The following is a 61911-nucleotide window of genomic DNA, read 5'->3' as shown; positions in this document are numbered from 1 at the left end:
ATCCTTTCATCAGTTGATGGACACTTGGGCTGCTTCCATGATTTGGTTATTGTAAATAATGCTGCTATATACATAGGGGTACATGTATCCCTTTGAATTAGTGTTTTTGTATTCCTTGGCTAAATACCCAGTAGTGCAATTGCCGGATTCTAGGGGGTTCTATTTTTAACTTTTTGAAAAACCTCCATACTCATTTCCAGAGTGGCTGCACCAGTTTGCATTCCCACCAACAGTGCAAGACGGTTCCCTTTTCTCCACATCCTGGCCAACACTTGTTGTTTCTTGTGTTGTTGATTTTAGCCATTCTGACAGGTGTGAGGTGAGAGCTCATTGTAGTTTTGTTTTGCATTTCCCTGATGGTGAGTGATGATGAACATCTTTTCATGTGTCTGTTGGCCATCTGCATGTCTTCTTTGGAGAAATGTCTGTTCCTGTCTTCTGCCCATTTTTAAATTGAATTATTTGTTTTTTGGGTGTTGAGTTGTGTAAGTTCTTTATATATTTTGGATACTAATCCTTTATCAGATATGTCATTTGCAAATATCTTCTCCCATTCAGTAGGTTGCCTTTTAGTTTTGTTGATTGTTTCCTTTGCTGTGCAGAAGCTTTTTATATTGATGTAGTCTCAATGGTTTCTTTTTGCTTTTGTTTCCCTTGCCTCAGGAAACATATCTAGAAAAGAGTTGCTTCAGCCAATTCAAAGAAGTTACTGCCTGTGTTCTCTCCTAGGATTTTTACGGTTTCAGGTCTCACCTTTAGGTCTTTAAACCATTTTGAACTAATTTTTGTGTATGGTGTAAGAAGGTGGTCCAGTTTCTTTCTTTTGCATGTTTCTGTCCAGTTTTCCCAACACCATTCGTTGAAGAGGCTGTCTTTTCCCCATTGAATATTTTCCATGCTTTTTGGAAGATTAACTGACCGTATAGTTGTGGGTTTACTTCTGGAATATGTTTTAAAGAGACCTCATCCATTACTTTTATTGTGTTAACCTGGGCAGGTTTCTGCCGTATTCTAGGAAACTCACATGAACACATTTACATTTTAGAAGGACATCTGGATGTTGGGGGGGGGGGGTAGAAAGGATTGTTAAGAAGGAAAATATCACACTGGGTGATCATCTAAGACACTATTGCCATTGTCCTGGCACAAGATATGGTGACTTGGGCTGGGGAGGTGGTGGTGCAGTGAGGGGAGCTTGGGTTGAGGTCTAGTTTGAATTGGCTGATGACAAGATTTGCTGGTCTTGGATATGGGGTGTGAGATAAAGAGAGCAGCTGGAGGTAACTCCAAAGTTTTTAGTCTGAGTATCTGAGTTCAGGGTACATCTCAGCAAGTGAGGGAATGAACAAAGAATGAGCAAGTGGCCATGGATGTAGGTGGATGGAGTCCCTTTTCTAGGGTCTGGTCATTCCTGGATAAGTTGAATAATGAGGTTCTAGATCCCCAGCGAGGACCATCAAATCTTGAAGTATAGTGAAGCCTGCCCAGGCCTGAAAGTCATTCTCCATTGTGTCACCACGCTCCCCCTCAGTTAAATCTGCTCTTCCCTTGTCATCCAGGCTTCAGTAGAAACCACAAAATGAAGTCCTGGGTAGGGTGGGGAGTGAGTGCCCCATCACTTAAGTATGTGCACACATGGGATCAGTCGTGCCAGGGTTTTGGATTATGGTGACATGTAAAATTAAACCAAGCGCCACTGACGGATGAATGGATAAACAAAATGTGGTCTATACAGACAGTGGAATATTATTCAGCCTTGAAAAGATGGGAAATTCTGACACATGCTACAGCATGAGTGAAACTTGAAGAAATTACGTCAAATGAAATAAACCAATACAAAAGAACAAATACTGTCTGATGCCACTTCTAGCAGTATCTAGACAAATTCTTAGTGATAGAAGGTCGAATGGTAGTTACCAGGGGCTGGGGGAGGGGGAGTTATTGTTTAATGGGGACAGAGTTTCAGCTTGGGATGATGGAAAAGTTCTGGACATTCATGGTGGTGATGGTTGCAGAATGGTGTGAATGTACTTAATACCACTGACCTGTGCACTTAAAAATGGTAAAAAAAAAAAAGCCAAGCAAACTAACATCATAAAGTTGTCACCTTTTAATTTTGTCCACTGAAGGCATTAAAAATCAATCTTCAGTTTGTTATAGCCTTCCTGTCATCCAAAGAAAGAATATGTTTAAGCCTCAAGAAAGCAAGAAAGACATGTTCTCAAGGCACAGGGTAATTCTTCGAATGGGACAGCATTGGTTTCACAAAAAAAGCCAAACAGTAAAAATGTGTTGCTCTATTTCATTTACATTCCTCCTGGACAGTGGAATCAGGGTCTGTGAGACCCTGGAGTGGTTGGCTGACCCTTTGTTGGGGAGGCTGAAGAGGACTCGAGGATCATACAATAGAGTTGGATTCTACCTCTTTGAACGTATTTGCTCTGGGGGCTGTGTGTGTGGTGGGAAGGTGGGCTACAGTCAGGGTGACATGTGAGACAGTGTCATATGTACTTGCTGCTCATGACAATGAAAGTAGTGCTCCTGGCCATGCTCAGCACTGCGCTGCTTTGGATGCTGGATGGTATGGTCACGTTGGCTCTTGCCTCCTGGGTGGGATAAGCACCTGGACAGGGGCCGCTCTGCGGGGAGAATCTGTTCAGTGAGAATCTCCGTGTGACACTGTGTTTGTAAAGAGCCTTCCCAGGACTTGGCGAGTAGCGGGTTCTTAATAAATGGCAGTTATTTTTATCCAGGCCGTCTAGAAAAAGCACTGGCTTTGGAGTCTTCAGATTTTGGACCAAATCCCTGTTTACTAGGGCTTTGACCTTCAGCAAGTTACTTAATTTTCTGAGTTTCAGTTTCTTATCTATAAAGTGGAGTCAATGAAACCTTTCTCACAGGGTGGTTTGGAGCAGCAATTAAATACAATAGTAGTTAATAATGTGCGTAACGTGGGTAGTTGGGTGCCATGCACGTAGTAGGTGCTTGAAAAATATCCACCCTTCCTTCTTAATTTCCTTTCTTCCTGTCTTCCATTTTTTTTGGCAACCCCCCCTTCTTTCTGTTCTGCCTTTCTGCCTTCTACAGTTGGATAGCATGTCTAAGCTTCCTGATCCCGATCCCTTAAGAGTCTCCCACACCCGGTGAGGGGGAACCATCCAGACTGGCCAGGAGAGATTCAGCTCTGTCGAGGTGTCTGCCTTTCCTGTTCAGAATGGCTTCTCTGAGTGCTGTCTCAGTCTGTTCAGGCTGTTATCACAAAATACCACAGATTGGGTAGTTTATAAAGAACAGACATGTATTTCTTACAGTTCCGGAGGCTGGGAAACCCAAGGTCACGGTGCCAGCAGGTACGGTGAGGTGGTTATTGAGGGGCCACTTCCTGGTTCACGGATGGTGCCTCTTGCTGTGTCCTCACATGGTGGAAGGGACCAGGGGTTGCTCTGGGCCTCTCTTATAAGGCACTGATTCCATTCACGAGGGCTCCACCCTCCCTTATGACCTAAGCGCCTCCCAGAGGCCTGCCTCCCATATGATCCACTTTGGCTGTTAGGATTTCAACATTTGGATTTTGAGGAGACACAACATTCAGACTATAGCAAGTACCTTCTGCCCTGTAGAGGTTCCTGCTAGGAAGTTAAGTATGAGCATCAGGGAGGAGACACATGGCTACCCACACGAAGAAAACACAAACCTCTCTTCTCAAGGGGCTTGCAGCTTCCCCGGGTTCAAACACCTGCTCCCACTTGAAGCAACCCAAGACCCTTTCAACCGGCATTCTCGGGGAGGATATATTTTCTCTTCATCCCTAATTCCAACTCTAATTTTCTATGAACTTCTAAATATGACCAGTGGGGCGCCCAACAGAGGACAGCAGCACGTCTTCTCTTCCTGGAGCCTAGTACCAGCTGGGGAGTCTTGTAGGGCTCTTACCTCCTCTGAGCTACTCCTGGGCCTCTCTAAATGACTTTTCGTTGGCTCATGAAAAGGCTGAACTCAGTTCACGGGTCCAGAGGAGATGGTGAGTTAGGGGTTGGTGGAAACCAGAAAATGATTCCTGCCAGGGAGATAGTTTTGAGCTGGCGTTTGAAAGGCTGGCAGGCAGGCCGGGTGGGGAGGGTGGGAACAGAGCTCGGCTGGAATCCCCCTACATCCGGGTCCCTGGCCCTGGCCAGCTTTGGCATTCTGCCCGGTACCCAGCAGGCACCTCACAAACCCTAGTGAAGCAGAGCTCACCCTTCAAGGCCTGGCTCACAGTTCACCTCTTCTGAATCCTCCTGGGATTGTCCAGACAGAACAGTCACTCCTCCCTCTGGGCTCCCAGAACTCTGCTGTTGTGGCATTTGTCATACTGTATTGTAATTCTCCACGGGCTCCGGGCAGAGAAGTCCTTGAGGGCAGAGGCTGTGTCATTGCACCTCCTGCCAATCACAGGGACTTAGCACATGCCGAGTGACTGAGAAACACGGGTCAGCCTGTCTGGCACTGGTAGTGGTCAGGGGGGTCCTGAGGAATTGGGGGCTGGCTGCACACCAAGGGCCACTGAATCTTAGGCTCCAGGGCTAGGATCTGCTTGGCAATAACTCCAGTCCACATTTTCCAGAGATGGTTCTCGTAATACACAGGCAGCGTGCCCAAGCCAGGCTCTGACTAGTTCCTCAAACAAGTTAAATCTTTCCTTTTGGGACAATTCCATCAGCGGGCAGATGAGCATGCTTCCCTGACAACTGTGGCTTTCACGGTCCCGACTGTGGGGCCATTTCCCCACTTGGTTCCTCATGGCCCCTAGCAGCAGCCTATTATACTTGGCTGGGCTTCTGGCTGGTGAGGAGATGAGCTCCGTCTTCCCAGATCTTGGGGTGGAAGAGAATTACATCCACACCCCCACCCACAGCTGCCTGTGCATGGCTGTGATGGAAACTGGCTCCTCATCCAACAGATCTCAGTGGAGATTGGAAAATGCTCGTTGGAGGAGGCTGTTGTGTCATTGTTGGTACGTGGAGGGAAGCCAGGCTGCAAATGAGACCATAGTCTTCCTATCGCCCTTGCTTTCCACTCCCATGGAAGGACGATGCCAGCTTCAGAGAGCCTGGGCACTCTCTGCCTTGGGTGGCCAAGTTTCATCAGATGAGGCTCATGGAGGCAGACCCGAGGGTGGCCAGACAATGGAAGGTGGGAATACCTGTGGACAAGTCACAGTCCTAGGCTGTCCCTATCTGCAGGATGGTGCATGTTAACCCTTCAAGGCCCACTCAACATAGCTGGGCCGTGAGCATGATTTCTGGCACATGCGTTTGTAAATTAGCCTCCACCTGAGTCATGTCAACAGCCTCTACCCTGCACACATTCAACTGGAGCCTGAGATTTGAACCTTGGAGTCCTTTCTGCTGAATCCTTTGACAAGGGGACGTGCTAGGGTCTTCCTGTAATATGTAGGTTTGGAGGGAGTGCGAAGATGATTTAAATCTCTCAGTGAAAACTGAAGCACGTATTTATTTGGAAGGAGCATCGGATCAGGGGTCAGTTCCAACTAACATCTACCCAGTTCTGTGGAACTTGGGCCAGTCGGATCTCTTGTCTTTTGCTTGGTTTCTAAAATTCATTTAACGATGATTAATGTAGTGTTTAAAGAAGGGTCATGAATTATTTTACGTGCTTTACAAATATTAACTCATTTAATCTTTATAGTAGTCTATGATGTAGGCATAATTATTAAACTCATTTTATAGATGAGGAAAGTGAAGGACAGAAATGTTAAGTCATTGGTTCAAGGTCACATAGCTTATAAGTGGTGGAGTAAGGCTGAGCTTTCCTGGATCTCAGAATCATTATCTGTAAAATAGGTATAAAACTTGTTACCCTGCCCAGTCCAGCCCAGCATTTAGCTCCTTTGTGTTCCCACAGAGCTTCACTTGTACCTCTGTGATTATTGGAATGAAATACTCTTAAAATGTAAGCAGGATGAGGGCTTGGTTCACTAGCACAAACGGGTAGCACAGTCCCTAATGTGTGTAGCGGGCATTCAATAGATATTGGATGAATGAACTCATTGACCCCATTCCTCTCTGTTGTGTTGAAAGGGTCCCAGCTCTTCCCAAAACATGGTTTTCTGAAGGCGCGGATTGTGTCTTAATTTATCTCTGGGTCTTTAGACCCAAGGATGTTCCAGATAGATGCTCACTGAATGAAGGAAGCCACATTACTGCCCTTTGCCTTAGGTAGTTAGTCATCCCTAATCACGAAGGCATGAGGACACTTACATGCCATAAGCCAATGGACATTGACACCTGTGAGTTATGGAATAATCGTTTGTGGTGAAAAAAAAGATAAAGTGGAGGAAATGGGGTTCTTTCAATTGCTGTGTAACAAACTATACTCCAAACAAGGATTTATTATTTCTCCCCAAAGTTGGGCAGTTTTCTATTCCATGTGAAATAGCCAGGGATAATCAAGTAGCTGCACTTGGCTGGGTGCTTTCCAGGGCTGGGACATCCAAGACGGTTTCTCATCTGGACCTCTCTTCTCCATGTGGTTTACCATCATCTGTGGTCTAGCAGCTGGCTTCTAAGAAACTGGCGCTGAAGCTCCACACGCTCTTAAGGCCACGCTCAGGTGTCGCAGGACATCACTGCTACCATGCTGGTTGGGCAAAGTAAATCACAAGGCCAGACCAGATTCTAGGGTAGGAAAAATAGACTCCACCTCTTGCTCTGAGGAGCAGAATGTATGAGCAGAGATGGGAGAAACCGTCGGCAGCCATATTGGACACTCTACCACAGGGGTGGACCAGGACTGGTGAGAGGAACCTCGAATTATCTGCGTGCAAATGAATAGCTGTTGAGAGTTAGGCTGTGTTTTGCCTGCCAGAGAGTTACTGGTTTCCTACTCAGGTGATCCCTTAGGATGTTCAAACTTCCCACCTGTCCTGGGAGGTCTGAGATGACCAGGCTCTTGGAAAATACCAAGTTTTTTCTTCCGCCTTTTCAGGTGATGAAACAGAGGCATATAGAGACGTGATGTGTGAGCATCATGCCATACGTCAGGGCAGGAGGAGGGCTGCTATTGCCATGTGGTTAAGAGTGTGGATGTTGGGTTCAAATGTTGGTTTTGCCACCAAAATGACTGGATGATTCATATAATCTTGCCAGACCTCTACCCCTTTGTTTATTTAATGTGGATAATAATGCCTACTTTATAGGGCAGATAGTGGTGAAGAACGTGAGTTCTTGAGCCAGACTACCCAAGTTCGAATCCAGGTTCTTCGATTTATCACCCGTACTATCTTCGGATAAATCCTTAATTGTCCTCTGCCTCAGTTTCCTCTTCTGTAAAATGGGGATAATACTACTACTTATTATATAGAGTTGCTGTGAGGATCCAATGAGTTTAAACACATAGAAGCCTCTAGAACAATGCCTGGCACATGATTCACAATCAATGGATATTATCTATGATTATTAGAGTGTTCGTATGAAAACGACAATGAGATAATGCTTACAAAAGCCTCATATAGGCCGTGCCCACAGTAAGTGATAAGCTCTGATTGGTGGGCCATGAGCCCTGTAACCCATTCCCTCTCTTACCATGGCTCACACTTGGGGAAGTTTGGAGCAAACAATCCCAATTTCTCTCTAATTGTTGTGCAAGCAGCCAATGTCTTATTTCATCTGTTACAGTTTGCTGCTCACCCTGTTGCTGTTTCCTAGTGGGCAGGGAGACTCTGCCTCCTTCCCAGGAGAAGACTAGTCATGTCTCCTTGCCTCCCTGCGGGAAGCCCACTCCAGGGGAGTCCTTCCGCTGGACGACCACACCTTTCTCCTCTGTCCCAGCCTCACCTCTGACCTGGTGGATAAGTCCCAGATAAATTTGGGATTCAACCTCTGCTTCGACCATTACTGCTTTGTCATTATTGGATCTCAGTGTCCTTACCCGCATAGAGTAAGTAATAAAAGTACCTGCCTCGTAGATTTATTGGAAGAATTAAATGAGACAATAGATATAAGAAGGGCTTACCTTGTCTGCCACATAACAAGTGGTCAAGAGTCAGTAATGGATTATGGTTATCATTATTGCTATGTACATTCCAAGGCCCAGCTAAAATGCTCACTCCTCCAGGAAGCCTTCCTGAGCTTCTCCAGATGGAAGTTAGCATTTTCTCCCCCTGGGCTTTCTTCTCACCTTTTCTCTAGTTTTCTTGATATCATATTTCTCCTCTACTGTTGAATTAGAATAATCGAGAAATGAGTCTTCTCTTTCATGGTAATCTCAGAGATGAGGTTTTGTGTTGGAATCAGCCTGTAGGCTCCACTGGTCTGGGCACAGAGCAGGTGCATAAGCAGCATTCAGGGCAGATATCCGTTACATCAATTGAAACTATACTATATTTAAAAAAATATATATATATATATATATACACATATATAAACAGAGCACCTACTATGTGCTAGGCTGTGTTCTGGGGGCTATATGAACCCATTCCTTCCCTATCTTCCACCAAGGTAACAGCCCCTCTTTGGCCTCACACAACCCTTTGGGATGCCCTTTTGGTATTCCTTTATCTCTTTCAGGCTGCTCAGGCTGTTTCTTTCAGTTTGGACTCATCTGCAGTAACCCTCTGCAGGTGGGGGCAAGCTATGGTCTCTCCAGGCGAGGAGAGAGTGCTCAAGCACCTTACAGGTGTCTAGCTTTGGGCGCCGCCCCCCCCCCACTCTGCCTCATTTTCCTCCTCTGGAAAACGCTGCTCTCACTGCTTTGCCCTGTGTTGAGGGATTAAACAGGCTCATATGTGTCAAAGTGCCTGGCAGACCGTAGGCCCCTCCCAAATATAATTACTATCCGGCTATGGCCTGAGATTTACTGGACATGTCACAGGGGTACTAACAGGAGGTGCCCTGCCGGAGATTTAACCTGGGCTTTTGTTCTCTTCTTTCATGAGGTGGTTGCCAGGCACATCAGGGTGCAGGCAGGAGAAGAAAGGCACGGAGGCCAGCTTCCCCGAGAAGGGCAGGTGCACAGCAAGGAGCCCTCATGCTCTTGAGAGAAGGATACGAACAGGTGTTTACAATTCTGGATATTTAAAAGAGTTCCCCGCGGTGCTCTTGGGCCAGGGGAAAGGGCTTTGTTTGGGGTGGAGAGTAGAATCAGTCCTGCTTGGGGGTTCCTGCTGTGTTCTTGTGCCCTGGGAAATAACGAAGTATGAGAAAATGAATAAGAATCATACTTGAAGAGCCCTACATGGGGCCTCTGGCTGCTGGTCAGGGGCTTGGTTTCCGCCTTTGCGTGTATCCAAGAAATTGTGTGGGCGTGAGTTTCAACAGGGACACTGTGTGGTAGCAGGAATCCGTGGCCGAGAGAATCCCCGGCTGTTCTGAACTGAACAGACTCCAGTTCCTCTATGCCTGGTATGTGCAAAGCTCATTTTTGTTTTTACTTGGCCTGTCCCCAGGGCTATGGGACAGTTTCTTGGGAAGGGAGGAAGCCTCCAGAGGGAGATGCTGGACTTTTCATGTAGATGTGTGCTTGGGAGATTAATTGGAAAAATAAGTGGAATGTGACCATATTTGTGCTCTGAGTCTATGGAGCAGTTCATACCAGTTATATTAATTATCCCAGAAGGCATTGTGAAATGCTAAGAAGAGATTTGGTCTTAATTAACTTTTGTTTTTAGGATTACAAGATGAATAGGTCTTTTGAGGGCAGGGGATGGTCTGTTTCCTGGGCCTGGAGGCGATGGAGTCAAAGGTATGTTTGGGATCCAGTCAGAAGGCTGGTGAGTCTGGGTCTTCGCGTCTGTCAGAGAGAGTAGTCGGAGAAGATGGAAATGCAGGTTACTTCTGGACCATGGAAGGCCTCGGGTGCCTCCACTGAGGGGTCTGGAGTAGCTTGGGCACTTTGGAAGGAGCAGTTCCATCTGGCTATACCCATCAGGGGTTTGAGGGCTGATGCAGTCTCCAAGATGGCCACCCATCTAGGAGTCCTAGCGACCTCAGCCCTCAAGCCCTCAAACTCCTTATCCACAGTCCCTGCTCAAAAAACAGCCAACGCGGCAGCTCCGGGTGGCCAGGATTGCGACACCAATGTGTTTGTTCCCCGTGTTTGTGAAATACCTCAGAGGCACTGTTCCAGTCCCACCTGACTAGTTTTCTGATTGCCACATGGCCCTGGCTCTATCTGCCAATACTCAACCAGGGCTGACTAGTCAGAGATTTTGAGATGTTTATGGGTTCAGAACTCAAGAGACCTCATTTCTGTTTGTCTGAGTGAGGAGATCTTACCTTCCATAAGCTTCTGAATATCACTTGTTGGGCTGGGAGGCAGCTCTGTGACCCTGGAGTGAGTAGGGTGACCTTGGGCCAGTCACTTGACCTCTCCAAGCTTTTGTCCCTTTAAATGCATAATGAAGATAATTATTCCTATCTTGCAAGACTGTGACCCACAAGTATACCACCAGATGGAAGGTCAGGTACCAGGTCACTTACTAGGCTTCCTTTCCTTAAAGGTCACTGAAAGCAAAGTTGGCCTCAAATTTCTGAGTCATTAAAATTCAGTCTTGCATTTAATTCTTGCAAATGAATTGCTGTCAATCTTTGACTGAGAGCAGGGAGAAGAGGCCTAGCTAATATATAACATAATAGGAACTCAGAAGCCTCTGGAAATTGGCTCAAAAATATGGTCAGTGGTCTGAAACCATAAAAATCCTAGAAGAGAGCACAGGTAGTAATTTTCTCTGACATCGACTATAGCAACTCTTTTCTAGCTAGGTCTCCGGAGGCAAGGGAAACAAAAGCAAAAAGAAACTATTGGGACTACATCAATATAAAAAGCTTCTGCACAGCAAAGGAAACAATCAACAAAACTAAAAGGCAACCTACTGAATGGGAGAAGATATTTGCAAATGACATATCTGATAAAGGATTAGTATCCAAAATATATAAAGAACCTATACAACTCAACACCCAAAAAACAAATAATCCAATTTAAAAATGGGCAGAAGACAGGAACAGACATTTCTCCAAAGAAGACATGCAGATGGCCAACAGACACATGAAAAGATGTTCATCATCACTCACCATCAGGGAAATGCAAAACAAAACTACAATGAGCTCTCACCTCACACCTTTAGTCAGAATGGTTAAAATCAACAGCACAAGAAACAACAGGTGTTGGGCAGGATGTGGAGAAAAAGGAACCGTCTTGCACTGTTGGTGGGAATGCAAACTGGTGCAGCCGCTCTGGAAATCAGTATGGAGGTTTTTTCAAAAAGTTAAAAATAGAACCCCCTAGAATCCGGCTATTGCACTACTGGTTATTTAGCCAAGGAATACAAAAACACTAATTCAAAAGGATATATGCACCCTTATGTATATAGCAGCATTATTTACAATAACCAAATTATGGAAGCAGCCCAAGTGTCCATTGACTGATGAATGGATAAGGAAAATGTGGCAGGCAAATATGTATATATAATGCTAAGTGAAATAAGTCAGTCAGACCAAGACAAATACTGTATAATTTCACTCATATATGAAATTAAAGAAACAAAACAAACTAACAAAGAAAAAAAAAGAGACAAACCAAAAAACAGACTCTTAACTATAGAGAACAAACAGATGGTTACCAGAGGGGAGGTGGGTGAAGGGGGTGGAGGAAATAGGTGATGGGGATTAAGAGTATACTTATGGGGCACCTGGGTGGCAGAGTTGGTTAAGCGGCTGCCTTCGGCTCAGGTCATGATCCTGGAGTCCCAGGATGGAGCCCCGCATCGCGTGGGACTTCCTTCTCAGCCAGGAGCCTGCTTCTCCCTTTCCCTCTGCCCCTCCCCTTGCTCATGCGCACTCTTGTGCTCTCTCTCTCAAATAAATAACGTCTTAAAAAAAAAGAGTACACTTACCATGATGAACACTGAGTAATGTATAGAATTGCTGAACCACGATATCGTACATCTGAAACTAATATAACACTCTGTTAACTATACGGGAATTAAAATTTAAAAATAAAAAGGAATATGGTCAGTGGTATTCAGCCCAAGGAAGCGAGCTGTAGGAGATGTGCGACCTTATGCATCATTTCCTTCATCGCCCTCCTTCTACCAAGGGGATAAAAACTGAATTTGCGGAGGGGTAGGGCTCACAGTTATTGGGCTTCTATTATGTGCGAAGCATGAAGAGAGTCAGAGAATAGTTATGCGTGTGCTTTCTCGTCATTTCTTCAACCCAAAGAAATAGGCAGCATTATTGTTAAATAACAATTGCTCATTTAGTCAAAATTTATTGAGTGATTAATATGTACCAGGCATTGCTTTGGGAATTAGAACATGGGAGAAAACAGGCCCAGCGTGGTGATATGCCTTGCTCAAGGTCACCCAGCTGGTCCACAGCGGAGCGGATAAGATCCCTCCTTTACTGAGGCTTTATTTCAGAGCTGTTTTCAATCTGAGATGCTGCACAGGCAGTCACACAAATGTGCACACATATGTACATACACACGTGCACACGCTTGCATGCATTCTCACACACAAGCACACACACCACACAAATGCATACATTCTCACACATTCACCTGTGCTCACACACAAACACACATGCACAAATATACCCACAGGTGTGCACACACACACCATTCTAGCACACACACCGGATACATATATACTTGTACATACATTCACATGCACCATTCCATTCATTGGGAAAATTTTTTCAAACTGCTGGAATCTGAATATTTCAGATCAGAAATACTACAGACATAATCTCAAAGGTTTCATTCTGTTTGCTTCCCTCCCTTCCCCCTCCCTCCCCTCCCCCCCCTCCTCCTCCCCTTTTTCTCCGCTCCCTCCCCATTCTGTGACCTGGCCTCTCTTCCTGATTTTTCCTAGCAGTGCCTTCTTAGGGAACCATTAGGACTCCCAGGCTCGGATTGCAGTACTCAGCTAGAAAGCAAAGACTCTAAGGCCATCAAAGGCTGACTCTGCCAAACTGGGCTTTCCCCACGCAGCTGCACTAATCTCCCGAAGTCCCCTTCCCGCCCCATCCTCTGCCTCTCTGCCATGAGGTGTGGCATACTTAGTTCAAGTGCAAACCTTGCGGGCCTGGGTGTCCTCAGCCCCAGCACCCACCTCCCTTGCTCTCTCAGGCATGAGCCAAGTGCCTGTGAAGATCTCTTCCAAGTGTTTCATCACGCCTCGGGGTGGGGATGCATCGAGTTTTGTTTCAACACTGTGCTTCCACCTGGCATTTCATTTGTTAACTAATAAGTGAAGGAACTCCTCCTGGTGCTGGCAGCTCTGGTCTGTTGAGTGTTGGTGGGGGCACAGTGGGTCCCACCCCTCGTCCTTTGTGATCACCTGGGAGGTAGGCTGGGGTGCTGGGTTTTAGCTCAGCTCACCGGTGTAAGCAATTCAAGCTCTTCAGAATATTTCATCATCCAGGCAGCTCAAGGTGGGGGTTGTAGAATCTGAGAAACTTTGGCAACTCCCGAGTCTCAGTCCCCGAAGAGTGCCAAGAGTCACCTTCCGTTTCAGGGCGCTCTTTCTGCATATATAGCTAAAACACCTTTGCCTTCACCATTAAAGGATCTCAAAAGTGTGCTTACAAACTCCAAGTACTCATTGCAACCTTTGGACTCCAGGGGCTAGCATTTACCCTCTCCATGGCCGTTTGGCCACATTGCCCAACTGGGTGAACTTGCTGGAGGCAGGGTGTTGAGTGCAAGCACTCATAAACAATTCCAAGGCACGGGAGGCAGGATAGTCTGCAGACAGCCCAGGACTGGTTTTGGCAACATGCACTTTGTCTGGGGCAAGCTCACTGTATCTCTCTCTCCACCAGAGGAGATAAAATGGGCAATGCAAATAGGAGATCCAGTGGGGATGGCGCTGTGGAAGTGAACACCACCCAGTGAGAAAGGGAACTGAGCACCCAGGTGCTCATGGGCGTGGGGCCAAATTTGGGGATTATTTCCTGATAAAGACATAGAGTTCCGGAGGTGGGGTTCTTTTGGGCACTTAGCTGATAGTCTTTTACGGTGATTGCTTATGATCAGGTCTTATGTTGCAACTAGATCATAAACTTAGTGCCCAGGGATCAGAGCTTCAGTTTCTTTTCTCTCTCCTGTCCTGCCAAACTCAGACCCTTATGTGTAGCGAGTGTTTGATCAGTGCAGGAAAGGAAAGGAGGCTAGGCTGCATTTATATGATGCTATGTCATGTTCAAAACCCTTTACGGTGAGTCATCCCCTTCTGGTGGCTGAGCTCACTTTCAGGCATGTGAACCCCTCACCTCCCTTCTCTGGTGCCCATTTTTGTGTATAGCAGCGTCAGGACTCGGTGAGCTGTCTTGTAACAGGGGAGGCAAGATTTACACAGACAGAGCGGAGCGTAATCACGAGCTGCGGTGGATTTACTGAAGCATCACGATGTTCAGACAACGTGTCCTACCGCAGACATTAAGAGGAGTCTCCTCTTGTGTCTTGATTACAGATACCAAGGAGGCCTTCTCGAAGTCAGTGGGACTAAGGGGGGCTGTGGGCAAGAAAACAGGAGATGGTCCAGGCCAGAGGAACCGCACACGCTAACGAACGTATAACGTGGGGCTTGCACATCCTTTCTCTTGTTTCCTCACTCATTCACCCCAAAACTACTTCACGAGCCCTGCTCTGTGCCAGGCACTGTTTCAGCCTTGGAGAGCAGAGCAGTGAACAAGTCTGGTGTGGAGCTGATCATGAACAAATATTACAAGCAAGAAAACATCAGCTGGAAAAGACCAGAGCATCATGGGAGGGTGGGACAGGCAGGGGACGGGAGGAGGGTCGGTGAGGGCTGAACCCTAAAGGATAAGGGCAGGAGGTCAGCCTGGGGGACAGGGGAGGGTGGGAGGAATGGCAAGAACTATTTCAAGCATGAAGTTCCAGGAACAGAAAGAGCCAGGCGCTGGTGAGACACTTGAGTAAGTCCTGTGTGGCCAGAGTATAGGAAGTCAAGGTAGGGAGGGGGGCCGAGGGGGTAGTGAGTGAAGGAGACAGGGGCGGGGAGGCGAGGAGCAGGCCAGGAAGGGGTCATGCAGAACCTTCTGGGCCCTAGGAGGGATTTTGGACTTCATCTGAAGCAGTCTAAGCAAAGAGATGCTGCTGACTTGCTTGAGGGTGCAGGAAGCATAACGATGGGGCAGCTTGGCAGCTGATTTAGGAGGGGAACGTGCTACCCCACCAGAAGGTTTTCCGGAAGGCCGTTTCCAGCTTGGCCCTCCGTGATTGCACCCTGTGCTGCGCTGGATGCTTGGGGTGGTAGAACCTGCTCCCTACAGCAGGGGGCTGGGGGGCCTATTGTACCTTCTTCCTCCATTGCCCTCGTCAGTGGTCCATGCCCCGCAGTTCTCCTGTGTCCCCGTTACCCCATCACTTTACCCCAAAGAGCCTGTGGCCCCCCCTTCCCTCTGACTAAACTCCCCTTCCATCCTCAAAAAGTCCTTATTTGGCATTAAACGCTAAGGTGCCTCTGAGCCTGCTTTTCCTGCTCCTAGCTGGGCAGCCCGTGTCTTCAGTGGAGGGAGGGTGCACAGAGTCACCTAGGGAGGGCGGCCGTGACGGTTTACGAAGCTGCTACTGGGAAAGGGCCTTGCCCTGGCCTGGCTCCTGGTTGGTTCTGTAAACACTGCCTGTTGGTATAGTCATGGCAGACCAGGCCCTTCCCTGTCACCGCCACGCCACATCAACGTCATTTCCATCCTTTCTCCCAAATGCCTCACCTCCCCAGCCCTAGTGCACTCCTCCACCCCGCCCCAGAACACCAATATCTGTCTCGCTCGCGCTGTTCCCTCAGCCTGCGATGCCCTTCCTTCTCTAAGTACCCTGAGGCCTAGCTCATGTCTTGTTCCCTCTGGAGAACCTTCTGGGCATGCTCCTGCCAGTCCTACTCGAAGGCAGACTTAATTATTCTGTTGAGTCTCTGCAGCCCTTGGGGGCATTGCTTTATTACAGCATACATTTGTAGGTATTTCTGTGGTTGTTTGTGGGGCGGGGGTGTCTGTCTCCCCTCCCAGGTGTGTATCCTTGGGCGGAGACATGTGTCATTCACCTGCTGTTCTGAGTACTGGGCACAGAGCCCAGTGCTCAGAGCTAGCTAGCTGGGTGAATTAATGAACCGGCCTGGTGCGCTTACCTGCTTGAAGGCCAGGACTGTGTCTAACTGAGCTTTGGTCCCCCACTGCCTGGCACCCAGCAGTTCACCCATCCTCCTTGCCCACCATGGAAGGGTAGGTTGGGCAGGCGTGGGTAGATGGGTGAAGCAGGGAAAGGTACGGAGGGCCAAGAGGAAGGACAATTCAGATGATGGGCTCAGGGACCAAGAGATGGTTCCAGACTTCTTTGAGGAGGACCTGGGGCTGGGGAGCTGGAGTACCAAGGGAGGCTCAGCCTCTTTTCCCTGGCCTGGACCCTTTCCTAGCCCCGTGGGAGGGTGGACACCCCACCCAGGCCAAAGGGGAGTATTAACATGTCAGAATGACTCGCAGGATATTTCACGGTCTTATCTGTTAATAATAAAAATGAAATTATATTAAAAATACAACCATGTGTGGGTTGCAGAACGAGTTAATGATTCTTCATGTAGTTAGATGCGTACCCCTTTAATTGAGGCAGGTAATGACCATGGTAATAACACCTTGGATCTGTTTATGGGTTCTTTCCTCCGAGAAGCTCAAAGCACTTTCCCTTCCTACCTCATCTCTCTCCCCAACTTCCCAGGAAAGTGTGTCTTATTATCCCCATTGCTTAAGTGTCTGTGTACTGTGACTCACTCTATGGCCCTGAAGCTCATCTCCTTGTCCTCTGGCCTGGGCAGGGCCCACGTGCCTCTCTCCTCCCTGGCTCTGGGCCTGGAGCACCCCATTTCTTGGACGACCCAGAAGGCTGGGCTCACTGTGCAGGGCCAAGGGGGAGCTGAGGCACCAAAGGAAGCAGAGAGATGGGGACAGGGGAAGAGGGAGGGAAGAGAGGAGGGAGGGTTGGCAGAGAAAAATGGGAGATTCAGAGAAGGCGGAGTGCTAGACTCCCAGCATCATAAGGGCAAGGACCGTGTCCTGTTTATCTTTCTTTCTTCTGGATCAGGTGTAGAGCTTGGCACCTTGTGTGATAGATGGCCAAACCTATGGTATTATTCAACACCTAGCTCAAACGTCACCTCTTCCAAGAAGCTTTCCTTGGTTCCCACCCCCGCCCCCCAGTGTCCCCACCACACCCCCACTGGGCTCTCCTAGCCCTTGGAACCTCTGTTTATCCTTCTCAGGCAGCTTTGTGTGTCAGTTAACTTTTATGTATCAGCCACCACCATTCAGGTATGGGCTCCTAGACCGGGTGTGAGCCTGACTCGTCCCCTATCCCTGGGGTCTGTTAGCGCAGGGCTCTCACACAGTAGGACTACACGTCAAGGGTGCAGGCAAGTGTGGGCTTTGCAGTCAGAAAGACCCCGATTCAAAGCCTGGTTCTGCCTCTTATCAACTGTGTGTCTTGGGAAGCCCCTCGGTGTCTTGTAGCTTTCCCTGCCTCACAGAAAGTGGAGTTGAGAAAGCCTGCTCTGGCGGGCTGTGGCAGAGTTGGCCACGGTGACGCTGCTTTGGCACCTAGTAGGTGCTCATTATCCATTTCCTATGAGTAATTTTAAACTGATAAGAACAGATACTACACTTGATCTTAGCCAAAAGGCTGAGAAGCGATTCCTATGAGTAATTTTAGATGTGGTGGTTCCCTGCCCTGGCTCCGCATCAGAACCGCCCTTCTCAGGAATAGACCTGCTTGGAAGCCCCCTGGGAAATTCTTAGCCTGTGGGTCTGGGTGGGGCCCAGGCCTCCGCCTTTTAGAAAAAGCTTCTTTGGTTCTTCTGATGTCGAGGGTCTCAAGGTTTGTCAAATGGAACATAAGATAAGAATGTAAGATAGTACAAAAGTCAGTGACTTCTCTGGTGTCCCGGGCCCAGTGAAGGGACAGGAAAATCTCGGAGGGAAGATGGGACCACGGGTGCATTGCCTGAGGGGGCAGATGGAATGCAGAGGAGAAGTTCAACCTGATTTTGCTTCACACGAGCTCTGTGACCCCAGTAAGCTGGTCATCTTCTCTGAACTTTATCTTGCTGCTTTCTTTGGGGTGGAGTCCGAAGGGCTGATTTCTTCAGCTAGTCTTCTCCCTGTTTTTCCATGTGAGGACCAGATCTGGTGGGGAGAAGAACCCTACAGACTCCATGACCATCAGGCAATGGGGTCACGAGGTGTTGCGTGGTCTTTGCTACAATTTGCCAAGTTTATGGATTAGAGGTGGAAATAAAAGTACGTAACCATTTATAGCTCCAGCCAGCCTCTGGGAGACCCCTAAGGGACCTTTGTGCAAACAGTGGTGCCAGCTGAACCTTCTTTGTGAATAGGAGCCTAGTACTTTCTAGCCTATGGAGGTCATGACCTTGTAGAGGACAAGGGTCAGCACTGTAGAAGGAGCCCAGGCTCTCAGCCCTTGACACATGAGCCGACCATGAGAAATCCTATCTCTAAGGCTTATGATCCTGAAAAAGAATTTGATGTAGTGGCAAAAGATATTTGTCCCAGGGATGACAGGTGAAGGGGCCAACAATGGAAGTCCGGAAAGACCTACCTCCACAGTTCAAGGTGGGAGTCATAGGGCACTGGGGATGCTGAGTCCAGGTGCAGGGCTCATGGGAGACTGTAGGATCACGTAACGAAGTGGCTGCAGAAAGCGGGCAATGGGGATTGAACAGAGCGCCAGGCATTTTCTTCTGTGCTGTTTGCTTCCGTTTTCACACAGCCCTGAGAGGCGTTACTGCATTGATATTCAACACTCACGATAACCAACTCTGTGGTACAGATGGGAACACAGAGGCTCAGAAGGGGAGGGTCCCCAAGGTCTCAAGCACCTCGCTGGTGTCAGAATTTGAATCCCCATCTGTCCACCTCTGATATCTGTGTGTTCGCTTTCCTCCACTACACGTTACTACTCGGATGGCTGCCCCAAAGCGTTTGGGTTTATTTAAGTACTCTCTGGAATGGTTCCTGGATGTTTCCCTGGGTAAGGCAGACACCCTCCCTTTCCTGGGAACAGGCCACTCTCAGTTTTGGGAAGATGGGGAGGTGTTTGGCGAAAACCTCAAGGTGCTGGCTTCCTGTCATTACAGATGGGAGGTGGGGCTGGTCCTCAGGATCCTGAGTGGGGACTGAAAGTGTCTCTCTGCAGGCAGGACCTGGGGGATGGCCCTGGGCTGCGATGGTCGGTGCTACTGAGCAGGAGAATGGACAGGTCTGAAGTCTCAAAAGGCATAGATTTCCAGACTAGGTATCACCCCAGAGACCCAAAGGGCAGAGGTGCACAAAGGTGACCTTGATTTGGGTGCAGAAAACAAGAAAGTCTGCTTCTTTTCTGTGAAAGGTGAATGAATCACTTTTCCAAGGAGCCAACCCATCCTTTGTCCACTGCACACCTCACACGGGCTCGGAGTGGAGTCTTGACCGGTGGAGGGAGCCGGGAAGGTGTGCGGTGGTCAGCACTGTCATGCCCAGCTTCCTCCTTCTTCCCTTTCTCCCCCGAGAGCAAGGAGGTCGGAGGATGAGACTGGGAACGGTCCCCTCGCAGTGGCTGAAACTCGTGAGGGCAAGGACCGTGTCCTGTTTATCTTTCTTTCTTCTGGATCAGGTGTAGAGCTTGGCACATTGTGTGATAGATGGCCATACCTATGGTATCATTCAACACGTAACTCAAATGTCACCTCTTCCAAGAAGCTTTCCTTGGTTCCCCGCCATCCCCCCCTCCATGTCGCGGCTGGGTACTGAGGCTGGCGGGGAGTTGGGGGGTGGGGAGTGTGTGGGGGAGAGGGGGAAAGCTATGCTGAAGGTCCAAAAGTGGGGGGAGGGTGTAAAAACCACAGAGGCCATGGCACAACGGAGGGGCAGAGAAAAGTCTTCTGTTCCCCAATCCCGTCTTCCCTGCCTGCTGTCAACAGGCTGCAAAGTCAGAAACCCCACTTTGAATCCTAGCTTCCCCCCTTCACTCCCTCCTCTGCTGCCCTATGCCCAGCCCTCAGATCTCACAAATTACACAGCAACCTCAAGCAAGTTGTTCTGACTCTCTGGAGTCTTAGCTTTCTTATCTGTGTAATGGGGATAACATTACCTGTAGAGCTGAGAAAATTCAAGCAGATTAAGCAGAAGAAGTGGCCTGGGTGTAAATGATAGTGTGGGCTTCAGTCCTGACCCGCTGGGCAACCCTTACTCTCTCCAAATCTCACGCTGCTCATCCGTAACATACGTTTCTGCCAGGAGTCGTTGTAAGGATCCAATAGGACAATGCTCCTGGCACATGAAAGTGCCCAGAAAAAGTGCTCATTGCCTTCTCCTTCCATGCTCGCTCTTTCATAATTTTGCCAAGGAGAGAGATTTGGATCTGAAGATGCCCAACTATTCCAGGGACTGATCTTTTCTGGGTCCCTTATTCATAAAGTGAGAGAAATAGCACAGATCTCATTGAGCTGTTGTAAGGCCGAGGTGATGAAAGAACCATTCTAGAACAGAGCCCTCTACACAGAAAATAGCCCATAAAGGTCAGCTTCGTGGCCGCCTCGAGATAATTCTTCCGGCTAGTGATGGAGCCCTGGCTGGTGCCTTGGCCTCAGTGGTCAGGCAGGGCTGAGCTGACTCACCCAAGAGTGACAGGTCTAGGCAGTGACAGCCCAGCCTGGTGGGGTGGGAGCAGCTGGGCTCCTTAGGGAGCCCCCAGGAATAATTCGGCTATTATTTTGCAACAGAGATTGCCTTTGGCCTTGACCAGTTCTAGAGATGGTGGGAAAGAGGGATGTCCATGACCATTGGATACTCCTACATTTTCTCATGGCTAAGGAAGCAGATGAAGGCAGTGGCAGGGCAGGCTGTGGCCTTTTACTGGATACTGACCTGGTAGGAGGCCATACAACTGGATGGCAGCTGGAGGGGCACCCTTCCATAGTATGGGGCCGTGAGCACTGGACAGGGCCTCAAAACCTGTTCTTGACCAAGTTAGACAAGATAAGATGTGTTTCTTTCTCAGGAACTTGGAGGAGGTAGGCTGGATGGTTTTTAGGCTTGGAGCCCATGTTTTTAGACTCTAAGTCCAGTGCTCTTCCCATGACATTGTGTATGTCCAGAGTCATAGGCCCTCACCCTGGGAGCTCAGCCATGATTTGTGGCAGATGGGTAACTGGATGTTCAGGGAGCACAGAAGAACAGAGGTTCAGAGAAAGTTTGTGGAGGAGGTGACATTTGAGCCAGGCTTTGTAGGGGGAGGTGCGGGAGAAAGCACTTGTCTCCACTTCCTCATCTCTGACTCATTTCTCCAGCTCCACCCATTGCAATCTGGCTTCTCCCACAACATGGAACTGCTCTCACCGAGGTCATCAGTGACCTTCTTGTGGCAAATCCAATGGATGTCTCATTACCCTTCTTTTAACTAATGAGGGGGGGGTCACATTTGACACAGCTCACTTCTCCTTTGACTTGCGGTTCTCCTCCTACCTCCCCCACTGTCACTTCCCAGTTTCTCTTGTGATCTCATCTTCCCTTGCAACCTATCTACCTACCATCCATCCAATCCATCCATCTATCCATCCATCCATCCATCCATCCATCATCCATCCAATCCACCCATCCATCCATCCACCCACCCATCCACCTAATCCATCGATCCATCCATCCTTCCATCTATCTACCCATCCATTTATTATCTATCTATCTATCTATCTATCTATCTATCTATCTATCTATCATCATCTGTCATCTATCTATCTATGTAATTAAGGAGAGTATAATGAAGGCACTCTTTACAAAAATATGAAAGGATTAGGAGAATGTACCAGGAAACGGTGCAGCGCTCTAGCATGAATAATATCAGGGAGACATTACCCAATCTAGGCCTGATGGGAAGGCCAAGTGGTTATCAGAACCCAGAGATTATGGTTACAAGAGGGGCTTTACACAGAGGGGCACAGCCAAACAGGGTCATCAATACCCCTGACTCTGCTCCTGCCCTCTGATGCAGTTCACAAAGGCCAACTTCCCATGCTCCTTACACTCTGATGTCACTCTTCCAATGCTCCTTACACTCTGATGTCAGCCTGCTGTATGTGCCTCTTTCCCCTTTCTCTGTGGTCTTACCCTGAGGGCTCCTCGGCTCCAATGGCTAATGCCCCTAAATTGCTGTCTCATGCCAAGACTTCTGTCCTGACCACCTGGTCACCCAACTGTCTACTTACTGGACATCTCTAAATGTCCTTCTGGCATCACAGACTCAGCATGACCACAGAGGACCTCATGGCCTTCTCCCAAACTGTATCTTCCCGTATTTTCTTCCTGCATGGATGGCATCTCCACTCACCTCGTCATCCAAGTCAGGGCTTGGGATTCATTCCTGACTCTTGCCCTTCCTTTCCCTTCGACACCCCTCACCCAGTCCTGCCAAATCCACACCCAGATGTTTGACACATACAGTCCCTCTCCATCCACCCCCCACTGCTCCCTTTGCTTGGACCCTTCTCATCTCTCCCTGGATTATGACAGCTTCCGAATTAACCAGCTACTAGCTGCCTCTTAAGGTCCACTCTCTCTCCCTTCTTAGCTAAAGAATGCCCACTTTGGTTATGTCCATGGCCAATGATCTAAAAGACAACATTTGCCAGCCTCTCTTGCAGCTAGGAATGACTATGTGCCTAAGTTCTGGCCAAGAAGAGGTAAGTGGAAGTGTCATGTGGAAGGTGCTAGAAAGTTTCCTTAAAAGGGAGAGGGTGCATTCCTCTTCCTCTTGGCTCTATATTGCTGCCTGAAACATGGTTCTGATGGGTGGAGCTCTAACGGCTACATTGGGCCATTTGGAGAATGGCCTTCCACAGCTGGAAGAATGCCCTTCACAAAGTGTACCAGCCATAAGCCACTATTTCTGGACATCTTCAATGCAAGGGTAAATTAAATATCTAACTTGATTCAGCTACTGTTATTTTTGTTTGTTTGTTTTTCTGTTATTTGCAATGGAATGTAATTCTCACGGATGCATCTGAATCCCAGGAGGTAGTTGCAGATATTTCTGTGCCCCACACGCCTCCCTTAGACCACCTGATTTTAGCACGGCAGCGAGGACAGTTCCATGTGTGCCGTGACTGTCCTATTTCAAACATGCAAGGCTTGTTCAAAACCACAGTCAGGGGAAGGCCAGTTAGCCTCTGTGCCTGGAAGAGCAACGGGTGGAGAGAGAGTTAATGCCTCCTGAGGCAACCTTCAAGCAATGGGGACTGAAAGTTGGTGACGATGGGGAGGTCATTAATGATTTCTCAGAGGGTCTCCAGCAGGACCGAGTTCTGCTGTTCCCAGAGGTGACCAGCTCAGTGACACCCCTTCTAGTCTTACCCCCATCCCCAACTCACTCTCCTCACTCTGTCACTGCTGCTTCCTGGGGTCACCTCACCCATAAACCACCCCCACTCACTTTCTTATCTCAGGCTCCGATGCTGGAGGAACTGACAGAGTTTGCTCTAAAATGTAGCTCTGTTTATGCCCTTCCTCTCCCACAAAGCCCACCTCTTAGAGCCCATTAACTCCTGGATGATGGTGCGATTCGATTCCTTGTCCTGTCCCACAAAGCCCCACTGGCTCTGGTCCCTTCCTCCCCCAAAGCCCTGTTCCTTGCTTCTTGGCCCCTATGTGCCCTTTGCTCCAGCCATGCCAGGCTGCATTTCACGCTCTGGTGCCTTCTCACAGACTGGAACATTCCTAACCTTACCCTATTGCAAAGGCTCAGGTGCCCTTCACCACTGTGCTCTCGTGTCCTGTCTTCTGGAAAGCCCTCCCTGACCTCCCATGTTCAGCTAGAGCTGCTCCACATCCAGGGTCTCACTCTTGCTTTATACCATTCTTGAATTGGCTAATTAGCTGCCCCCTCTCCCTCTTTGACTTTGTGCTTGTTTCTAGAGCAGAGACTACATACATCCTATGTAGTTTTGTATCCTGGGCCTAATGCTGAGCTGGAACAGAGACAAAATGTGGCCATGTGAGCAGGGACAAGACCAGGAGAAGCAAGGGCCAGCGAGGGGCGTGTACGTGGTGCATTCCTGGTGCTCCACAAGCCCGAGGCCTGTCACCCCAGCATCCCACTTTTCCAAGATCTGATCTCTTGTCCTTTCAGCCTCAGGGCCTACAACCTCCCCCTTCTGTTCAGAGCCTTAGCCACACCCAGTGTTTGCCCAACACCATGGGCTCTTAAGCCCGCTGACCCTACTCATGATCTTCCCTTTACTTGCATTACTCCAACTCCCCCCCACACACCATGAATTTCTCCCTAGCCTTCAAGGCCCTCATCAAGTATACCTGCATCCATAAACCCTTTCCTGCCAGGAACTGTGCTTTGTACATTGTAGGTTCTTAAGGAAGCTGGTTGTTGTTGTGTTGGGTGTGTTGGGTGGAATGGGGAGCATGTATATACATATTTAAGAAATAGTGACATAGGGCTGAATATATTCTAGGTACTACTCCATGTGCTCTACACGTACGAACTAATTTAATACATATAATGCTATAAGGAAGGTCTTGCTCTTATCCCCTACAGAGAGGCTATTTAACTTTTCTGCAATTGCACAGCTAGAAAGGGCTAGAGAAAAGATTTGAACCCAAGCAGTTTGGGGAGGACAAACTTTCTTTTGCAGGCACGTGGAGCCGTGGAAGGACTCTCAGTGTAGACGCACTGAGGGTGGGTCTGGAAAGGACCGGACTAGACATATGTGAGCAGCCCTGGCCTGGGCTGTGCAGGCTTAAAGTGGCTATAGGACAAGGGGTACAGGGGCTGTTCCTCAGGTCCCCAGGGCAATGGCGGTGTCTCTCAGGTCCTGGGAAGCATGTGGGGTGGGCCCTTTAAATGGACATTCTCTGAACTGGAAGGAGAAAAATCAAACACTTGATACTTCAATCAAATTCACTTTCTGGGAGCTCTGAGGTCAACTTGGGTGACCAGGACATCTTGTGGACACCTCACAGGTGTCTGGAAATAACTTTAGAGGCCTGGCCTTCACTGATCAGGACCAGGGAGGAGAGTGACTGGTAAGAAATCTGCTCCTGACTCCCATCAGCCTATCATCTGCTCTGCAGGTGAGAGGGTTCTTAAAATAGCAAAAATGGTATTTATAAATGGATGTGGGGATCACGGGAAGATCCCTGGGCCAATTGTCAGAAGCTTTGATGTAATTTGCTGGGTGATTTTGGTGGCAAGCTACGTTCCCTCTATAGGGCTCAGTTTCCCCATTTGTGAAATACAAAGTTTTGGGCCGGAAGCCCATGAAGAGCTCTTCCAGACTGATTGTTAATGATTCTAGCTGCATATGGGTTACCTTGGGAAGCAGGAAGGAGGGAAATTGAGGTCTGTTATTGGCCTGAATTGTGTCTCCCCTCCACCCCCGCCCAGTCCAGATGTTGAAGTCTTAACTTCAGAATATGACTGTATTTGGAGATAGAGCCTTTAAAGAGGTCATTAAGGTGAAATGAGGTCATTGGGATGGGTCCTAATTCAACCTGACTAGTGTCCTTATAGGAAGAGGAGTCTAGGACACAGACACACACAGAAGGAAAACCATGGAGACACCAGGAGAAGCCAAAGAGGGAGGCCTCAGAGGAAATCTACCTGCCAACACTTGGATTTTGGACTTCTAGCCTCTAGAATCCTGAGAAAATAAATTTCTGTGGCTTAAGCCACCCAGTCTGTAGTCCTTTGCTGTGACAGTCCTGGCAAGTTGACAGAGGGTGATGCCATTCGTGGACGCAATGACCATGTCCCCCAGCTGTGGTATCTGGGTCCCTCTGGGGTCAGGTGAGCCCCAACATTAAAGGAGTACAGGCAGGACAAGGGGAGGGGTTCAGAGTAGGTCTCCCTGGACAGCATGCACTGAGCCTGCCGTGTTGTCAGGGCTAGATGGGTAAGCCCTAGTCCTGCCCTCAAGGAGTTTCTAGTCCCATGAAGGAGACAAATATACGGTGTGGTGCTTGTCCAATGGGAGCCCTGCAATGATGAAACATACCTGTCATGCAGATGCAGGAAGCCCAGGATGACTTCACAGAGAGATGCCTTGAAGGGTCAGTCATGGACCTCGCCAATCAGGAAATGGAGGGAAGAGCATCTTAGGCAGAGAGGTCAGAATGTACAAAGGCGCAGAGGCACACATGATTTCACAAAGAGGCATGATGCCTGCGAGCCGGGCTGGATCGGATCAGACAGACCAAACCGTGGAGGCCGGACTTCCTCCTGATTGGGCTGGGGAGCCTGTGAGGGGTTAGGTGGAGGGGACACAACTTATAAGCATGGGGGTCTGGATCCAGACCCAGCTGGGTCTCAGTGGTGCCACCTACTAGGTGGTCGACCTCGTGCAGGTTACTCATCCTCTTGGAACCTCTGTTCTCACCTGCAAAATGATGATAATAGCACAAGCCTTATAGGTTTGCCATGAAGATTAAATAGGTGAACACCTACCCCATGCTTTCAACAGTGCCTGGCATGTTGATGGCTCTTAATACACTCTGGCTCTCAGCTCAGCCCTGGTTTTCACACCTGCTCCACCACGTTGGGGCTGAAATGATGATTTCATCAACCCTTTCCATTTGGTGAAGTAGGGAGTGAGGTCAGTATAGGAAATCAGTCGTCACAAACTGGAACTGGGAACTGAGAGGTGCACAGGCTTCTGGAAATGCAAGGAGAACTTGCTAGGATGCATTTCTGTAGGGTTCTAGGGAGTCCTGGGCCTCAGCGGGGCACCCTCTGAGGCCTCGTAGGTTTGTGACGCACATGGGGGAAGGAACTGAAAAGGGGACCTGAAAGATGTGTTTTCTCAGAAACAGGCAAAGGGGGCAGCAGAGTTGGGGTGGGGGTGGGGGGCAGAGTCGCTGCCCATAGAAGTTATCTGGCCTGCAGGTGCCAAAATGGCAGCCATTGGATTAGCCTTGGCTTGAAGACCTCCTTTGTTTAACTTTATGGTGTTTGAGGAGATTAAAAGCTGCAAATAGTTACTTTCTTTTTTTTTTTATAATTAAAGATTCTTTACAAAAAATCCAGATGTCCAGCTTCTGATGAAAATCAGAATATCTGGGAACAGTGAGTTGGCATTCCCATCTGGCAACTGTCCGCAGGGACTGAACGGTAGGTGCTCCTACATTAGCTTCCCTTAGCTCATTTCTATTTTGTCGCTGCTCTATTCCAGTAGGCATTTGCTCATAGGATCTCCAAGTCTAGGCTAGTAGTCTCATTTTACAGAGGAGGAAACTGAGACCCAGAGTGGGGATAGGACCCATCCAATTTACACAGGTGAGTGATCAAGTTCAGATGGGACCCCAGGTCGCCACACACTCAGCCACTTTCCACACTCTGGTTTTCCTCCTTTTGCCTCCGTGCCCTGGTGGGAAGGACTGGGGAGCAAGGGGACATCGTCTACTTTTAGCTTTAATCAGTAATTATTTTCATAATAATAGTAGCCATCTATTAAAAGCCTACAAAATATCAGGGGCTTCATACACATTTAATCCTCATAACAAACCTAGAAAATAAATATTATTATCCCAGCTTTTCAGATTAGGAAATTGAGGCTCAGAAAGCTACAAAAAGCTTGCCTAGGGTCACCAGGCCACTGTGTGGTGGAGCTGGGACTTGAATAGGCTCTAGCTGATGGTAAAGCTCCACACCTTTGTTGAAGGCCTGTTCTTGGGCACTAGGTTAGGCTCTGGAAGATGCAAATCTTGGAAAGTTCTGGAAGCCACAGTCTGAATGGTGTACCAATGGGTAATTTGGACAGCTGAGGGCATGTCACAGCCGGTTTCAAGTTGCTGAGTGTCCCATGAGCTTCATTAGACAAGGGTGACCTTATCCCCCCTCCCTGGGTCTGCCCACCTCTTTCCTCTCGGACACTCCTCATCCTGGGGAAGGGGTTCCTGGAAAGGAGTGAGGGGACCTGGCCAGGGCTTCTGTTTGTGAATACAGAAGTCCTGTTCATCTTCAAGAGCCCCCACCCCCAACATCCCCATGCTGGGTTAGCGGTCCCAGCTGAGGGCTCGCTAGCACTGTGAGCTGACCTTGAACATGGTAGGCATCTCTTGGTGTGAAGGTTTCCTTTAGTTTGTCCATCTTCCTCTTTAGATTGTCTGCTCCTCCTGGCCAACAGCCCTATCCCATTTATGTCTATATCCCCACCACATAGCATGGTATATGACTCACAATGGGCACAACTATGTGTCTCTGGAATGAATGAACAAATGAAAGTACAATGAGGGAACTATTTCTTCTTTCCAGGCTTAGTCTCTGGGATTTGAATCTTGGCTCTATACTTACTGAGTGACTTGGTCAAATTATCTAACCTCTCTGGGCCTCAGTTTCTACATCTGTAGAATGGAGATGATAATCACGCTAATCTCATCATTCATTATTAGAATTAATTAATTAATTAATTTTTATAACATTTTTTCTCATTATATAACATTTTTTAATTTAAATTCAATTAATTAACATATAATGTATTCTTGGTTTCAGATGTACAGGCCTGTGCTTCATCAGTCTTATATAATACCCAGTGCTCATTATATCATATGCCCTCCTTAATGCCCATCACCCAGTTACCCCATTCCCCCCACCCCCACCCCCTCCAACAACCCTCACTTTGTTTCCTATGATTAAAAGTCTCTTATTGTTTGTCTCCCTCTCTGGTTTCATCTTGTTTTATTTTTTCCTCTCTTCCCCTATGATCCTGTGTTTTGTTTCTTAAATTCCACAAATCAGTGAGATCATATGATAATTGTCTTTATCTGATTGACTCCTTTCGCTTAGCATATTAGCCTCTAGTTCCATCAACGTCATTGCAAATGGCAAGATTTCATTTTTTTGATGGCTGCATAATATTCCATTGTGTATATATACATATATATATATATCACATCTTCTTGGTTCTCTCTGCTTGGTTCCCTCTGCCCCTGCCTCGTCATCTTGCTGACTCCTGCTCATTCGTGAGGGCTCAGCATCGATGTCATTTCTCTAAACCTTCCCCTCTGCATCCTGGGACTCCTCGAGTGAGCTGGCCCACACCTGCCACCTGCCATCTGTATTGCAATTACCAGCTGAGGCCTGAGTGCTCTCCAGATGGTAAGCTCTGAGCACGCGGGGCCATGACCATCTTACTAATGATTGTCTACTCGGTGTCTGGCCAAAGGCATAGAGGCTGCTTGGTAATACCTGTTGAATGAGTCAGAAAGATGAATTAATCAATGTCATCATCAATTTCAGAAGCCACTCTCTGATTACTGGTTCTGAAGTCCTGATGATACTTTCAAGTTGAATGTTGAAATGACTTACTCATCACAGGAGTTTACTCATTTAGTTGCCCCAAAAATAAAATGAAATTACACCAATGGCTTTGTGTCCCTTTGCTTTTATAGCGTAGGTGTTAATGGCATGGACTTTGGGGCCAAACTGCCTGGATTTGAATTCCAGCCCTGCCCCTCAGAAGCTGTGTGATGTCCTGCAAATTACTCAATTTTTCTGTACTTCAGTTTCCTCATCTGTCATATGGGGATAGGAATAATACTTACCTAACGTGGTTGTTGTGAGGATTAAATTAGTCTACATTTGTAAAGACACAGCCCCTAACACACAGATGTGCTATATAAAATTTGTTAGATAATGCAAATAAAGATAAATCTCATACACAATATGGAGGTCTCTTTGATGTTCACCTCCTTTCAGAGTAAATCTTTGGCATGGTCCCAGCACAAGGCAAATTCATGACAGAGGTAAAGTTCATTTTCAGCGTCTGACAATCCTCTGTTCCTACCCCTTTCCCACCCTCTGTGGTATTTCATCTCACTTATAACTCCCAGAAGTCTCATCCTTTCCACCTTTTCCATCTAGCAACTGCTTTCAGATCTGTTAAAAAGGCCAATTCATACTCTAGTGTAAATGACTTCTAGGGTTGAATGGATCTCCTCTCCAAAATATTGTCTTAACATAAAGTGTCCTAATTCCAGGAATCCAGGAGGGTAGAAAACCCATGTTATGCACACTATACACATCTAAGGGCAGTGGACTTTGGCCAACCTTATTTATAACATCTCCCAGAATAAGGAATCAAGAGTGGGAAGGTTAGAGCCATGGAGCTTAACATGGAGAATCTTGGAGACTCATTGGGAAGAAAGAGAAAAATGTACTACTGGTCACTTAATAACAACAGATGAGTTTAAAATAGAAAATCAGCGTTCTGTCTAGTCCACACTGTCACTCCAAGGCTGCTGAGCGCTCAGACGTCACGTGACCCAACCTCAGAGGAGAGGGGCGGTTTCAAGGTCAGAGTGGCCACAGTCAATGATTTAGACAGCAGAGCTCAGCATGGGACCCATGGCAGGAGGCCGCCTGGAGCCTGTAAATGATGCCATTGTTTGAAGTTGCATGCAATCAAAAAAAAAAAAATCAGGAAAAAGAAAGAAAGAAAACCAAACCACTAAAGTTTTTGGGACAACATCCCTTGCCAAACTTTTTTTTTTTTTTTTTAAAGAAAAACACCAACCTGAAGCCAGTGAAGCAAAGAGGAAAGTATCATCTGGGCCTGCTCTGAGGGCAGATGGCAGCCTCTTGAGTTTTCGACGTGAGTTGATCATTGCATAAACAAGGTGGCCTCTGGGCAGGGGTGGTCTGCTCCGCAGGAGCTAGCTCCTCAGTGAGCACTGGGGCCTCCAATGGCCATGTTCTTTCAGCTGGAAGTGCTTTGTCTCGTAGTCCGTTCGATTTAGGCATTGCTGGGTAACTCGCAATGTGTGGTTGGTTACACTGGTTTTATTCCCTGTGATGATCTGCTGGGGTGGAACAAATTATTAGACCCATTTTAGGGAAAGGGTGACTACTGAGTTTCAGAAAGGTGACCTTCCTTGCTCTAGGTTAGGGGGTGAGGAGGTGGCAGAGGCAAGCGCGGGACACAGGCCTCTCTTTTGCCATTTGGCCAGGCGCACGTAGACAGGAAGGGAAGAGGAAGGCGTGCCTGGCCTTGGGGATGGCCAGGGGCCTTAATAATAACGTCACCTGGAGTTTGTTGAGTGTGTTGATGATCACAAGCATAGGCTCTGGAACAAAAGAGGGTGAACTCAAATCCCAGATCCACGTCCTACTAGCTGTGCAACCTTGGGCAAGTTGTTAAACATTTCTGAGCCTCTGCTTCCTCATCTGTAAGCTGGAGTTAGCAGCAGGGCCTGCCTTATGAAGGTCGTGGTGGGGAGTAAATGAGCTACAGCATGTAAAATGTGTCCTGGTGCCGCATGAGTGGCAGCTCTTATCACAACATCCTTTGAATAAACTCTTTCATTTTGAGTTTCATATTGATGATGAGAGGGAGTTATTTGTTTTTATTTCCATTTTGCGGATAATGAAGTAAGGCACGGAAAGGTTAAGCTATTTGTAAAGTAAAGAAGCAGAGCTGGGTGTTGATTTCAATGCTGAAGCCATGTTGCTCCTGGCTGGCCATGTGGGCTCCCTGGGCAAGTTCTTGGACTTTCCTGCCATGGTTGACCCCAGCTGTCTTGATAGGAGCTGCACCAGGACCAACACAGAGCGGAGTCATGACCAGAGCACCAGCATCCCCAAACTTCCCTTTCTGCCCTGTTTCCCTATATTAGTTAGTAGAAGCCTCCAACTTTCCCTCCCAAGTGTTTGATGTTCTTCAGCACTTGCCTTGTTTTCTGACTCCAGTGGATATAAACTCTTTCCCAATGCCTAGTAAATGTTAACCATCCCCCCCGCCCCCCGCCTCACCCCAGCAGTCAGGAGGCAATGGCAGTGGGCCAGGTGAGAGCTGACAATACCTTGAACCAGAGTGGAGGTGCTGATGATGGAGATGAATGGATTTGAGATCTCTTTACAGTGAAATAGACTTGTTCCAGGCCCTGTGATAGGCACTGGAGACACAAAGATGAATAAGATATGGAAACCCATCTTTAAGGGGCTTATAGTCTAAAGAGAGGGAGGCATACATGTAACACACACACAGGTGCACCTGACTGTGGTGGAATGACTGGTCACAATGCCTTGGTTCATGCTATAGTCACACTCTTTGTGATGTGAGTTCCTAGCTTCTCCTATTAGGAAGCTGAAGCTATTTGCCTACCCTTTGGGCCTAGGCTGCTCTTGTGACATGCTTTATCAAATACAATGTGGTAGAAGTAGTGGTGTGCCAATTTTGAGCCTAGGCCTCAACTGACCTTGTGTGCTTCCACCATCTTTAAGGATTTTGCAGAGTTTCTAAGAAAACAAATCCAGGGTAGCCTCCTTGATGACAAGAGACTCATGGCCCAGTCATCTCTATCACCTTTACTGAGAGCAGGCCAGCTACCAGGTATGCAATGAGCATCTTAAACTGGCTAACACCCAGGCATCTGGACAGTTGAACACAATGCATGAATGAGCTCTGGCAAGATCAGCTGAGCCTGGCCCAGATGAGTAGATTGGTTTAGCCAACTCATAGACTCATGAGCAATGATAAATGCTTATTGCTCAACGCATGGATTAGCAAGTTTTGGCTTGTGGACCAGTAAGCTACCAGTTTTTGTAAATAAAGTTTTATTAGAATACAGTTGTGCCCATTTATTCATGTATTGTTTAGAGTTTCTTGGAGCTATAAAGGCAGAGCTGAGAAGTGGAGACAGAGACCATATAATCTGCAAGGCCCAAAATATTTGTTATCTGGGCCTTTAAGAAAATGTTTTCTGACCACTGGTTTGAAGCCATTGAGTTTGGGAGTGGTTTGTTACACAGTGATAGCTAACTGATGCATAGGTGCTGGGACAGAGAGGCTGGTGGGAGCCCAAAGGAAGGATTGGTTAGCTGCCCTTGACTATGACATGGAGTGGTCAGGAGAGGTTCCGTAGAGGAAGTGATGTTAAATGTGTCTTGAGCCAAGTGTAACTTATAGGGAAATGATGAGGAAATCAAGAGCCAGAGTGATTATGACCAGGCCAAAGTCACATGACAGGTCTCCTGGTTCCTGTTTGGAGAATTTTCTCTTATTCAAGTAGGTAGTTCAACTTTTGGGTAAAAGAAAGGGCCATGGGGCCAGCCAGAATTGGGTTTGGATTCTAGTTCTACTTTCTGAGATGTGTGGATCTTGGGCAACCTAATTTTTCTCTACTTAAGTTTCCTCATTCATAAAATAGGGAAAATGATCCCAATCTCAGAGAGTTGACATGAAATTAATTAGATGATGGACTCAGGTTCTGGTAGAGCAGAATTTTTATGGTCATAAAGAAAGCTGTAGAAATAAAGATAGCTTAGAAGTACTTGCCCAGGGCTTTCCTTTTTAACCAGGGTGAGAGATTTCAACTGAAGGCAATTTGCTCCACAGTTGGAATTTCTGGTGGAATGTATAGTCTGGAACCACCCATGGACCCTCTACCATGCAGGGCCACTTGCTTCCCTGCTGGAATCATCTTGCCTTGGGGAATCCTACCACCGATATCTTCCTGGGGCGCCTGCTCTGGGCTGCTTGCTCTGTTACTCACCCCACACATGGTGGTCTAGGGGATTTGGTCACTTTGCACTTATCTCTAAGTTCCTGTTTCTCTGGGCCCAGGTTGGGCCAATTCACATGCCTATTTAGAGGATGAGGGCAAGCGAAGGGTGTTGAGCCAGATTCTAGAAAGTGTTCCTCTGCGCACCCACGCTATGCCAGTCCCTGTGCTGGGCGGCTCCGGGAATCAGGATGAAGCCAGACATGGTTTCTCTGTCTTCCCAGAACTCAGAGGTGAGAGGTAGACCAGAGGGCAGATGTTCTCAACACAAGGTGGTGAATGTTGAGTCAGAGGGAAGCTTGGGGCTCCAAGTGGGTGCCATGGAGCTTGGGGCTTGGAAAATGATATTCAGGGTGAGTCCAGTGTAAGGAGGATCTTCCTGGATAAAATCTGAGGGGGAAAGCCATCCTAGGCAAAGAAAATACCATGAGGCAAAGATAGAACAGCCTGTGGAAGGCATGGCAGGAGCCTGGTGCTGCCCAGTGTCGAGTCTGAGTGAAAGAGAATCAGGCGAGGCTAGCAGAGTAAGCAGGAGCTCACACCCTGTCGTCATCAAAAGGATGGAAGCCCAAAGGGGCCTGGAAGACTGGTGATGGGCAAATACGCAGCGTAAGGGTTCAGAAGGACCCTGCTGATGGGCTGCCATAAGGGGTGATAGTTTCTGTTTTCTTGGTCTCCAGGAAGGGCAGGGAGTAAGGAAGTTTCCAGCATCAACATGTTCCCCTTCAGCTCTGAAGCCCATTACAGTTTCACCATCGGGTTACACTCTATTTCTTACCAAACCTAGCAGGAGATTTTATCATGTTGCTTCATAACGTATGGTGGGACATGGAGGGTGCTGATAAACCGTGCCGGGTGTGGGAGTAGGGGTCAGGGGAGAGGAAGAGGAGGTGGAGACATCCCATCTTGTGCCACGTGGTTCCAAAAGGTGACAGTCAGGGTCTGGGGACAAGGCCTGTCTTCGGGGCTCAAAAGAGACATTCTGTAAGCATTTGGAAATCCTTTCTGCTCTTCCAGATGAATGAAGAAGTGAATCCAAACCTAGAAGTGGAAATTAAAAAAAAAAGTCCCAATCATCACTTTGGGAGCTAAGATGTCCAAGTGTCACAAAAGAGAATTTCTCAATGAGGAACTGGCCAGCAAGGGAGAAAAATACCCTTTAAAAATACTTCCTGCTAGAAGTCAAATGGTAGGCAAACAAGAGTTGCACCATCAAGGCAAGTGTTCTTTCTGGGTTCATTTTCTGAATTTGGAGTCGGTTGGTTTCCACACATCCAGCATTCTGCCCCTATTGCCAACACCCCTCCAAAGTGTAGGCACAGAAGTGAAACTTCCAGCTGATGAGCTTGTGCAGACCCAGTGGGCATTGGCGGGGTCCTCCAAGGTCAACGTGCAGTGGGGGGGAAGGAGGGAGGCCGGCGCCCCCCCCAGGTGAGCCTGGAGTCAGGGTGACCCAGGACATCAGGAGGCCCATGTTCCATCCCTCAGCCCTCCCACAGGCTTGTCTCAGATCCGCCAGAGCAATTCCATTTCACACCTAGTGATTTTGGATTGGAGACAGGTGATGTTCAGAGCCAGGCTCATAATCTTCCACCCCCACGGAGACTGCAGAGAAAGTTCCCTTTGGCCACTATTCGCGAACCTCTCCACCTGGCAGGCTCTGTGCTAGGCTCAGACATGAGAACATGGTGTTGGGAGGCAGGGACATTTGCATTAAGCTCTGCCCCTCGCTACTTGAGTTATCGTGGGAAAAGCTATTAACCTTTTGGAGCCTCCGTTTTCGTATCTGAAAACTAGGGACACCCACACTCACTTCATGGGGAGTAATGGAAATGATACCATGAATAAAGACTTCAGGCATGCGCAGTGTGAGGTAGGAGCTCAGTAGGAGCGGTCTCTCATGCTATCCCCATCATCACACTCCCATGCTAAGTTTGTATTAACACATGCCAATAAGAAGGAGACACAGCTCCTGCCCTCAGGTTGCTCACAGTCTGGGGAGAGGTAGTCCAGAGCAAGATTACTCATGGGGTGTTCTGAGAACATAGTGAAAAGAGGTTATGAACTCCTGCTCAGATGTGTGTAAATGTGTGGGTCCGTTGGTGGAGGTGTGGAGGTGTCTAGTGTGTGAGAATGAATATGGGCGTGTGTGTAAATGCAAGTGTGAGAGTTGTGTGTGTGAAGGTGTGGCGGTGTTGAGTGTGATTGTGTGAGTGTGAGCATGCGTGTGTGTGAACATTTGTGTGTATCTGTGGGGTGTGCGTGTCATATGTGTGAGTGAGGTTGAGTGTATGTGGTGTATGCATGTGTGTGTGCGAGTATGTAAGTGCACGTGTGAGAGTTGTGTATGTGTTGTGTGCGTGTGAGAGTTGCATGGAAGTGCGTGCCTGTGTGTGTGTGTGTGAAGGCTTTTCGGTGCCTTTGGTGCTTGGGCTGAGCACTGAGGACCGAGCAGTTTGCAGAGGACGCTGGGAGTTGGGCTGGGGACGCCTGGCCACAGTCAGCAAATAGGGACCGAGGGTCTTGTCTGTGCCCTGCTCTCTGCCCAGTGCTGGTTCTTCTCCACGTTCCCAGGAGACATTCTTGCCCGGCTCTGCGCCCTGTGGGCTGCCCTGCCCACTGCGTCCCCTGCTCCCTTGGCCGGTCTTCTGGTGGCACTCGGTGTGGAGGGTCCTGGCAGGAGACCAGCGGGCCGAAAGAGAGGCTGTACTCCTCCACGATGTCTTCCCATCCCCCTTTCCGTGTTTCCACCCCCTGCCCCTCAGGGGGTGCGATGGCCGGGAGCCTGGGCTGCCAGCCCCCATCAGTAAGTGGTCCCTAAGAGAAACGCTTTTCATTTGCACCATCTGGGGTCAATTCCGTAAATCCGTCCAGGTGGATACACCTCCTGTTCTTGTTATCATCGATATTCGGGGAGGCCCGAGCTTCCTTTTCTTGGGATGAGCTCCCAGTCCCCTCCTCGGTTCTATCTTTTGGTCCTAAATAAAGCAGCGGGTCAGCAAACTAGAGACTCGGGGGTTTGCTTCAACTCTGAAGATTCTAGGTTTGGCTTTCAGTTCTCCTGCCTGCTCCGGGGCAGGGCTCAGCTTAGTGGTTCCAGGGTGCTCTTGCACTTGGGGGAGGGGAAGGGGGAAGATGAGCATCTGCACCCAGCTGTGCCCTGCTGAGCCCCTCTCCCCCCCGGGGCAGCCGGCAGCAGCCCTGGCAGTTTCCTCCTTCAGAATATGGCTCTGCCTCCCCCACTGCTCCCCTCCCTACCTGGCGCAGCTTGCTGCCTTCTGCCTTCTCCGCCCCTCTGCCCGGGGTGCCCGAGGAGCCCAAGAGGCCATTCTCTTGTGCAACCAATACGCATAGAGCACCTACTGTGTGCCTGGCCCTGTTCTCATCAACAAGGCTCCAGCAGGGAAGGCTCATACTCTAGGCGAAAAAGACAAGAAATGAAGTGATGCCTCATCCTGATTGGTGGGGTGGGGGGTGCTTGTTTAGATGAGCAATCGAACAGGATGAGGAGGTGAAAAGGGAAGGGGTGGTATTTTACAAAGGGTGGTCGTGGACGGTGTCGCCGAGAAGGTGACACTGGAGCAGAGACTGGAAGGAGGTGACGACGGGGTCCCTGCGGATGTACGGGGGAGGGTGCGCTGGGCAGAGGGGACAGCAAGGGCAAAGGCCCTGAGGCAGGAGCGTGTGGGTGGGTCCCAGGAAAGTAGGCTGGGGAGGCAGCTGAGCTGGTCTTGTACGACACTGAGAGCCTCGGGGGTAGCTTTGGATTTTGTCTGAGTGAAATGGGAAGCCTTTGGAGGAATGGAGGGGTGACCAAGATTTAAGGATCCCTCTGGCTGTTGAAAGGGACCACGGTGATGACAGTCAAGCCCAGCCCACTGCCGCCGCCACCACCACATCAGAAACACAGGACGGCTTAGAGAATTTGCCCAAGGACCACGTGGGGTGTTCTTGCTGTAGTCCTCATAATCAACAGCATCGGTGTGACCCCACCAGCTGTGCCAGCCAATGGAAGTCAAGCTTTTGTCTGAGGTTCAGTTTCCTCGTCCCTAAAATGGGGATCACACTATCTATCTGTGAGGGCTGTCACGAGCGTTTATATTGCTCACGTACATCATCCTCATGGAAAGTGAATGAGGGGACTATCATCCCCATTTCAGAGATGCGGAAACAGAGACTCAGGTACTTACCCGAGGCCATGACCTGCCCACCTGATTCAAAACATTCAGGCCTATGGGAAAGGAACAGCCTCGAATCTGGGGCCTAATGTAGATATGCCTCAGGTCTACACTGCATGCTCCCCTCGGGCCGAGGTGACCGCATAACCTTATTCTCCTCATCTAGGGAGATTCCAGACTCCTCCACTCTCCAACCAATGAAAGCCTGGGCTCCTGCTCTCCTTGACCACCACACTTCGTAATTCTTTCTTGTTGGCTTCTGACAGCCGGAGGGGAGATCCACCTTCCTTGTGCTCCGTTCCCGGCGTGGGCATCAGGGGGTATGAGTTACCTCTGTAATGATAGTTCCAATTTGCTCCACATTTCCTGGGTATCAAGCGCTATGCAAAGGCTTTTATATACGCTCTCTCATTTACAACCCCAGGACAACCCTACGGGCTTACTATTCTCATCCGTACATTACGGACGAAGAAATGGAGGTTGAGAAAGGTTAAGTAATTTTCCCGAGATCACGTCCTTATGGCGGAACCAGAGCTTGAATCCAACCCTTCATCGCTTCAAAATCGGTGCCCTTTCTACTGATCTCCTCTGTTTATTATTCTATGGAATAGCCTGGCTTGGTCAGACAAGGGTTAGTTAGTTAATCAGTTAATTTGTGAGTTTGTTCAATTGCATGAATAAAGTTGGCTGACTCTGTCACGGGGAGGAGAGTGGGATAGAGCAGGGAGAGACGACTGATGGAAATGAGCTGGGGCTGGGAGGCACCGGGGCTCCGGCACTTGTTAGCGATGTGGTCCCAGGCAAAACGGACCCTGCAGACACAATGACGGCTATGAAATTTGAGGTGAGGAGATTATCCTGGGTTATCCCGATGGGCCCAATCTGACCGTAGGAGTTCCTAAAAGTGAAAAACCTTTCCTGGCTGCAGTTGGAGGGAGCGTTGTCGAGAGAGAGGAAGGATCAGAGAGATGCAAGGTGAGAAGGGGCTCAACCCGCATGGTTGGCTTTGGAAACAGGCAAGGGCCATGAGCCAAGGATTGGGAAGGCCGAGCAGCTGGAAAAGTCAAGGAAATGGATTCTCCCTAGAGCCTCCAGGGAGGATTGAGGCTCTGCTGACACCTTGAATCTAGCCCCATGAGACCCAGGTCAGACTTTTGATCTTCAAAACTGTGAGATAATAAATTTGTGTCCTGTAGGCTACTGAGTTTGTGGTAGTATCTAAGGGCCACAGAGAAAACAAATATGGCACCTCACGTCAGGCCTTGGAGCCTCTGTTCTCTCCTTGGCAAAATGCAGACCACAGCCCCTGCACCCTTACATGGTTGTAAGAATGAGGTGAGACGGAGTGTGGAAGTTATCCAACGCAGAGCCGCGCACACAGTAGGTGCACGGGGCCTGCTAGCTAAACTGGAATTGGAACGATGAAACCGGGCGGTGATTGGCATGTGTCCATCAGGGTGTGGACAGCAAGCCCTGGAGGTGTCCAGAGGAGCGGGGACGGCTCAGTGGACAGGCTGGTCAGAGGAGGTCCCTCAGGGGGGGCGAGACTGAGACATGAGTAGTAGGGACGTCATAGGAGAATTATTCTGTGGCTTGTAAGAACGTAAAGTCTGTCAAATCTGAGTGTTGGAGTTAGGGGCTCCTGCACGTGGGGTGGGTGGCACCCTGAGGCAGGGGTTGGAGTCAGGCGTCACTGACTTTGGGTCCTCACTGAGCTACTTACTAGCTTGTCATTACCTTCTCTGAAAGTCTTTTTTTTTTTTTTCAAGATTTTATTTATTTATTTGAGAGAGAGAGAGAGAACATGAGAGAGAGAGAGAGAGAGAACGCACAAGCAGCGGGAGGGGCAGAGGGAGAAACAGACTCTCTGCTGAGCAGGGAGCTGATGTGGGGCTCCATCCCAGGACCCCGAGATCATGACCTGAGCCAAAGGCAGATGCTTAACTGACTGAGCCACCCAGGTGGCCCTTGGAAGTCTTTAAAAATAAGGATAGCAACACCTACCATAGGACTTTGACAGGAGGATGAAATCAGGTGAGATGTTGACTGTAAATGTTCTTCAAGGACAACACTGCAGAGTGCATGAGGGAATCACGGTTAGTCTTTTCCATTGCTCATGGGACGAAAATCAACAGTGCTTCATGTGGCAGAGGGCCCAACGGAACACTGTTTGATTTGGGACCATTTTCCCCTGCTTTCTGGGAATGGGAATGTGTGCCCACTTCCTGCCATGCTCATGCCTCTCTCTAGAGACCCACTTCCTCCCTCGGGGCCCACGCAGCCAGGAAAGGTGACCCATCTTTGTCTGCATCTCATGGAAGGAAGGTTGCTCCTTACCTTCATCTCCCACTTGCCATGTGACTTGAGGAAAATGACGGTTTGTTTCTGGGCCTTATTTCTTTGTCAGCAAAATAAAGATGTTGCTCTGGACCCTTTTTTAACTCTAAGAGTCTGTGAGGCTGTGTGTTTCCAAGAAAATACAAAACTAAATGAGAAGCAAAAGGATTGACATCACTACCATAGGACTAGAATAATCAGGGCTACACTTTACTTGCTAGAAGCCAGACACTGTTCACCTAATTGTTCATTTGATCCTCACAAGAATTCTGAAAGGTCAGTGCTGTTCTTATTCCCAGGCACAGAGAGGTGAGGTTGCTTGCTTTGGATCGCACAGCGTGTGTGGGGTGTGCGTGGGCTTTACCCTCAGCGGTCGCCCTCCACAGGCCGTGCTAGTAACCAAGAGCCTTGGACCACTTCAATTCTCTCCTCCATTGTTTGGGGGTCCTCATGGATCACTACCAAGACCTGGTCATGTCTTCCTTACACCCCATGTTTTCTTGGCTGGTTTTTCCTAGTATAGTTAGGTTTATATTTTACTGTTCCCCAGAAATTTAGGAGCCAAGCAGGAAGAATGTTCTGAGATATTTAGCAACTGTGTCTTCATGCTGTTGGATAATATATGAGCCTTACATTCTAAATAATTGATATTTATTGAGCACTTACTATATGCAGGATCCATTCCAAGAATTGTATATATTTTAGTGCTTTTAGTTCTCACATCCACCCTGTCTAATGAGGTAGGTCCTCTTATCATCCACATTTTCCAGATGAGGAAATGAAAGCACAGAGCATGGGTAGAGTAGCGTGCTTATGTCACACAGAGAGTGAGGGGCATTGCTGGGATCCAGACCCAGGCTGTCTGGCCGCAGACACCAGGCTCTTACCCACTTCACTTTATTGTCTTTCTCAAGATTACCTCCTCTGGAAAGGAATTCTGTAGCCTATTTTTAGAAATTCTATAATAATAAGATTACATAAAAATGAAACAAGCTGCTTTACTTTTGGGTTCCTCACAGTCTTGAATAACCAAATGATGATCAGGATCTTTAAAGGCAGGAACAGAGCAGGTACACTTGTTAAACTCTTTTAATCACGGGGACTCTTAACTTCTGGTGGATTAGCTCAAGGCACATATTTTTGTGAAAATCAACTAGAGGCATTGCAGATGGTTTTTTTGGGGAGGAGTCAGGTTCCAGATTCTCACTAGCCCTCCCCCATTCAAGTTCTCCCCAGAGATTCCATCCTCACTCTACCAGTGCCTTTGCTGACCCCATAATGCACCTGACATGTGTTCAGGTAAAAACAAACTTATGTATTGAGTCTCTGAAAATTAAAGTACACTCTCAATGTACCATGTTGGTAATTTGCCAATTAAAAAATCTTTTTTTTTTTTTTTTTAAGTAAGTGATTTCAGGTAAAGTAAATCATTACTCCTGAGTTATACTCTTGGTAAATCTGATTTTTTATGAAACAGGTTTGAAAGCGAGGAACATTTGGCTTTTCCTGTGGATGGGAGGAAAACGTTGAATGGGGAGAGAATGACAGAAGAGGGTGTGAAAGCCATAGGAGTTGAAGCTGTGGTTTTCCCCAAAAGTTGCACAAGATAATAATACGACTTCTGTTTTTCATCTACTCTGGATGGCAACTGGGGGATCCATCAGCTTGCTTGAGAGGACAGAGCTGGTTATGTCGAAGGGCAGTCTAATTGTTAAATCTTAGAAGGTCTGGTTGTCTAACCTGTTGGCCATTCTTGTTTGAAGCACCTGCTGACATCTTTTCAACATGCTTCCACCCTGGGAGACAAGGGATTCTCCTTGCACTGCCATTTTGTCTATTTCCACATTCAATTCTATTCTGTCTGTGGTTGCTGAGCACAAGGCTTGCAATGAGCCAAGCACTATGGGTTTAGTACCCCTTTAATCCACATATGAATGCCAGTGTCTGGAGATAGAGAGTTGACTAGAGCATGTCTCTGCTTTGGAGGGAAACTCATTAAACAGAGACAAATAAGCCAAATACACAGCCCATCATAACTTTTGGCAGAACTCAAAGGTCAATAGAGATGGAACAACACGGAGGTTTGAGAGATCCTAGCTAGGTGGTGTGCATGGGGGTTCTGGAAAGTTCTCTTGATGGGGTGGCAGTGGAGCTGGACTTTGAAAGATGAATAGGTTGTAGCTACACAGAGAAGTTGTTGGGAAAGAACTTCTCGGGGAGAGAGCCGCCTGAGCATGGAGAAGAACTTGTCCGGGGCTGTTATTAGCTTGCCAGCAGCAAAGTGGCACTAGATTCAAGTTCTTTTGCTGTTTCTATGACAACTGCTGACCCCTCATCTGTTAGATGCCCCCCAGCACTGGTGGGGAGGAATGATGGAAAGCTTTCCAGATAGTTTCTAAAGGACCCAGATAAGTTATTTCACTCTTGATATACCCCTCTGTTTTCATCAGCAGAATGGGTATAAAGTAATTACCTCATGAGGTTAAGGTAAAGATGAAAAGTAAATGATGTGTGTAAAGCTTTAGAATTGTGAATGGCACCTAATAGATGCTCAATAAATATTATGTATTATTATAATTGAATGCTTGAAGATTTCAACAAATAGCTTTATCATGAAATCTCTAGGGGCGGGCACACCCTAATTACTTCTGTCTCTGCTGCATTTACCAGTTTCTGAGCTGGTAGCTTTCAGTAAATGTCTTTCAGATAACTTGAATGGTTGAATGAAGAACTATGAGAAAAATACCCCTTTTCCTAGGATGAATCATGTACCATTTGCCCTATATACTTGAGACTCCAGGCCCCAGACCCCAGCCTGGGTGGGAAGACCCCCGTCCTCCTGGGTCAGCTCTTTCCCTTCATGTGCATCTTCTGTGAGTTACTCTGGGGTAAAGAAAAACATTTGACCCGTGTTTAGAAAGATTGCCTTTCACAATCTCCCAGTTCCCTAGATGGGAATTGCTGAGCTGACAGAATGCACAGAGAAGAGCTAACTATTTTTAGGATGAACTAGAAAGATTAGAACTTTGCTCTCTCCTCAAATATCAAACCTGCAATCTGTAGGAATCCAAACAGGAATATTTGGGGAATTGGATATAGGGAGTTGTTCATTGCACTCTTATTGCTTAAAATTCCTGCACAAAAATGTTAATGGGCCATTGTTACTGGAGTGTCCACTTTGTGCCCAGCACTGTGCTGAGGGTTTTGTATGCACCATGTTGTTTAATTCTGCTATTAGCAACCTCATGTGATTGGTTTAAGTCTTCCTATTTTGCAGATAGGAACACTGAGGCATAGAGATGTAAGGTATCTTGAGCAAAGCCACAGAGGGAGGGTTCCAGGAGCTGGAATTCCATCCCTCGTCTGTCCGGCTTCAAGACCCACGCTCTCTCTGAGGACGAAGATAAGGACGCAAACCAAAACAGAGAGGAGAAAACAAGCCGGCCCGGCGGGCTGAAGAGTGAAATCACCCCAGTCACGGCGGATATGGTGAGCGAATCATTTGGCCGCATAGAGGGGCAGATTCCCAGATGAGAGAGTCAGGCGAGTCTGTCTCTGGGGAGCTCACACCCTAATAGGGGAAACATAAGAGGACTGGTTCTCATCTGCCCAGCCCTAGCATTTTCTTTATGGGGTCTCCCCGTCCGTCCTTGCATGCCACAGTGGGGTATTTCCAGTCAAGTCTCCTGCACTCTCCCAGACAACAGGTGGCCATTTGTCTCAAACTGGAGAACTGGACACTGGGAAAGTAAATTGTGACACAAGAATTAAACGTGGCAAGAGCTGAGTGATTCGGTTAGCAGCGCCCTGAAGGTAACTGCCTGCTAGTTCCTGCCTTCTGGCTCTTCAGCTTTTCTTCCTTTCTGAGGGCTTCCTTACGGTAGGTACTCTAGGTTGGTTCACTCAACACACGTCCCAAGTCTCTTCCCGCTGTGCTTTCTCTATTCTAGGAAGTGGAAGGCTCAAAGCTCACCTGCCCAGACTTCCTTACGGTTAGGGGTGGCCATGTGGCTTAGCCAATGAGTGTCCATCTGCCCTCAATGTCTCTCCCCTTTCTCCTTCTTCTTATTGGGATGTGGACACGATGGCTGGGGCTGTGGCAGAAACCTTGTAAGCATGAGGAAAAGGTTACAAGTGCTGCACAGATATCAGGCAGCAACTTCCCTTTAGGCTTCTTGCTCAGAATCCTTTATGCTTCAAACAGCTCTGTTGGGGGGTTCCATTACTTGTAATCAGACGCACCTCTTAACTGCTACCCCATCTATTTATTTCCTTTGCATTTTTTTCTTATGGGGAGGGTGCTTGAGGTAGGCAGAATTTCTTTATGCAACCAAAACCATCTTAATAGATGCAAGAAAAGGAGGAAGGCACACAGCAAACCACAAGGTCAGCCAGAATGAAATGGTCCTGCAGGGGAGAACAGTCACAGTTTGGATTTATGTTGACACAGTCTGTTTCATTTTTCTAAGGGTTTTCTCTCGCATTGTTTCCTTTGGCTCTCTCAGCCGTCCTCAGCCTTATTACTATACCTGTCTTAGAGGTAAAAAGAAAACGAAACAGATCAACTTGGTGTTTGAATACTATGGAGAAATGGTGGCAGCCTCATGAAAGGAGTGTTTTGAATGGGGGTTTGAAGGACAAAAGGCCTTTTAATAGGCAGAGAGGCAGCGGGAAGAGCGGTCCTGGCTAAAGCAAGAACTACGAAGCCCAGAGGCATGAGAGGGCTGGGTGACTTCGGCAAATGTGGCTGGTGCTTGGGGCTGGGGCCTGGGGGTCTTGGGAAACATATGGAGGAGGTAGGGTTGGAAAAGTCAGCAGGGGCCAGATCGTAAAGGTCTGGTATGTTGGCAGCCTCTTTGGGTTGCAGAGGCAATCAGGTAACTTCAACTAATAGGGTAATTGTGAGGATACATGTGGGAATAAAAGAGCTTCCAGAATTAGGGCCAAGCTTCTTAGGGAACCAGGCATATAGCATAACCAGCATCACAGGATGAACAAGATTCTTGGGAGAGCCAGGCCTCACAGAGGTTGGAAGTCACTTTTTTTTTTTTTTTTTTTAGATTCTATATATTTATTTGAGAGAGAGAGAGAGCAAGTACAAGTGGGGGGAGAGGCAGAGGGAGAAGCAGACTCCCCCGCTGAGCAGGGAGCCCAATGTGGGACTGGAATCATGCCCCGAGCCAAAGGCAGATGCTTAACTGACTTGAGCCACCCAGGCGCCCCGGTTGGAAGGTACTTTGACAACATAAAATTGTTCAGGACTGAATCTTCTTTTTGTACCGAATTATCTCATCTTCTGCACAGTAGCACAACTCATTGGTTGCCAGCCTAGAGCTTTGACATTAACATGAAACCCTCTTGTGTTCAAGTCTCAATGTGTGTCTTCAGTTCAAATTCTTGAGCATGTACTGGTTAGGATCCATTAGGCTCTGCTGTGATGAGAGATAGACCCTGAAACCCTGGTAGCTTTACACAATTACACAAATATTCCCTGGAACGTGTGGCCTCCAAAGTCTCTCATGGGAAGAGAAGAGACAGACAGAGGAGGCCCACTAGTTCTTAATATTCTTGATGCTTATCTTCACAATCCATTGGTGAGAAGTAGCCAGGTGGCCCCACCTAACTGCCAGGGAGGTTGGGAGAGGAGGGGGAGTGACCAGAGCATTTGAGAAGCATGAACTACCCCACCACCACCCCCGCCACCAGCAGGGTCTGATGGATCTGCGTGCTCACCTCCACCTCCATGGACCAAGCACTCCTTCCAGCTGTCCTAGTCAGTTCGAGCTGTTGTAACAAAAACACCCCAGACTGGGTGGCTTCAACAGCAAGCACGCATTTCTCAGTTCCGAGGCTGGGAAGTCTAAGATCAATGTAGCAGTAGATCTGGTGTCCGGTGAAGGGCTTTCTGGGTCATAGCTATTTTCTCCCATGGCAGAGAGAGAGGGCAAGAGAACAAAGGCCCCACCTCCAGATGCCATCACAGTGGGGGTGAGGATTTCAATATCAAATTCTGGGGGGCACAAACATTCCGTCCACAACACCACAGTCACTTGGTGGTCCCCTTTCTGGCCATCGATTGGCTGCCCTTTGGTCAGGTGCCTTCCCATGGTGCCATGAGCTGGGGGGGTGGGGTGGGGGAAGAAGAGGCGTTAGTCTCTCTGGTGTACGCAGGAAAATGTCCATGCAAGGACTTACTGGAGCCACTTCAGTATATTACATGAAGGCTGAGGGCTTATTTTGGGGGCACTGGGGAGCCACTGAGGGTGTTTGCGGGGCAGCAAGAGACATTGCCAGTTTGCATTTTGCAGAGGTCCCTCTGGGGCTGGGCTGAGCATGATGGATAGGAGGTACAGGCTGGGTTGGAGGGAGAGAGACTGGCTGTGAGGCTGCTGGGATTGTCCGAAGAAGACACTTGACAGGAGAGCAGAGTTGAAACAGAAGATAAATCGAAGACTCCCCAGACAGGACGCTGGAACACCAGGATAATACACAGAGTATCTCACGTGCATTGTGGTGAGGACTAAACGAGATCCTGTCTGTAGAATGCTTAGCACAGACTTAGCATCTGCTATTATTCTCTACTCAAAATGCCTCTGCTTGAGTGCTTTCAGAGATGGGAAGCTCACCACTTTCTGAGGCAATCTGACTTTAGTGAGGTAAGTAACACTCACCTGGCTAATATAGCAGCTGAGACATGGCCTATGAAGGAGCCTTATTACCATGAACAGCTAAACCATTATATCATGTTTCAGAACTAGAGGGAGGTAGTATCAGGAATCTTTTGGTTGAAAGTAATGAAATCTAGTTCGAGCTGAGCTCTATATAATGAAGAGAATTTATTCGCTTATGTAAGTGAAAAATCTAGAATGTGTGCTTCAGGCAATGCTTGATCCAGCAGCTCAAAGATGCCTCTGAAGACCTGGTTTTTCTCTATTTCTTCACTTGGCCTCCTATGATGTCAATTTCATTTCAAGCTGGTTCTCTTATCGGTTGCAAGATGGCTTCCAGCATTTAGCACTTCCTTGGTTATGTTCTTCTTCATTTATATCCAGAAAGAGACAGAAAATGATTTTTCTCCTATGTTTTCAGCAAATATCCTGAAGTTTTCTCACCGGGCCAGTGCCTACTCTTGGACCAATCACCGTTTGCAGGTAGATGGACCTCAACGATGGACTTAGCCAAGGTCTCACTCCTGGAGCAGGGGGCAGAAGTTGCTTCTTCCAAACCCCTGGGATGGAAATCAGCAGGAAGGAGTACGGGAATGAGCACTGATAGGCACCACACTTGCCCTTGTCCTGCCTTCCCTCATCGTCCTTTTTATTCCTCTGTCTTCTATGCCTGTTTTGATAATGTGGAATCTCAAGGCTTTGGGGTGGGACTGTGAAAGCTTGGCCTCTGTTCCGTTAGAGAAGGACTCTGAAGAATTGTTCTTTTGGAGGCGCTGCCCCCACCATGTGAGACTCTGTTCGGCTCTAGGGGACCAAGGCTGGACTTACACCTTGTAGGGCAGATTGTCAGCTAGAAGGGACCTAAACGTGACATTGTCGGGCGCCTGGGTGGCTCAGTCGGTGAAGCGTCTGCCTTCGGCTCAGGTCATGATCCCGGGGTCCTGGGATCGAGTCCCGCATTGGGCTTCATGCTCAGCATGGGGCCTGTTTCTCCCTCTCCCACTGCCGCTCCCCCTGCTTGTGCTCTCTCTCTCCCTCTCTGACAAATAAATAAATAAAATCTTTTTTTAAAAACAGTGACACCGTCTTAGGGTGGGAACGGAGGCTCAGAGTGGAGAGTTCCTGGTCCTGGGCCAGAGTCACAGAGCCCCAGTTTCCTTTGATATACACGCTGACACCCCTGCCCAGCATTTAACCTCTCTGCGACTCTGCCTCCCTCTTTGGAAAATGAAGCGCCTTCTTTGGCTCCGGGTTCTGTGGTGAAGCAAGTATGAGTTAGCTGGAGAGCTCGTCCCAAATACACTGCCCAGCTCACTCCGACACTGCGATGTGAAGGACAGACTCCTCAATTAACGCTGAACCCTGGCCTCTTGCTTTGTGTCAGGTGCTTCCACTCTGGCCCCAAGCCGCCTGAACTTGGCCTCAGTCTGAGGGCTCCAGGACTGAGAGAAAGGGAAAGGCTGTGGATGCCCCAGGGGACCCAACCCATGACCCAACCATAAAGGGAAGACAAGAGACCTGGGTGTGCTGACGAGGCCCCGGGGGCCAGTCCAAGAATTCGCAAGAGTGCCACTGGCTGAGGCCTGCTCTGATGCCCCAGGGCAATGTCGTCATGCAGTGAGGCTCCAAGCCTGCCAGAGCCCTTTGGCTGACCAGGGCAGTCTACAAGGCAAGGGGCATTGCAAGCCCTCCCCCCCTTAAAGGGCTCAGGTTACTGGATGTTTCTAGAAGGAAAGGCCTTTAGAAGGAGGGCCGGAGTCAGAGTGAAAACCCTTAGGTTCCAGTCCAGGTGCTTCTCCCTGTGCGCTCTGTGACCCCCCAGCAACTGGGGGCTAATGGCCCCTGCCCAGCCTTCTTCTTCCCCAAGACATGAGATTTAAAAGGCAGTGAAGCAATATAGCAAAAGGCACGGGTGCACAATGCACCTGTTAGAGGACTATTATTATTGTTAAAGAGAACAGACAGCTCCGACGTCGGATCAGAGGCTCAAGCAGAAGCAGCCCCTGCCAGCAAGCTGCTGCTTTTAGATCGAGCCGAAGATACTGGATGCAGAGGGGAAAAGCCGCTCCTGGAGGCTTCTGCCTGTGACATCGTTGTCTCCTTTTTCCCTTCGAGGCCTGCGGGGAATCTGGGAGGCTTCCAACACACACAGCGCTACCTGGTAGAATACTTTGTGCTGCCCAGGCACCTGTCAAACCCTCCAGGGAGACAGCGACCAGAGGCGGGGAGAGCAGAAGGTGCCTAGAGAGGGTGGCTGTCCTCCCCGCCCTCTGCTTTACCTGTGCCCTCCTCCTCGCTGGGGACTCTCCTCGGCTCTCTGCTTGTCAGGCTCCTGAGCTCTGGACGCACCACGTTGGCTGCCTCTGTTGCCCGTCTGTCACCTGGCTTTCTGGATCTTCCAGATGAAGTCAACCTGTCAGCCCCCTTTCATCCTTAAATCAACATCTTTAGCAGAAACGGGGTCATACCTGCAAACCCAAATGCCTTGTGAGACAAGGCAAGCTGCTGTAAGTTTAAAGGCACAGTTATTAAGGTAAAAAAGGGGACATCCTCACAAAAGTGACCTCAGGCCCTTCTAGTGGTTTCCGCATTGGATGGTGGAGAGTCCTGAGAGAGCAGAGACCATCAATGCTTTGGGAGTGTGTGCGGATGTCCGGTCCTGCAGAGTGTTTTATGTTCGTGGGGCAACTGACTCTGATTCAATGTGAGCCTTGGGGCCATTTTGCAGATGAAGCAGCCAAGGCTCAAGGACAGACTAGTGACTTCCCCAAGGTTCTCAGCCAGGAAATGGTAGGATTGGGGACCAAAGGGCGTCCGTGGACCCTCGGCCCAAAATATTTGGTTGGCATCCTCGACAGCATTTAGCACAATGTTTGACACAGAGATGACCAAGAGGGAGCTTTTGAATGAGGGAGGTGACCTCAGGGAGGTGGGGTGCTATAGTGGAAAGAACATGGGATTCGAACATAGATCTAGCCATTCTAGAATGTTTATTTGGACCCATGGTGTCTCCAACAGGGCTTATAACCCCTCTCCTTTCCTCTTGAGGGTAGGCTGAGGGGCTGAGCTGATGGGTGTTCAATTTTTCTATTTTTCCTTCATCAAGAGCAGGCCCTATTCATATTATGATTTTTTGTAAGATTTCATTAGGGAAAGAAGGAAAAAACAAAAACAAAAACAAAGATTTCCTGGCTAAAAACAGGTTAAAGAATTGTTGTTGTTGTTTTTTTTAAGGTTTTATTTATTTATTTATCAGAGAGAGAGAATGCGACAAGCAGGGGGAGTGGGGGAGGGAGAAGCAGGCTCCCCGCGGCGCGGGGCTTGATCCCGGGCCCTGGGATCATGACCTGAGCCAAAGGCAGACGCTTCACCGACTGAGCCACCCAGGTGCCCCAAGAATTCTGTTTTAGGTGGCCTTCAAGGTCTTCCCCAAACCTCATTGTCTGTGATTTTGTGATTTGAGTGTGGGCTCTACCTTTTCCTGGCCGTGCGGTGGTGGATAAGTCAGTTTGCACAGTGAGTCTTAGCATCTTCATCTTAAAAATGGGCATAAGGAGAGAAACGCTTCTGAGTTCTCGGGGTTCTCATGTGGAGGAAGCATGTGGATGGATGTGCCCTGAGAAGAGCCAAGGACCCTGCAGGAGTACGGAATTGGTGACGTTGTGTGATCATCAAGCAGTTCTTGAGGGGCAGCTCTGGGCTGCATCTGGTTAAGTGTTGCAGATAAGAAGAGCCGTTGGGCACAGAGTGGGGGCCCGGAATAGACGCACAAGCGTGGGTGCATGTCTCCTGGCAGATAGGTACCTAAGCAGGCAGTTTTGGTGCAAAAATGACGTGTGCCCAGAAGTGAGCATGGCGAAGGGTCATCCAGCCCAGCTCAGCCTGGGCATGGAGGTGACAGGAAGGCGGTGGGGGCGGGAGGAAAGTGACATCTAGCATGCGTCTCAAAGCGGAAGCAAAAACCAATAGTGATACTGGGTGGGCATGATGTAGCTCATTCACACAGGATTTTAGTCACAGAGCATTAAGACTTCTGAGTTTCCACTTCTCCTTTGTGCAAGGATCTGACAGCCACAAAAGTAAATGTGAAGAATACCATTGGGCCGATGGTACAAACTCTGGAGTTTGGCTCCACCTTTTTTTTTTTTTTTTTGCAAAAAAATACTATTCAACCAACCAATGTGCTAGACCCTGTCTTCTTGAGAAAACTCAACATATGTTCAGAACCTTCTTCTGTGAGAGCCCAGGGGGCCCTCTGCGTATCTCCTGCCCAGCAGCATATTTATACAAATGAGAAAGCTGGACCCGAGATGGGTGAGGTGTCTTCACCACGGCCGGGAAGTACAGCAGTCAAGCTTAGATCTGGGGTTCCTCAGGAACCACAAGCTCTGATGGCTCTGGAACGGGAGTGGCGGTGTGTATAGAGGGGACACGTCCAGGTTTGCAGTCTGAGGGCCAGAGGTGTTCACCCCTGCTTTTATCCAGCAGTGGTTGTGTGTGTTTATCACCTAGGGAGTTCTGTGCTAGGGTCCAGAAATGAGCAAACCACTCTCCTTGCTTTAAAGAGCTCACAGGACAAAGATCCTTCAAGTGTCAATTAAAATCCATGATGCTACGGGGCGCCTGGGTGGCTCAGTCGGTGAAGCGTCCGACTTTTGATTTTGACTCAGGTCATGATCTCAGAGTCGTGAGATCGAGCCCTGCGTCGGGCTCTGTCCTGCGCATGGAGCCTGCTTAAGATTCTCTCTCTCTCTCTCTCTGCCCCTCCTCCCCCATCCCTGCTCACATGTGCTCTCTCTCTCTCTAAAAAAAAGAAAAAGAAAAAAAAAAATCCATGATGCTGAGTGGCAGTGGAGAAAGGTGCACAGTGCTTTGAGAGCAGTATTTGCCTGGGATGCATTGGAAGACATAAGCACTGAAGCTGAGCCCACTTGGGTTCAGTTCCAGCGCTGACTTTCACTGTGTGATCTTGAGCTAGTTAACCTTTCTGAGCCTCAGTTTCTCCATCTGGAAAATGGGCAGAATACTCCCTTCCTGTCGGCACTGACGAATAAAGTCTACCCTCGAGTTACTACCGCTACTGCGCCCTGCCCCAGAAACAGAGAACATCATCATGGTGAGAACCCGGGCAAGACGTTCAATTTTTCCAAGCCTCTGGAAGCTTCGATTGTCCTCATCTGTGCACGAGGCGATGGAAGTGAAGTGTGCTTTGTACAACCGTGATGTGTTAAAAAAAATGGTAGTCACCTCTCTCGGGATTCTTAGCCTGTTCTAGTTAGGATGGTGAAGGCAGGGTGGTTTCTCAAATTCCAGCGAGCCACTGTAGGTCAGAAGGCAGGGCAGCCTCTCCGACCTCATGCCCCCCTCGCCTGCTGCCCCCTGGAGCCTCTAGACATTTTCCTCCCATCATCTGCAACCTCAATGCGCTCTGGAGTAGGACCTGTGGATCTTGAGCTTGGGTTCTTGGTCTATCAGCAAAGTCCTGCGGGGAGCGGGGAGGGGGGGGCTTGCCATCAGGCCTGAGAAAGAAGTCAGGCGTGCTTGGAATGCAATTGCAAAAGAGGTTACAAGAGCCTGGCGAGAATGCTGAAATCAAGTGATGTCGAGAGGTTTTGTTATTTTTGAAAAAATGACTCATTCTGAGAAACCGTAACGGGCCTCCCAGAACGTTCACCTAGTTGCCTGTATGTATAACCCAGAGCCCACTGCAGAGAAAAACAAATCCTGTTGTCACAGCTGAAGGAGGGGGTGGCAAGGTTGATGGGTGGGAGGGGAAGGAGGTGGGGAGGAAACAGGGATGACAATTGGATGGAGGAAGAGTTTCAAGATAACTCCTGCCCTCGGAGTGGACTGCTGTAATTACCTGGTCCCGTTCTCCAACCATCATGAAAACATCCCCTTGCAAGGAATGTGTTCTCTGGATTGACCTGAGCTGGCCAGGGATGCTGGGTTAGTTCCATGTGACATGCAAGGTGAACAGGTGCCCAGAGAGTATAAGCTATTTCCCCTGGATGAGAGAGAGAAGGGAGGGTCAGGGAAGTGGGGAGGGAGAAAGGGAGAGAGGGAGAGAGGGAGAGAGAAAGAGAAAAAGGAGGAGGAGGAAGAGGGAACAAGAGAAGGGCAGAGAAGAGAAGCCCTGTGAATGAGAACCAAAATGAGAGCCATGCTTGTCTTGAGGAGAAGCCCCGTGAAGGGCTGCCTTCGGCGAGGGCACCTATTGGCCTCCTCCCCATGGGATGCCCTTAACCAAATGTATAGCTTTGGGGAAATAGGTTCCTTCACCAAGTCTCTATGGGGATGGGGAGCAGAACAGATTCAGAGCTTCTAAAATTTAATAGGCATAAGAATATTCTAGAAAACTTGTTACAATACAGATTGCTGGGCCCCATCCCAGAAATTCCGTTTCTGAAGGTTCTGGAGAGGGGCCAGCGAATCTACATTTCTAACAAGCTCCCTGGTGAGGCTGCTGCTTCTGCTTGATCCCAGACCCCCCTGACCCCCCCATCCCCCTGCCTTTGAGTGTCCTGGGGCTGGCTGACTGTGAACGTCCCTGCTGTTTCTGGCGTCCACGATTCAAGAAACTCCACGACTCCTGGTCATGGAGAGCTGTGCTGGGGGCTAGAAATATGAAGATGCCCAAGGCAGGGGTTCTGCCTTTTGGGTCTAGCAGTCTAGGTGAGGAAACAGATGATACAGGGAATTTCATTACCACACAGGATGATACCGGGGCAGCTGCCCGCGTGGAATTCAGGTAGGGCTTCAAGGACAAGGGGGCTGGGTGCGCCTTTGGGCCTTAGTAGTCACTAACCAGGAGGTCATGTGAGGGCATGACTTCTGGGCAGAGGGCAGCATAGGCTGTTCGCAAGAGTGCACAGAAAAAGCTTTGGCTCTGTGCTAACTGCATGAGGTGTGGTGTGAGTGCTGCTCAGAGTAATATTCCAGCTCTGCCATCCCGGAGCTGCCAAGCGTGGCTGTAGCTGTGCCCCGAGTCCCTGGAGGGCCCTGGGAAGCCAGTGGAGGGAGCTCCGGTGGCCAGCATCCCTGCGGACCACAGGCAAGTATGATATGTACATGTACTATACATATATATTACACAACACAACGTATATATATATATTACACACACGTATATAATACATATATATGTATATATTATACACACACTGTATATATTACACACATACAATACATATATACATAACACAACACACTATATATATTACACACACATACAATACATATATACATAACACAACACAATATATATATATATTACACACACGTATATAATACATATATATGTATATATTATACACACACTATATATATTACACACACATACAATACATATATACATAACACAACACAATATATATATTACACACAGTATATAATACATATATATGTATATATTATACACACACTATATATATTACACACATACAATACATATATACATAACACAACACAATATATATATATATTACACACACGTATATAATACATATATATGTATATATTATACACACACTATATATATTACACACACGTATATAATACATATATATGTATATATTATACACACACTATATATATTACACACACAATACATATATACATAACACAATATATATATATTACACACATGTATATAATACATATATATGTATATATTATACACACACTATATATATTACACACAATACATATATACATAACACAACACACTATATATATTACACATACAATACATATATACATAACACAACACAATATATATATATATATTACACACACGTATATAATACATATATATGTATATATTATACACACACTATATATATTACACACATACAATACATATATACATAACACAACACAATATATATATATTACACACATGTATATAATACATATATATGTATATATTATACACACACTATATATATTACACACACGTATATAATACATATATATGTATATATTATACACACACTATATATATTACACACATACAATACATATATACATAACACAATATATATATTACACACACGTATATAATACATATATATGTATATATTATACACACTATATATCACACACATACAATACACATATATATCACATATATATTACACACACAATATTATATGTACCTGCAATATATACATATGTACACACGTGCACATAGTTGAACGTCATTATTTGTAGATTCTGTATTTGTACACTTGCCTACTCGCTAATATTTTCTTGTAACCCCCCAATCAATACTCGTGGCCCTTTTAGCCATACAAGGACACGTGCAGAGCCGTGACAAAATTGGACTCCACCTGACATGTTCCAGGTGGGATGATGCTGTGACTTCGTGTTTCAGCTCTTGTCCTGGAAACCAGGGTCCTTTCTGCAGTCTGTCAGGACCATGTCCTGAGCATCTTGGTGCCTCCCCCCACAAGCCCCCCATGATTTCGCCATTTAAAACGGCTCCCAAGCCAGTGCCTGAGCGCTGTCTGTGGTCGGGAGCACAGAAGCTGTGATGTGCCTTCTGGAGAAAACAGGTGTGTGATATAAGCTGCATTCAGATCATGAGATCCAGAGCTCTAGGCCATGAGTGCGGTGCTAATGAATCAACAATATGTGTTGAATAAGGTGCCTTTAAACAGAAACACACACAACAAGGTTATGTATTGATGGGTTGATGAAAATATGGCCAGAGGCTCCCAGACCCTAACCTTTCATTTCCCCTAGGAGCAATGACACGGCATTCCCTAATTCAATGTTCGTGGCAACTTTATAGAACATAATTACCATGAATAATGAGAATTTGGGTGTGTGTGTGTGTGTGCGTGCGCACACTTGCGCACTTGTTTGCTTCTGAGCAACAGTAAGCCCCTGCCAAGTATTTCTGTTGCTCAATATTACAAGTTATTATATTTAACAAGATAATTCAGAGTTGCAGCAAGAGTTTAGTAAAATCCAAGCCTAGATAGGTAGACTCTGGAAGCTCTCTTATTAATCCTATCTGATGGCAATCCTTTTCCAATTTAACCATTTCCATTAACCATTTGAGCAAAAGGCGTTTTTCTATTCGTCCTGAAGGAGCTTCCATTCACACTTGAATTCACAATATCTCACCAACTTGGTTTAGATACAAATGTACAGCTAATGAAACTTGGTGTCCCGGTGTCGCTGAGTGTGACCTCGGTATGGATTATAGGAAGATTTTACATTGGAGATTATTTTGCTTTCTTCACTATGATTCTGACACCAATTTAGATGTGTGTTTTTTCTGACACCATCAAGCAATTCTCTGTGACACCAGGGTGTCCTAGAATCTCAATTCTGACACTATCTACGTCTATCTGAGGTCGCATGAGACGCTACAGACTGAGGGCTCAGTCCCACAAGACTGTTCCCACTTGAGATGCCAGCCACAAGTCCAGGTTTGTCCCTGTGCTCTGACCGATGGGTTATAAATCAGAGGTTCCCATAATCCTCTCCTCGGGTTCGATGAATTTGCTAGGGCAGCTCACGCGACTCCAGAAACCGGGTTATTCACTGGATTGCTGGTTTATTACAAAGGATATTAAAGGATATGAATTAACAGCCGGGTGAAGAGATCCATAGGGCGAGGTTCCCAAATGCAGGAAATTCTGTCCCCCTGGAGTTTTTTGGGCCAGCAGCGTGTCAAGTGTTCTGGTTCACCAATCTGGAAGCTCTCCTACACCCTTCTTTTTTGGGGTTTCATGGAGGCTTCATTATATAGGCAAAATTGATTCAATCATTGGCCATTGGCCACAGAACTCAACCTCAGGGCCGTTCTAATCTCGGGAGGTCAGAGGGTGGAGCTGAAGTTTCCAACCCTGGCAACCAGCCGTCAGCCTTAGGTGACTTAGGGGCTTTCCAAAACATACCTCATTTAACATAACAAAAGACACCTCGATCACCGCCTCACTTAGGAAATTCCAAGGGTCTTAGGAGATCTGTGTCTGGAACAGGGACGGAGACAAAAGTCTATATATTTTTTTCTTATGAATTGCAATCACATTCATGATGACTGTGTTTGGTAGACTGATGTAATGTTTGCCATGGAGGGAGAGATGGTACATAGGCTTAAGGGTGCTCTGGGACCCGCTTCGTGGGCAGGGAGGGAAATAGGGCGCAGTGACTGCCCTTGCTGAAGCAGCTGATGACCAAGCTGGGCCGGGCCCCCCACCGCAGCCTCCGGCGGCAGCCCAGTGCACCATGCCTCCACCACCCTGCCTCTCACGTCTGGGGGTCCTGCCCTCAGCCCTGTCCCCTCGGCCACGTCAGACCTCTCTGGCCTGTCTCTGAGAAATGTGCTGAGAACACACAAAGGCCCCGTCAGGCCTTCACGGGGTTAGACTTGATTTCCCTGGGGGGCTCCGCAGCCTTCCTGGACTGTGAAATCTCTGCCTCCCCAGGGGCGGACCATGCCGGAAGGAGTCTTTGGGTGCCCCTGGGCCTCCGACTCCTCCCCGTGGGTCCTGGGGGACCTTGCTGGCCAGCCGAGCGAGAGGAAGCACTGAGGCTGAAGGAGCGAGGCGGCTGGCTGCCATCCCACATAAACACGCTCCGTCACTGTAAATTATTTACGCACCATATGGAGGCCGGACAGGCTCCTTGACGGGGTGTGTTAATTAGAAGCCTGTGGATCCTGGCTTGGCCCAGATTCCTGGGGGCCGAGGGTGAGAGGTACAGAGGAGTGGAGGGGCGGCGGGGGGCTGCTTCCTTTTGCTCAGCATCCCCCTGATTAGAAACTTCAGTGATTCTGGCTTTTCCAGCAACAAGTCTGAACACTGTACTCGGCGTTCAAGGCCTCTTTCAGGCCGGAGCTCCCACACTTGCCCTCTGCTTCTGGCAAGACAACTTTTCACCGTTCTCTGTAACTGGCTGAACCATTCCCACCGCTAGACCTTGCATCACGTGCCCCCTCGCCCGCCCGGAAACCCTTCCTTTCTCAGCATCCTTTAAATGACAGATCCTTTAAAGGTCGCGTCCTCTGCACGGCCTTCCCACTCACCCCCTGGGGGACGAGCTTTTCCCTCCTTGTGCCCCCAGTAGAGCTCACAAGTTACAAGTGCGGCCTCTGGTCTGAATCGAGACACCAGTTGCATCCCTTGCTGAGGGACCTTGGTTCCTTAAGTAGAACCTAGAACCTAGGGTGTCTCCCTAAATCTCTGGGGTAGGGAGGATGGAGTATAAGCTAGCTTTACATGGTACCTGGCACCCACAAATCCCACCACAGACACTCGCCCTTCTTCATCAGTATTAATGTAGAATTACTTCCCTCTGCTGTAATCACTGCTTTTGTAAGCCTCACTCTTTCTAGACTCTGACCCATTGGAGTGCTGGCGCTTGGTCTGACTCCTCACTAAACCTTCTGCTTCGAGCCCCGTGCCTGGTGCTTCATAGGTATCACCTACGGACTGTAAATTCAGTAGCAGCACACACGTGTGATGGGCAACATTTACTCAGTGCTTACTCTTTGCCAGGCTGTGTCCTCAGCCCTTTACAGGCGTGAACTATTTACGCTGATGGTCTTACGTGAGGAGCTGTGATCGGTACTCTCACTGGACAGATGAGGAAACTGAGCACGGACAAATACCTTGTGCAAGGTGACCTATGAGTCCTGGAGTTGAGATTCAACCCCAGAGAGGTTCGAAACTCAGTTTTTCCATTGCGTCTCCTCGTTCGAGAATAGCAGTGCAGCCTGGGTGTTGGGTGGTCGGCGCCTGGCCCACAGCAGGTGTTTAGTGGATGGTGAGTAAGGGTTTGGGGCCTTGGTATGTTGACTGCCCAGGCTAAAGGCAGGCAAGTCACACAGATCAGCTACTAAAAAAGCGTGAAAGTTCCTACTTGTTAAACTCATCTCTAGAAAAAAAAAAATTTTTTTTTTCTAGAATCTCCAGTCCTGCGTATCTTTTTTTCCAGCTGGCCAGCTCTAGACTCGGCTCTTGGCTTTCCAGACAGGAGGAGCAGCTGTGTTTCCCAGACCGGCTCTGGGTCACTTCCTCATTGCCATCTTTCCTTCAGGCCGCTGTATCTCTTCCCTCTGTCTAGAACATTCCTTCTCCCTCTCTTCTGCGCCCTCCCCCCTGCCACTGTGATCCTATCTGGAAAACTCCTCCCATCCTTCAAGGTCCGGTTCACGCCTACTGTCCTCTGGGAACTCTTGCCCAACTGTCATCCTCGATCTTTGGTTCTCCCAAACCGAACACACGTCTAAATTATATATAGCCAACAAAGTGGTGACTGGCGTGGGCTTTAGCTCCAGACACCTGGCTTTCCGTCTGGCTCTGCCACCCTGTGCAAGTCTCCCTGCCAGGGCCTTAGTTTCCCCATTGGTGAAATGGTGCAGTCATAGCCCCTACCTTGCAGGGCTTTGCGAGGTGTGCGTGGAAGAACGCATAGTCATGAGATGTGGACACAGTATGTGCCCCTGTACTTTTATTCTTCTAGAAGGGGTCCTCCATGCATCTTTCCGTCTCCAGTGCTCACAATAGTGCCTGGCACAAAGCAGGTGCTCACTAAATGAAAATGCAATTTGAGTTCAACAAAGTAAGCATTTATTGGGTGCCCACCATGTACCAAGTGCAAGATATGCAAAGATGGGTGGTAGCTAGAGGTCAGGGTGCATATACACAAACACAGCCAGCGAGAGACTTGGAACGAAGACTGATGCAGCCCTTCCATTGGTTCGTTTGGTCATCAGGGCATTTGTTTTTCCAGGCTCTGGGGAGACAGAGATGAATGAAATGCACTCCCGGTCCTCAAAGAGACGTGACCCGGTACATAAAACATACAACTGGGCAGATGATTGCTGTCCTAGAGTGTGCCTCGGGGCTCTGAGGACAGAGCCGCTGGATTGCGGGTCACTGTGTAAGGGACGGGGGAGGGGAAGCTGGAGAGATGAGCGGTGCCTTTGCCCCTGCTGGTTCTTTTGCCCGGGACACCTATTCTCTCATCCTTCCTGTCTCCGATGGTGTGTCCTCTCCTCCGGCAGCCCCTTTGGGAAGCTGCCTCCTCCTCGCTCTATCACTGCACCCTGTTCGTTTCTTCTCAAGCACTGACCATGGTCCCTAGTGAATGAAAGGTGGGCAAGGAAAAGGAACAGGCAATTTTTGGAATACCAACTATGTGCCAGACACAGGGCTCTTGAACTGACGAACACTATTTAATTAATTTCCCCAACGTTCCAGGGGTGATGGTATTTTTATCCTCATTTTGCAGACTACGAAAGGGGCTCTGAGAAGGCAAATGCCTTTGCCCAAGGTCACCGGCCGGATGTAGTGGAACTGGACTTGGAATCCAGGACCAGCTGCCTCCTCACACCCATGGTGCTTTCATGGCACTGGGAGAGGCCAAGTGCAAGAAAGGAAATGGAATGACTCGTTTACTGCTTCAGGCACTTTCAGCAACAAGTAAGTGATTTCCCTAATTCCCAGTCTGCTGTTAATACAGAAACTTGGCCGCTGGGAACCAGGCTGCAGAAAAACAGGTTTCCTTCTTAACTCAGCAGCACCACCTGCAGGATATGAGGGAACACTGCAGAAATGAGCAGGAGCAGGATCTCTGCGGGAGGGGATCCTGAAAAAGGGACCTGAGACAGTATCTCATGCCCTTATTAAAAAGGGGCACACTGAGACTGAGAAAGGAACTTACTCAAAGTCACAATGTCAGCGATGGCAGATGGGAAGCTGTATCTCTTCTGGTTCCCAGTTCAGTACCCTCTCCCCACCCACTCCTTCCTTCTCTCCCCCTCCCTCATTCAAAAAGCATTAACTTAGCACCTACTATGCCTTCGGCATATTTCTTCTTGTGGGTTATAAATATTGATGGCTAAAATTTGCCTTCTGGAATTATTGTTGTATTGATTAATCGCCATTAACCACATACCTCATCATTACAACTAAGATGTATTGACCATTACTATGTATCAGGCACTATGCTAAGGCATGATCTCAACTGATCCTCACAGGTGAGGAAATTAAGGCTTAGGGAGGTTTGGGAACATGCCTGGCATGGTTTAGTAAGTTGTGGAGCTGGGATTCAAACCCAGATCCTTCTGACCCCGGAGCTAGTGATCTTCACCACTCTGTTCTGTTTATTCTTTAAAGTATCTAAGGTCAGTTCAAGGAGTATCCATACTCTAATTAGGATTTTGCTCCCATTTCAAATAATTACCTTTTTTTTTTTTTTTTCCCTAAGAGTGGTGCTGACTCTCTTTTTGAATTCATTGCTTCTTAAATCCCTGGGAGTTTATATTAAGGTTCTGCTCTGTACCAGGCACTGTTGTAGGGGCCCGGGACACAGAAGCAACTGTAACTCCGCTAAGAGCTCATGGCTTTGTAGGTTTCAGCCTCGATACAAGGCAACTGGCAAGCTTTGTTCTAATAGTAGCACTGCACCGCTCCAGGGGGCACCATTCACACTGCAACTGGTGGAAAATGGCACCTTTTGAGTTGCACAGTGCACTGCCTGTGTGGCCGTATATGGCCCTGACCTAGTGAGATGAGAACGGGCGGCCGGGACAATCACTTCCGCCTCTGCAGAGTGGGGAAGCTTCCCAGGAAAGGGCACTGGCATGTGAATGTGTACAGACTTCGAGTTCCTGTCCTCTTCAACTGGGAGGTAGTCTCAAGGTTTGGGGAAATACATCTCTGCGTTTCAACTAGCAGAGCAGAACATGTATTTCAGTTTCCATTTCTTCATTAGCTACCAAGTTGCATTTTGTTTTAAGTTCGCAGGAATTTTGCCCTTGTTCTAATTTTCGGCTGGATGGGGTAGTTCCTCTCTTTTGGGTGGTTGGTTCCCGGAATTGGAGCTCACCAGCTGCAGGTGGCATGTGTAAACCAGAAGATCAAATGTGGGCAATGTGACAACCGTTTGGGGAAATCTCTGCCCAACCGGAAGGGAATGAACTCACTGCAGGCCCTGAGAATGGAGTGCTCATTTCACAGAAAACAGCACTCTCCTCTCTCCCCCCCCCCATCCCTAGCGCCCTCACCATCTAAGAGTACTTTGCCTTTTGTGCACATCTTACTTTAACGTATAGTATGAAAACCAAAGGAATTTTTTTTTCATTTTCTAAATAGAAAATTATCCTAGAATGACTATGCTTTTCCCTAATGCCCCTCC

The 61911-nt window shown here is 48.1% G+C and overlaps 1 long non-coding RNA gene and 1 pseudogene across 1 annotated transcript; both read right to left on the bottom strand.

Moving 5' to 3' along the window:
• Positions 1-9492: 9492 nt before the first annotated feature.
• On the bottom strand, positions 9493-11829 carry LOC118542444 (uncharacterized). The gene is made up of 3 exons (XR_004920600.2): positions 11687-11829; positions 10275-10383; positions 9493-9789 (listed from the first exon to the last, which is right to left on the bottom strand). It is a non-coding gene; the product is annotated as an uncharacterized LOC118542444 (long non-coding RNA).
• Positions 11830-17611: 5782 nt separating this feature from the next.
• LOC118542455 (U2 spliceosomal RNA) lies at positions 17612-17703 on the bottom strand (annotated as a pseudogene).
• Positions 17704-61911: the final 44208 nt, after the last annotated feature.

This window comes from Halichoerus grypus, chromosome 5, assembly GCF_964656455.1.
Source record: "Halichoerus grypus chromosome 5, mHalGry1.hap1.1, whole genome shotgun sequence".
In the NCBI taxonomy this organism is placed as follows: Eukaryota; Metazoa; Chordata; class Mammalia; order Carnivora; family Phocidae; genus Halichoerus; species Halichoerus grypus.
Note: the sequence above shows the minus strand (reverse complement) of the source record. Positions and strands in the feature narration are given on the sequence as shown.